This window comes from Dreissena polymorpha, chromosome 9, assembly GCF_020536995.1.
Source record: "Dreissena polymorpha isolate Duluth1 chromosome 9, UMN_Dpol_1.0, whole genome shotgun sequence".
In the NCBI taxonomy this organism is placed as follows: domain Eukaryota; kingdom Metazoa; phylum Mollusca; class Bivalvia; order Myida; family Dreissenidae; genus Dreissena; species Dreissena polymorpha.
Genome location: NC_068363.1, coordinates 48,122,754 through 48,194,842, shown reverse-complemented (window position 1 = coordinate 48,194,842; position 72,089 = coordinate 48,122,754). Strand labels below are relative to the sequence as shown.

The 72,089-nt window shown below is 35.2% G+C and overlaps 3 protein-coding genes across 6 annotated transcripts in view; 1 reads left to right on the top strand and 2 right to left on the bottom strand.

Annotated features, from left to right (window-relative positions):
- The window catches only part of LOC127844194 (centrosomal AT-AC splicing factor-like), a 24,927-nt gene extending 11,975 nt beyond the window's left edge, over positions 1 to 12,952 (bottom strand). Inside the window, exons 1-5 of one of the 3 annotated variants that reach the window (XM_052374264.1) lie at positions 12,876 to 12,952; positions 9,587 to 9,635; positions 4,211 to 4,374; positions 3,208 to 3,306; positions 642 to 708 (exon numbers count right to left, since the gene is read on the bottom strand). In XM_052374264.1, coding sequence (XP_052230224.1) covers positions 642 to 708; positions 3,208 to 3,287 — 147 coding nt within the window. In that variant the 5' untranslated portion in view covers positions 3,288 to 3,306; positions 4,211 to 4,374; positions 9,587 to 9,635; positions 12,876 to 12,952. Of the gene's footprint in view, positions 1 to 641; positions 709 to 3,207; positions 3,307 to 4,210; positions 4,375 to 9,197; positions 9,394 to 9,586; positions 9,636 to 12,875 lie in introns of those variants that run through there. The other 2 variants (XM_052374263.1, XM_052374262.1) reach the window with 2 other exon arrangements.
- A 4,050-nt stretch (positions 12,953 to 17,002) lies between these two features.
- LOC127844192 (cytoplasmic tRNA 2-thiolation protein 2-like) lies at positions 17,003 to 60,346 on the top strand. 2 transcript variants are annotated; one of them, XM_052374260.1, is made up of 16 exons: positions 17,003 to 17,167; positions 32,731 to 32,805; positions 40,113 to 40,251; positions 40,765 to 40,825; positions 42,169 to 42,278; positions 42,863 to 42,986; positions 43,779 to 43,917; positions 45,874 to 46,009; positions 49,464 to 49,513; positions 50,638 to 50,719; positions 51,787 to 51,878; positions 54,406 to 54,469; positions 56,793 to 57,019; positions 58,138 to 58,201; positions 58,548 to 58,606; positions 59,649 to 60,346. In XM_052374260.1, the coding sequence occupies exons 1-16, from the start codon at positions 17,112 to 17,114 to the stop codon at positions 59,695 to 59,697; spliced, it is 1,527 nt and encodes a 508-aa protein (XP_052230220.1). In that variant the 5' UTR covers positions 17,003 to 17,111; the 3' UTR covers positions 59,698 to 60,346. The 2 variants fall into 2 exon arrangements, with proteins under 2 accessions (XP_052230220.1, XP_052230221.1); XM_052374261.1 differs by having other exon boundaries at positions 17,034 to 17,090.
- On the bottom strand, positions 32,996 to 36,858 carry LOC127844186 (uncharacterized). The gene is made up of 2 exons (XM_052374251.1): positions 35,737 to 36,858; positions 32,996 to 34,322 (listed from the first exon to the last, which is right to left on the bottom strand). The coding sequence occupies exons 1-2, from the start codon at positions 36,571 to 36,573 to the stop codon at positions 33,204 to 33,206; spliced, it is 1,956 nt and encodes a 651-aa protein (XP_052230211.1). The 5' UTR covers positions 36,574 to 36,858; the 3' UTR covers positions 32,996 to 33,203.
- Positions 60,347 to 72,089: the final 11,743 nt, after the last annotated feature.

Below are 72,089 nucleotides of genomic sequence, written 5' to 3'. Positions count from 1 at the left end.
ACATATCATCCAGACACAACTTCTGACCAAATTTGGTGAAGATCGGGTCAAAACTACTTCAATTAGAGAGGGGACACCATGCTAAATCCTTGAAATGCACTAAGTGACCCCGTGACCTAGTTTTTGACCTGGCATGACCCATATTCGAACTTGACCTAGATATTGTCTAGGCACAACTTCTGACCAAGTTTGGTGAAGATCGGATGAAAACTATTTGAAATTGAGAGCGGACACACTGCTTTGGACACCACCCGCCCGCCGCCCGCCAAGGGTGAAACTACATGTAATATAATATGTCCCGTTTTTAAAAACAGGCGTATAAAAATGACTCTCACCTGTATAAAATAAATCGACAATGTTTCAATGAAAATTTATGACAAAATTCAACTTGTCATAGAAATATGATGTGCATAAAGTACCCACTTAGTACATCTTTAAGCAGTGGAATCATGTTTATAATCAACATCTATGGTATGTGACTGACACCAGCATAATTTATCATATCAATAACACATACATTTCATGGGATTACACCATTTGTTTGGGGTGTATTAAAAATGTACTATTTAAATTGAGTATTTATATCATGAATAATTTTACACAAATCAAAATGATTCAAAGATAATCAATAAAAGACAAACCTGTTTTATCTCTTCTGTTTTGGCCTTTTGATATTTCTTCACAGCAAGGAATGAAGATTTTTCAAATCTAGAAAATTAGACCGACATTCTGGATATTCAATATAGAAGTAAACCATTAACTGCTCACAGGTGGTTAGCGTGTAGCTATGATATTAATAAATGAAAACATCGTTTTGAATGATAAATAATCATATTATAACGAAAAATTAACTTTTCTGAAAAAAAGAATTCACTATCAAATATATATAATTATATATATTTGATAGTTGTTGTTTTCTTTATTTGATAGTGAAATTTTTTTTAAAGAAAAGTTAATTTTTCTTATAATATGATTATTTATCATTCAAAATCATTTTTCACTTATTAATATCATAGCTACACGCTAACCACCTGTGGAACTGCTTAATTGAAACAAGTTTAGTGATAAAACCAATTTTAATATTTGGGAGGTATATGTGTCATGTCTAGTATGAGTGCTCAGTGTCATACTGTTTGGCAACTGGTTCATCGCTATTAACCCTTTGCATGCTGGGAAATTTGTCGTCTGCTAAAATGTTGTCTGCTGAATTTCTAAAATGAGAATTTTCTTCGATTTTTATGTCCCCCACTATAGTAGTGGGGGACATATTGTTTTTGCCCTGTCTGTTGGTCTGTCTGTTGGTCTGTCTGTTTGCGCCAACTTTAACATTTTGCAATAACTTTTGCTATATTGAAGATAGCAACTTCATATTTGGCATGCATGTGTATCTCATGAAGCTGCACATTTTGAGTGGTGAAAGGTCAAGGTCAAGGTCATCCTTTAAGGTCAGAGGTCAAATATATGTGGCCATAATCGCTCATTTTATGAATACTTTTGCAATATTGAAGATAGCAACTTGATATTTGGCATGCATGTGTATCTCATGGAGCTGCACATTTTGAGTGGTGAAAGGTCAAGGTCAAGGTCATCCTTCAAGGTCAGAGGTCAAATATATGTGGCCCAAATCGCTTATTTTATAAATACTTTTGCAATATTGAAGATAGCATCTTGATATTTGGCATGCATGTGCATCTCATGGAGCTGCACATTTTGAGTGGTGAAAGGTCAAGGTCATCCTTCAAGGTCAGAGGTCAAATATATGTGGCCCAAATCGCTTATTTTATGAATACTTTTGCAATATTGAAGATAGCAACTTGATATTTGGCATGCATGTGTATCTCATGGAGCTGCACATTTTGAGTGGTGAAAGGTCAAGGTCAAGGTCATCCTTCACAAGGTCAAGGTCATCCTACAAGGTCAAACATCATATAGGGGGACATTGTGTTTCACAAACACATCTTGTTTTCAAAGAGTACTATCAGAATAGCCAACAGTTTGGATCCTGATGAGACGCCACGTTCTGTGGCGTCTCATCTGGATCCAAACTGTTTGCACAGGCCTTTAAAATTCAGTTCCAGCACTGAAAGAATTAACCCTTTCCCACTTACAGGAAAGTGAAAATGGCTATAGGCGGGTATCTCGCAGACTGTTCAGGTTTTATGCTGTTTGCTGCTCATCAGGGGGTTGGAAATAAAGCCTTTAAAACTTCCATTTAGTAAGAAAGGTATTTAATTAAATTCAACTTTCTATGAGACTACAGATGCGTCAACAACGTATCTAAGTGGTAAAGGGTTAATAGAGAACAACGTGCTATTTAAAGCTTTTTCTCATGCTGGTGAACAAACGTTTTGCTTTGTTTTTAATTGCAAGATACCATGATTCTGTGTTACAGTCTAAATATTCATTATAGGTCAATTTTTTTTTTTTATCTTCCTTTAATTTACCAGGGTCGCTACCCATAGCAGGGGGGAATTTTCGCGGCTACTTACTATCTAATTATTACGTTTGTTCATGTTTGCACTATATTCATTGCTTATTTTATAATTTAGTATGTTTGACAAGATTAAATTAAAATAGAATTGAGATATAATAATCATGAGACATCTATCTATATAAAAAAAAAAAAATTTTTTTTTTTTTAGGGGGAATTTTTCCCCAAAAAAGGGGAAAAAAGTATACTTTTCAGGGGGGGGTAATGCGGCCGAATTTCGGCCGTGCATTTGACAGATTGAGGGCCCTGTTTACATTTGATATTTACAACTGTTGTAATCTGCTTTTCATTATTAGATGCTTAAATATGAACTAAGATATTTGTTACAAAAATTTAACACATTCAAATGCCTCTGACAGATAGCAATACCATTTCCTTTGATTTAGGTTGCTGAATTAAACAAGAGATGTGTTTTTCAGAAACACAATGCCCCCTAATGTGCCGCTTTGAATTTTTTAATTATTTGACCTTTGACCTTGAAGGATGACCTTGACCTTTCACCACTCCTAATGTGCAGCTCCATGAGATACACATGCATGCCAAATATCAAGTTGCTATCATCAATATTGCAAAAGTTATTACCAAGATTAAAGTTTTGTGACGCATACAATGACAGACAGACACATACAATGACAGACAGACAGAAAGGCCAAAAACAATATACCCCTGATCATTCAAACTGGGGGCATAACAAAAAATTCCATTCAGTTGCTTACATGGTCAAATCTGCTGGTGTCAGAATAAACTTTGGCCTGCGCTCTTTCTTCACTAGATTGTCCCAAAAGAACTGGTCCATACTGGCTCTGTGCTCATCACTACAACATATAACACAATAATCATATAGTCAAAGCATTTATATAAAATAATTAAATAATAATTTACATCATATGACATAATTTGCTGAAACTCATGAACATAAGTCAAATCAGTAACAGACTACCAGAAAATACCCCAGATTGATAAAATCTAATAAACAAACTGATAACCCAACATTTGTACTGAGGAGCTGTGCTCTGTGAAAAGGTGGTTTAACTCATGTGCGTTGAGTGTCGTCACAGATTAGCCTGTGCAGTCCCTACAGGCTAATCAGGGACCACACTTTCCCACTAAACTGGATTTTTGCTAAGAAGAGACTATCTTTAAACGAAAAATACAGTAAAAGCGAAAGTGTCGTCCCTGATTAGCGTGTGCTGGCTGCACAGAATTATCTGGGATGAAACTTCATGCACGTGACTTAAACCCCCTTTTAACATAGCACAACCCATATAAATCAAGGCGCCTGATCCCCCCACCTGCTGATGTGATGCAGCAATCCTGAGCCCAGCACTATACAGTCCTCTGTAACCTTCCTGCTGATGTGATGCAGCAATCCTGAGCCAAGCACTGTACAGTCCTCTGTAACCACATGCTTACCTGCTGATGTGATGCAGCAATCCTGAGCCCAGCACTGTACAGTCCTCTGTAACCACATGCTTACCTGCTGATACGATGCAGCAATCCTGAGCCCAGCACTGTACAGTCCTCTGTAACCCACCTGCTGATGTGATGCAGCAATCCTGAGCCCAGCACTGTACAGTCCCCTGTAACCACATGCTTACCTGCTGATGTGATGCAGCAATCCTGAGCCCAGCACTGTACAGTCCTCTGTAACCCACCTGCTGATGTGATGCAGCAATCCTGAGCCCAGCACTGTACAGTCCTCTGTAACCACATGCTTACCTGCTGATGTGATGCAGCAATCCTGAGCCCAGCACTGTACAGTCCTCTGAAACCACATGCTTGCTCGCCTCTATCTGACAGAAGTAACACCAAAACTTGGCACCAGATTCAAATCCTGCATCTTGGACGTCCGGACTGAATAGCGTGGATTTAGCATGAACAATCTGAAGGATCAAGATTCAAGTCCATGATCTGTTGTCATGTGGTTACTAAAATGACCTGCCTATTGTAATAAAAACACAGACATTTAAAAATTGCAAATGGTAATACCAAAGACATTGAACATCATATATTTGAGATTGCTTTAAAAGTATTGCTAAATATTAAAATCAAGCAGCAAACAAGAACATCAAATCATATCTTTTACACTTAAACAGGTAGACAGTAAAGTATCACTTTTGAAATATTATTAATGTTAAGCATTTATTTTCATCATTTTGTACTGGTACTTTTATTGTTGGTGAGCCCCTAAAAATACGGATGGGTCTATAAATTTAGAAAGCTAGGGCCCATTCGGGCAACCAGGTAAACAAGTTAATTTTTATTCCTGATCACTTCATTCATTAATATTCAATCTAAGTAGAAAATGTTAACAACATCTTCAGGTGTTCTTTTGTAACTGTTTTTTTGATGGGATCAAACCCACCCCCAGAATTGCAACAATCCAATCCTATAATGTGATTTAATTTCAACTTATCACAGAATAAGATTGATGAGAAAAGCAGCGATGCCAAAGTAGGTATAATTTGTCAGGGCCCTTGATCTGCATTTCATAGGCCGAATAGGGGAAAAAATCTTCCTAAATTTTTTTTTTCAGAAAGAAGTTTCCCATGTCAGATGATTAATCTCAATATTATTTCAAATTCATCCATTCAAAAATTCTAAATTAAGAGAAAAAAAATGAATATATTGCAAACATGTTCAAATGTAGTAATGAGAGAGTAAGTAAAAAAAAATCCCCATAAAAGGGAAACGCAGGGATAATGCCACCTCATGAGGGACCTGGGTACCTTCCCCTGATGGCCCGAGAGGGCCCTGTTTGTAGTAGCTAACAATGATGCTAGCTGAAAGTTACATGGCTGTTAAAATAACTAAATTTGCAATTTGTTTTGAACAAATCAATTAAAATATCTGTCTATCTACACTGTCTAACTTCCCTTGCGGGTATTATTGACACGTAAATATGCTGAACTGTTATCCTTATTTGAATCAGGTACTCCACTTCAGCTATTTAAGTTTAGTCCAGTAAAATTATTTTGGGCTAGCAAAAGTTTTTAATTAACACACCTGATATGCTAGTTGTTTATAATGCATAAAGAATGGAAGCTAGTGATGTTTTCTTTGACACTAACAAATAATTACACAACAAGTGCACATGAATCTTTGTGAACAAGTAAGTCATAAGGAAGATGGTCCTTCAACATGATCTCTTTGCAGATCCTGTTTAATGGTACCCTTCCTACTTGTACTCTTGTTGCGTGAGTAAAACTCAAATTACTGCTTAATCGGGCGGTTTGTCGCCTATCGGGGCTGGAACTTGGAAGAAACATACCAAAGCTTTTGTAAGAGGCAGTGGCTAGTCGTACAGCCCCGTACGGCTAGACAAGAGGCTAGCCGTACGGCCCTGTACAGCTAGTCAATAGGCTAAAAAAAACAACAACCAAGATAGATCGATCCCGACGTGGTTGTAGAAGTAGTTGTTGTTGTATAGAAAACTCGTTGATTTACGACACACAAAACGTCGTCTTTTAACTAATACTTACCAATTAATATAAACACAGTTTGCAACATTGTTTTTATTTTGATAATTTAATCCAAAGTTTTCATGTTAGCAGGTGATTTTCTATACTGAACATGTATACAAATGACCAAGGACCCTAAAAATCTCGCAAATCTGTGTGAATTGACAGTTTGACGTAATCAAAGAAAAGCCGCTTCCTGTCTACAGGCATAACTTACTCAAGTAAACACGTTCAACGAATGCATAAGGAATGGTTTTAATTGTCGGAACAAAGTCAATTCTCTGCTCGCTAATGCATTAATTTTCTCTTTGTTTGTAGGTTATTCTATTGATTGCTAAAAGGTGGTAACTATTGAGTTGATAATTGCATTTAATATTCACAGTTGTATTCTTGTTGCGTCGACATTCTAAACAATGTTTACCAGTAATTATGGACCAAATCGGCAGAGTGACATTCACACATGTTAATCCCTTTTGTCAAAACACCGCAGACAGCAGTCTACACAATAGGTCAGTAGACAAGCTTTGCGTGTTTTCATAACGTCAAACACTTAAAATCCAGTTCCGCCCAGATGTCTTCTTTAATCAGTTTACTATACAATTAGTGTTAAAATAATTACTCTACTAAAATACCGTAACGATAAAGATTCGGCGTGTTCGATTTGAAATTATTTTAGAGGAAATATCAACTTATTCGCGATATAATTTCGTTAATAAATACCAAAGAAACTTTTAACCAAAATCAACAAAATTCAATGTTCTCTGCGCTACAAAGTTTGTATAAAAAAAATCAATACACGCACGCTTTGCAAGAGTATACATTGTACCTTGACCTTGTACATTGCAGCATAATTTTCGCGCGCTTTTGTCCGGAAATATACATGACTGTATATTGGAAGCATTTGTAAACGTCGTGTTAACAATTAAAAATTGTAGTGTGTTTCGGATTACGAATTACTTTTCTCATTTGGAAATTTTACGGAACATTTATTCTTGTGTCATATGTGTTATGATTTAAATATTAATTTGTCAAATGTATTATATTAGACTAATTCATATTGTAGACGTACCTGTGAATTAAAAAACATAATTTTTATACGTATTAATTTTCTATACAATTTTTTATACATGTACTACAGTATTTAAACAATTTATTATAACAATGTTTTTATGTTTTGGCATGCCCAGAAGCACACTGCTAACGCGGCGTTGCGCGGCGATCACTGATAAGAACGGAAAGTGTCTGCATTTACCGACTAGCCTAAAGTAATACACGCCGCGGGAATTAGCGAACGCGGCGTAACGCCGAGCGTTTTATCGAGTTCACCTCGCTCTTCCAACGCCGCGTGAACACTCGCTAGCAGAAAAAACCCCGCGGAGGGAGCGCGTTTTTTGGGGAAAACGCGTGGAGTGTACTGTAGCCTTTCCAATGGAGATTGTCTAGCCGTATGGCTGTTATAACACATAAATATATTGATGTTTTGTTGTTGGAAAAAAAAAAGAAACACATTAATAACATGTTTCATTAAAATAATAGAATGTCTTCATATTCATGAAAATATGTTGATTTTATACTTTTTTAACTTCAAACAGGAAACTATTAGAACAACTTCCTAAATAAATCAGCATAACTAATGTCTACATTTTCTCAATGCGGTCGGACTTTAATGACTAAAGACTCAGCAAATAATTTCTTTCAGCCACTAAATAATGTGCAACAGAATAAAGGAATATCAATAATGCGAACGCTATCCTATTTACCTCTGATTTCGATTGCAATTGCCTTCTGATTTGAAGTTCTTCCCTCTATGAATACAACTGTATGTAATTTCCGACACTTGAAGATTTTCATTGAAAGTTTTCTTAGGGGATCTGCTTTTAGCAGCCTCAATTTTCCGTGAACTAGGTTTGTAAAACTGTACACAATTTGAACGCTGGTACAGTTCAATTTTGCCTAATAATTAGGCAAAATTGACCCGGCCTATTAATACACCATAAGTGGATCATTTTCCCCAACAGTTTAAGACACGGTCATTTTCAGTGAACTGATATATTGCTTGTATGAAACCATCTATTTATCAATTGTCTAAAAGATAATTAAATTATTTGTGTAACTCGATTTCTGAGAACTACCTTTGACGGTTGCTGTCATTGAATTTCATAATATCGATGCTGCAACTTATTAAAATCAGTTTTTCACACCTTACTTAGGAACGTTGACTTATTAAAGAATCAAATCAGAAACCAAATTAAATTATTTGTGCTACTCAATTTCTAGGACCTAACTTTGACGGCTGCCGTCATTGAATTTCATATTACATGAAGGAAGCCATAACAGATAAAGAATTTTTTAACTTTTATGAGCTTAAACAAATTTATTACTGATTAACAGCACTGTCAATGACAATTCTATACTTTATAAGCCGTATGGCTAGACAAACTCCATAGGAAAGGCTATACGTACAGAGCCGTACGGCTAGCCTCTTGTCTAGCCGTACGGGGCAGTACGACTAGCTTTTTGAAATAATTCAACTCTAAGCTTTATAGCCCAATGGGCTGCTTAGATGTGCAATGCCCTCTCTCTTGTCCATGGGTGCAAAATAATATCAACAATGCAAGGGTTAAGGAACACTGAAACTGCAAGAACTTATTAAAGTTTACCTATATAAACCACAAACTCATCCAAATGGTACCATTAAAGCAAGAAATAATTGATTTTATTGACTTAGGTTTTGTTTTGTACGCTGTATCCGCCATATTAGAAAATTGACCCAATATTGGTTAGGTTGCAGTACACCAATATTTTGCACGTCGGGTTATGTGCTCCAGCCTATAAAGTCGAAAACGATGTGGTATTCTATACAGAATACACTGTTTCAAATTTAAACAAAAACATGTCAGTGAGAAAAGTGTGTTGAAACATCGTCGTGTTTTTATAGGTAGCATGCAACCGATAACATCCGTAGGTTGCGATTCAGGTAAATTTAACATGTTGTGATTCAGGTAAATTTAACATGTTTATTTAGTTTATTCATTATTTTCCTCAATTTGTCTCGAACGCCGTCTGTTTAGTGAAGCGCACGGATTCGCTGCGCTGAACTGAACCCATGTTTATGAAGGGGTGCATATGGACTGCCAGAGCCACCATAGCAAAAATTATCAAAGGCTCTGGGAGTCCGTTTATAAGGACTATACGACTAGCCACTGCCTTTGGCTTTGTAAGAACCATTCCATTAACAAAATTACCTTTGTTTCAAATTTTTGCAGTATGTTGTTCAAAACAATCTGATGTCGTTTAGAGTAAACATGTTTCTTCCCTAAATTATTATTTAATTTACACATGGAACAATATTTATATTGTTTAAAACTCATAATTATGTGTTGTTGTTGTTGTTGTTTTAGTTATTATTGTTGTTGTTGTTGTTGTTGAATGAAAGACATTTTAATCGATTATAAATGAGGCATTAACCGATTACAGTACGGAACATCAGAATCAATACAATTATAATTACACACCAATAAATCGCGTTTGTTAATCTGTATTAAATGTTTAGTGTAACTGCAAAATTAAATATTGAGCAGCCTAACAGTACCCATATTGCTAAAAGATACATTATAAAAACGCTAATCTTTACTCCTGTATCATGTATCGATCGTCTGCTTCTACTTTCTTTTTGTAATTTTCTGAAAATACAAAAGCATTATACATGTTACGTGACTAAAATTATTTCTTTTTCCGAAAAATATATGTATATGGACTAACCTAGTTGCCATAAATTTCTTTGAGAAGTAAGTTCATTAAAATACAATACATCGATATTATATATCGTTAGTAATATATTTCCGACTTCCGCGTTTATTTAATGATCAATATTCTTATCATCAAAAAATCATTTTGTGTAGACAGTGTTCATGTGAGATGTGTTTGTTAAATTTCAGGTCTCAGTGAGTACATTACTTCTCCAAAAAGTATTAAAATCGGGAATGGAAAGGCATCTAGTCAGACTTTTACGTCACGCTGATTCGCGAGACAAAGTTGACATGCGGCAAGATGGGTATACATCATTACCCAGCTTACAGAGACATATTGGAGGTCTGACGGAGGAAAAGTTGAGGCAGATCGTGCGAGTTGATGAGAAAGGAAGATATAGTTTAAAAGAAATAGACGGAGTTCTTCATTGTAGGGCAACCCAGGGTCATTCTAAGCATCTTGGGGTCGATCTGAACCACAAGCCCGCTACGTCCCTCGAGTTAGCCTACCATGGCACAAATCGAGGAGCGTGGGAATCCATCAAGCGCGAAGGTCTGCAAAGAGGTAGACGCCAGCATATTCATATGGCTCAAAGGCCAACAGAAGAAGCAGGTATTCCCCGCTCGTCTGCAATCACTGTTATCATTGCCGTTGACGTTAAAAAGGCGATTCAACGAGGCGTTAATATAACGGTTTCAGAAAATGACGTGGTGCTATCTGAAGGACCCATATGTCCGTGCTTGTTCCGATCTGCGAATGACAGAAGTGGAAGTGCACTTGACTTTGGATGCCGACTTCATCAATAAGTATGCAAGTTTGCTGGTCACCAGTGCGCAAGTGATGGTGTTTATATGTCGAATATTAGCTTATAAATGTGAACTTTGACACAGACCGTATTTATATGTAGAATATGTGTGTGTTACTTTTACATTGGCTATGTTTGTATGCAGAATACTTGATGTTGTAAATTATTGTGAAGCCGGTAAAACCTATTTTATTTGTTTTTTCTTCCCATGGTTATTATTTTCATTTGTGTACACATTATTTACTTTCATAATTGTCATACTTGCAGGTTATTGATCTTCTTTTTAAAATTGCAAGTATATTATAAATCGTGTACCTGTTTTTGCTGTAATTGTTGTGTTTATGCTTCTTAGGTGCTTATCAGTTTCGTTAACTTCATATCGCTTATTTTATGTAATTGTTCTGACATAAACAGAGTAATCACAGATATTGGTATATAAATTGTTCTATATAAAGGAGAAAAGTGCAAACATGTGATCAAATATGAACGTTTGATAACATATCTAGTAACAGTTTGCATATATGTAGACCAGCTCAAACATGATACCCACAAAGATATTGGGTAAACTGATTGCACTTAGAATTATTGGCGTCGCTCTGGAGAGCGGCGACTAGTTTGTAATGCATTTTTTCGCTTATGGGAGGAGAAGTTATTTTACGGATCAATGTATATATTTTTGTTTTAAGAATATCTTTCATAGTGGTGATTTTTTGTGTAAATGAGTGTAAATAAGGACTGCATTTGTGCCTATTACATTTATTACAACATTTATTGCCAATAATGCAAAGCTAAGTGTTTTAATTAATAACTGATCCACAACCGATCACAGGGGAAAGATCACAGGAACTGGGCAAATACGCGAAACTTTCTGGTTTTGTATAAAAACAAAACATAATCAAAATATATTTATTTTGTAGTTTTTGCTTACTAGTATTTAGTGGAGAATCAATGTAGTACGATATTTGACGACCTATCGCGCAAGCAAGTTTATTGGAAGGCGTAGTGGTACAAAAACGTTCAATGTATTAGTTTATTAATAGACATATAATAACGATCGCTATACACAACTTCATCAAATAGCAGTACATAAATGATGTCAGCCGGAATAGCTCAGTTGGGAGAGCGTTAGACTGAAGTTGTTTACACAACAATCATCTAAAGTCCCCCGGTTCAATCCCGGGTTCCGGCACGAACGGAACAGTTAGGCGGCTGACAATTTTTTTCAGTCAGGTTAATAAATATAATAAAGCTTTATTTTATGTAGACATTTTAAAATCCATTTTACTACAATTTGACATTTTTATTAAAATTAATGGATGCCGCATGGTGACAACGTTAATTAAAATTTCTTACATCACTTAAATATCTTATAAAAAAAATACACGTGTTTTTATATTAACAAATGAATGCAACCAACACATCTGTTATCCATGTATTTTTATGGTTGGCTATCATAGGCCCTAAGTACTATCCCTACCACATTTAGAGCGCGAAGCGCGATACGTATTATTGATTGTAACAATGAGTTGCGATAAAGGAAGCAGCCGCTTATCAAGGAGGAGCTGTGTCCCAGCAACCCGTTTCCCTAGAGTCAAGCACTCCTCAGAGTTTTTTTAAGAACCACATATAGAGCGCAAAGCGCGAAACGTATTACTATCCAGGTGGTATGGGCCCTTTAGCATTATCCAACCATTACGTCCATAGTTATCTTCCTTAGAATTTCGAAGTCCAAAATTTTCATCCGATTGTTCCCAAACTTGCACAGGTTTTTTATCAATGAGGACCCAACCCAAACTCTATATGAGCAATATCGGACCATAAGTCCAGAATTGTCTCTTTGAATTTAAAAATAAAAGTGAAAAACTGCTTGGTTAGGTGATTATGTCAACATTTTTCATCAGATTCTTTCCAAACTTACAGTGTCTTCATATCAATGAGCATTTTTACCTCATTTAAATTGAGAAACATCGGGACAATAAGTCCAGTTTTTTTTTCTATTAAATTTGACAAAATAAACAATTTCCACTTGTTTAAAAGATTTCACAACTTTCGTCTGAATCTTTCCAAACTTGTTAAGTGTTTTTATATCAGTACTACTCGAACCCTATTGAAAATGATGAATATCGGGGCAATAAATCTATTATGATCTTTTAATGAATTTCAAAGTATTGTGAAATGCAGCTTCTTGATGCAATTTACAGTTTTCATTCATTTTTTTTCAAACTTTAACAGTGTTTTCATATCAATGAGTACTCAACCCCTATCGTAAATGAGCAACGTAAGAATAAGTTCACAATCATCTCCCCTTGAAGTTGAGAAAACTATGAAATTACGCTTACAAGATGAAGCAGATTTTTTAAAAACCTACACAGTTCTGTTCCATTAATGAAAACTGCACACGGATGCCAGTAAAAAATGAAACCAATGTAAATCAAATGAACTTTGAAATATTTGGGGGTTACAACACAATATCATAGATAATGGTTATTTGGGGGTTATAACACAACATCATAAATAATGGTTATATGGGGGTTATAACACAAAATTATAGATAATATTTATACCAGTATCTTTTTTTTATTTTGTTTAAAATAATCGGCCAATATAGTAATAATTACAGTAGAAAAAAATCGTTCAATGTAACTTCATTGAGTGCCTTTTACACTGAAATTCCCGACGCCCTTTGATGCTTTGCATCAATACTTATCTTGTACAATAAATTATTACGAATGTTAAGTTCAAAACATAGTATATACCAAAGACCTATCGAATACAAAGACCTATAGAATACACTGTATTGTATAGGTCTTTGTATATACACATGTATTCAACAACAATTATGATCAGTTACGATAACTAATTAATGCCTTTTTGCTACCATAATCTCATGTACACATTGGATATGTGGTTAATACGCATAGACTCAGTCATTTTTAATAATTATGAAGGCTATATTAGAGGCTTTCATGAAATATGTGAAGTAACAGATTTCGGGTCCAATTCAATTGTAAATGAACAAAAAATCTCACGTTAAAGCAAATTTTTGTAAGAAAATCAAGAGGTTGTTTATGTTTTCTACATGTGACGATTGGTAAAAACAATGACTTGTGCACTTTACGCACCGAAAATTTCGCTTTAGTTTAAACATATTTATTTCAAACACTACGCATTGTTTTACATAGAATTGCATGTAGTATTTATACTATGAACATTTTTGAATAGGATTACAACGAAAGACATTGTCTTATATAGTACAAATACGGCATGAACTATGTAAGGTTAACTTCTTTGACGAAGTAAATGTTGTAATTTTACTGAGATATTTTGTTGAAGTGGTTATTTTTAACTTTTACAAATGTTTGAACCTTGTTAACTTGCTCAACCAGATTAACATATGCGCATTTGAGCAAATATTCTGAGCAAGATTACTTTAAAGTAAATACTTTCACTGGGTATGTGGCTTTGTTTTTGTAGTAAAATAATCAAACGCTCATTAGGTAACGCACAAGCAAGAGTTCGTGATATTCGTGCAGCTAAAGAGGTCAACCTCGAATGAAAATAAACTGAACAAAAACGATATGTAGTACTATAGTTAGATGATTTTGTATTTGTCAAGTTCTGATGGTTGATTTGCCGTTTTCAGTTATCCTGATCAGGACATTACCATCGGCTGACAATGAACTTTAAATTTTCTTGGATCTCATTAGTTCACGTGCGATACATAGCAGTTGCGCAAGGTGTTGGGTCAGGTCTTCATTAAAGAAGATTTGTTCATGTCCGCAGCTTGACTTCAGTTCACGTCTTCGTGTGTACAGCTTTGCCTGGCCCTTTATCTTCTAAATTTGACTATTATCGGGCGGGGTTCACGTCCGCCACGCTTTCAAGTTCTACGGGAGCGATCTAATTCATTTATTGAAAATCTGCTACCAGGGACTTGCACAAGTTTATCACAATATTGTCTGTATTTTCGTTTGTGTCTACACTTTCTGGAATGCCAAAGATGCAAACGTTATTTTGCCTAATATACTGCTCGCTGGCATCCATCTTGATTTCTAGATTTGAAACTCGGTGTCGTAGCATTCTATTTTTATTTAAGAGGACCTGGTTGTCATTTGCAAGTGACGCTATCCGAATTTATAGTCAATCTACAACTCTAGAAACTATTGATTCTATCATACTTTTCAAATGTTTCAAAGCGACAATTTAATGGAGTCTATGACGGCAGTAGCTATTGCAAGAATGGTTTTAGCGTCAAGGTTGACATCCGACGTTTCCGTATCCTCCACGCTGGTAAACGTATAATTAGAATCACAACTGGAAGCATTGTTTAATCTGTTTTTCTTAGTGTCGCTACCTTGGTCAGGGGTAGATCAAACTGAGATCGTCCTCTTTGTTTTGCAACTGTTTGTGGCGTTGATGCGTCAATGCTGATAGCGAGTACGACACTTATAATTTTGCGCAGTTTATATTTCGAAGACAGTGAGCGTGACGATAAAACAGTACATAAGACAAAATGCATATATTAACGGTACACAGTGTACACCTCCACTAATGCTTAATTCTGGTTAAGATTTGATCTAAAAAATAATGTTACAAATACTATAGACTCAACGTTTTCCTGCGAAATAACACATGTATTTCCGTTTTTTACTTAAACCAATCCTCTAAAGCATTTCTAGGTTTTCACAACACAAACACAACATTCAACACTAGCTGAAAAAAGTCAGAACATCGAGAAACAAAATAAAACCACAGACGATAAGAAATCAATCAACCAATATGTCCGCCACCGAAAGTTTTTTCAACCATTAAAATACTTACCTGCATTTAAGTGCATTATACTAGATCAATCGCATTTAAATATCAATCACATTTAACGCATTATCATTAAAAGATAAATTTACATAAAAAATATCATAATTATTGTGAATGCCATTGCTGTGGTTTATAACAATTTCATCGACTCGTATCAATGCCTGCTACGGTGCCACTCGTGTACAACTTCTTGGTTATATTCTTTCCAAGTCAATATGCCCCATCAATAAGACTCTAAATTAAGCTTTCCGTGTAGAGCAGTTTAAGCATATGGGGATGCACAGATTTTGCTATAAAAAAGAAATTTTTTTAAACAAAAACTGTCAACAATTGAAACATGCAGACGACGTAATTGTTAAACTCAGCGTCACTGACAGGATGGCCATTGAAGTTATATCTATCTCTATGCCTCGGTTAATGTGCTGGGCCCCTCTGGGGCATTGTCGCACAATTGTAAACTATGAACACGTGTGAAGGGAAGAAAAATGGTTAAAGTCAGGATAAAAACATTTTACTCCAGAGTTAGTTGTATAGCTCCCCCATCCTAGTCTTGAAGACATCTATGGACGGGGAAGTGACCACCTGTTCTGAGAGACCATTCCAGAGGCGTATTCCAGTTGGGAAAAAGGAAAACTGGTAGGCATTGACGGTGGTAAATGGCACTATGTAGCGGTTTGCATGGCCTCTGGTGTGCACTTTTGTTGGTATAAGTACACTTCTGGCGTTGATGTCAACTAAGTTGTTAACGATCCTGTACGTCATGACAACTTTAGCTGTTTGGCGTCTGGATTCAAGTGTTGTCCAACCGAGCTTGTTCATCATTGCAGTAACACTGCTGGTGTATCGGTAGTCACCTGTGCAGAAGCGGGCATTTATTTGTTGGACCTGTTCCAATTTGTTGATGTTGGATCGGGTTTTCGGATCCCAAACGGATGCCGCATACTCCAGCTGGGGTCTTACAAGAGATGCGTATGCCTTTGCCTTGATGTCAGTATTACAGGTTGCCTGATTTCTACGAAGGAAGGCTGAGGTTGAGTTGGCCTTTTTAGCGGTGATGTCTATGTGGCTGTTAAACGTAAGCTTGCTGTCTATGATCACACCAAGGTATTTTGCTTTATCGGTCTGTTGATGGGTTTGGCTATGGATGGTGCATGAGCCAGGTGTAATATTCCGCTTGTTGGTAATGCGGATAATTTCTCACTTTTCCGGATTAAAGTTCATTAACCACTCCTGCTCCCACCATTGTAACTGGTCGAGGTCATCTTGAAGTGCCTTGGTGTCATCTGCCGATCTGATGGTCATGTATAGTAGACAGTCATCGTCGAAGAGGCGTGCAGTTGATGAGACTCTACCTGGGAGGTCATTTTGTAGACCATGAACAAGAGAGGCCCCAGTACGGTACCCTGACGGACTTCAGATGTACCTTTCCGTCAAATACAACTTGCTGCTGTATGTCCAAGAGTCTTGCCGCGTACACCATAGTGGTGTAACTTTGTTGAAAGACGTCGGTGGGGCACCTTGTCGAAGTTGTTCATTAACATGACATTTTAGATTCTTAAACATATAAATATATTGAAATACGCACGCCACAAAGACATATACTTTGATTGTTGTAGTTGGATATGCACGTTAAGCACGTTAGATAAAAGAAGTCAATGTCCAATAGCTGGCAGCCGACGTTGAAAATTGTCAATTGTATAATCGAGCACGCCTTTTTAGTCACATAAATTCGCGACTTATTGCCTTCAATTTCACAATATTACATAAGGTAAAAATCTTTACTGTTATCATGTGCAGCATTCTGGAAGATGAAATTCCATTGGCAAAAGAGAGGAAATTAAACATGTAAGATTCACAAGAATGATGTTATTTGAGTTTCAGTTAAATTACATGTTATAACTAGCTATAATAAATGTAGAACTAGAAGTGTCATAGTACTAGTAGTGACTTGTGAGCGTACAGCTGGGATTGATTGTCCAAATACAGTACAGCCAAAGAGAAACAAACATAATTCTCGGTCACGCCACGGCCAGAATCGTTAGTACTCGGCAGCCACGTCATGTGTTCACGTGGCATATTGCCGAGGCACTCAATATCGATCCGCGCAACGACGCAGTGTCTATATTAACCTCGCGTACTTATGCGGAATAAATCCCACGCCTACATGTACATTTGTGTAGCGTAGAAACCTAGATTTAGGCTACTTTTACAGTTGTTATTTTCATGTTTTAATAAGCGATATGGCACCTAATGCGCTTTTACAAATTATCTTTTAACCCTTTACCACTGAGATATGTATTTTCACGCATTTGTAGTCCTTTAGAAAGTTATATTTAATTTTAGACCTTTCTTACTAGATTGAAGTTTTGAAGGCTTCATTTCCAACCCTTAGATATTGATGAGCAGCAAACAGCATACATGCCATAAATTTCAGACCAATTTCAGGACATTGAGCTTAATTTTCCGGGACATTTGCCGATTTTCAGGGACATGTATACACATAGCCAGGGATGGAAATTAGTGGTTTCCTGTTAGCCCGGGGCAAGTAAATTTTGGCCTTGGCAACTCAATTTCAAAAGTTGGTTGTCCTGCCTGGCAACTTGGTTTTTTTAAAGCTTAAAACAGTTCAGTGCAATAAAAATTGAAAAACAATTGACCACCATGGATCAATACAATGTACTAGTTAAATAACATTCATTATTTAGGAAAAGGAAATGATTTTATTTAGGCTGATAATAATACATCATGCATTGAGCCATTGAACATGTGTAATGTCAGCAATTTTATTTAATTATCTATTATTTTATTAAAAGAATGTATAATATACACATGTACATATTTCTGGGCTCGTTATTCTTTATCTGGGCAACCAAAATACTAAAGATGGTTGCCCGCAATAGTAAGAAGTTAGTTTCAATCCCTGATAGCGATATATGCATATATGCATTTTTGGTATGTATGTTTTTCACATCATAAATTGAGTACATTACTAATAAATATAATGTTAGTATCTAAAACGATTTTATGCATTGTTGATTATCACAGGCATTTTATTAATCTTTTCTAAGTGTATGATCTCCATCGTTAAATCCATCTTTATATGCCATGTTTGCCGAGTCACAATTTATTTTCTTTAAAGTCCGCCATCGTGTTGAAATGATGTAAGCGGCAGGTGCGCCTAGCAACGTAAAATCGTATAATATATCCGCCTAACAGCAGGGTAAAATTTTAGGGAGAAGTGACTTCTCTCTTGACTGGCATTTAGGGAGAAGTCAGGAGAAATAAGGAGAAGTCATTTTTTTTTTGGTTTATCTTGTATATCTTGTAATTAGTTGCATTATTTTTTGCCCTTTTAAATTGTTGAATACAAGATGTGCATTATGAATCCTGCTGATTCAATTCTTTTCATTTTGTATTAAATAAACAACCAAGTATAAAGAAAACAACACAATAAACAACCCTTTTACAGTATTCAAGTGTGCATGAAAGTGCTTGATATAAATTATATTTACATGCACAACCCATCTACCCTACAATTAAAAAAAAATATTTTTATTTTTTTAGGGGGTAGGGTATATTTTGGTATTAATTCATTTAATATTTAATATTAATTTTGTCTTCTAAATAATACATTATAATTACCCTATGCTCAAATTCAAGAAGAAACAACAATAAAACCATTTAAATACGCAAGTCTTTGACAATCACAACAGTGTTTCCAAATGACGTCAATTAAACCAATCCCTAAAAAACTGCAAGCTGTCAATGCTGTCGGTATAATGTAGACATCAAAGGTCTTTGATGTTGGGGCCGAATTCTAGGAGTTAAAACTGTAAACTTGTAACACCTCAGCAGGTGGCAATTATGGCCAAAACAGGGTTCGCCAAAACTTGAAAAATCTGTCAGTCACTCGGACTGACAGACTTGAAATTTTTGTCAGTCCGAATCAGTTTCTGTCAGTCCCACTGTCCGTCTAAACTTTAACAGCAAAACACAACACGAGATAGTACCTTTTAGATGTGCATTGGTATGGATCACATTAAAATACAATTAAACATGTCGAAAGTCAATGTAATTTTTTACAATTTTTAAAAAAAGAAATCAACTACAAATAATCCAAAGGGGGTGAAGGGGAACGGAAAAGGAGCTGGTTGCAGCTTCCTCTGAAATGAAAACAAAAATATGCTCCAATTCTACTTGAAGGAGTCAATTTCGCTCGACATTTCACAAGTGTCAGGCTCTTGCGAGTAACATTTGAGCTTATTTTCATTGTCTTTCTTGCTTTGAGTATCAAATTCAATGTTGTCATTTGTGTTGTCAATATAATCATCATCCTCTGAGTCCGTTATCTAAATATCCAGAAAAATGTCACTTGTTGTTTTCTTCGAAGTGGAGTCATCTCGCGAAAACTTGTTGCTGTGAAAATCCTCGTATACGATTGGTTAAAGAGTAATTTAATTGCAGGAGTCACGTCCCAAACTAAAACGGTTCATTTCATATCGGTCTACTAACTATTCGAAGAAAGTCTGAAAAATCTCTTTGTTCAGCCGAGCTTGGATTATTTGTGATTTATTATTATTATAATTATCGTTCAATAATATCGACTTTCGACATCATTTATCGTATTTTAATGTGATCCAAGCCTATATGTTACTTTAATAAGGTATCATTTATGCTCCCGAAACCGGTGATGTAATTTGATCGTTATGAATATGGGCTGAAATTTTTTATAATAACGTCACTTCCGAGCGCGTTTTTTACTTATTACAATATTGTGATGGGCTTTTTTTTGTCGGTCCATCGGACCGATTTACCTGAATTTCTTGTCGGTCCTGAGTAAAATTTGCCGGTCAGGACCGGCGTACTGAAGGGTTTGGCGAACCCTGCCAAAAGGCATTGATCAATACTACATTACCGGCAGCATACAGTACTGTCAGAAACAGCATTAATACATTGGCTCCATAGAGGATGCAATGTGTGAAAACTATCGGAGATTTGACTTCATTTGTATTTATTTTTATCGGGTGTGAGGAAATAAATTGTGTTTGCTGGAATTTAAAAGTGATGTTGCTTTACAGGTATTTTGTTTATGGATTAACTTGAAAAATAGGGCGAAATGAATTTCGCTTTTCTCTTCAATAAAGGTGATATTAGCCGACGTTCGGCGAAAATTTCGCCCAAGTCGCCCTCTTGGCCGACCCCTGTAATAGGCGATTCGAATTATATTAAATTAGTATATGTTTCAGTAATTGTTTCAATAATTAATTATCTTAAACAATAAAGATACACATTGTTTGTGTGTTGTTGTTTTTTAGCAATCAGGTGAGCTTTTGTGACGGGTCTTTGTCCGTCGTCTGTCCGTCCATCCGTCTGTCCACATTTGTACGTAAACACTCTAGAAGCCACATTTTTTGTCCGATCTTCATGAAACTTGGTCAGAAGCTTCGTCCCAATGAAATCTCGGTCAAGTTTGAAACTGGGTTGTGCCGGGTCAAAAACTAGGTCACTAGGTAAAAAAAAAGAAAAATATTGTAAACACTGTAGAAGTCACATTTCATGCCCAATCTTCATGTTACTTTGTCAAAATGTTTGTCTTAATGATATGTTGGCTGAGTTCAAAAGTGGTTCGGGTCTGTTGAAAAACATGGCCGCCAGTGGGCGGGGCAGTTTTCCTTATTTGGCTATAGAGAAACCTTGTAAACACTCTAGAAGTCACAATTTTTGCCCAATCATCATGAAAGTTGGTCAAAACATGTGTTTTATTGATTTCTCGGACGAATTCGAAAATGGCTCAGATCAGTGAAAAAACATGGCCGCCAATGGGCGGGGCATTTTTCTCTATATGTATATAGTGAAAACATATGAACAATCTAGAAGTCACATTTTTGGCCCAATTTTCATGAAATTTGGTCAGAACATTTGTTTCCTTGATATGAGAGTTGAGTTCGAAAACAGGGCTTGACACTAACTTTTTTTACCTACTGACCCAAAGGACCACCAGCTTTCAGAAATTACTGGTCTTCCAAGATTTCAAGTGGTGCGACAATTTCTCTGTTATTTTACCTAAATTTCAACTTACTTTCCGGACTATCCAAAATGTATTGTGCATTTATAAAAAGAAAACTATACTATCTACTAAACTATCTCAATATCCCTTTCATATTTTTGCTGTACTTCAAGCTTCTCTTATTAGTTTTAGGTTTTTTAGGCGTAGGTTCAACCATCCAAGGAATGAAATTCCACATCGTGAAAATTTGTAATCTTGAAAATACGCACGTTAACTCTCCTGCAATATCAAAACATTATTCAGCGCCCTCCAGTATAAATTCTTACGGTAAACAAAGTATATTCTGATGGTATTAAGATCGATAAAATGCTGATTATTGCTGCTTTTTCAAAATAATTAATACCATTTTGTTCATTTCTCGATCCGAATTATTAGAATTTTATGTTAATTTGTGTATGGATCACAGCGAAGTCCGGAGACATTTTCGGGAGACATTTGGGGATTGCAAATCGATTTTTTGATGCGACAACAGGTTTTTGTCATCCGGGCATCTAGAAAAATTGAAATTTCCAATATGTTGCTATTTTTATCCCGGTCTCGAGTCGGCCCATAAAATGATGATGAAATTATCGGTGAATTTTGAACATATAGAGTTGTTTTATTGATGAAAACGGCTTTCCACCAGTATTTCACAATAAGCTGGCCAGGATTTTTAACTGGTCCGACAGATCAACCACATTTCTAGTTTCTATGGTCCTCCCTATTTTTTACTGACCCCGGGTCAACATGGTTGCCAGGGGGACGGGCAGTTTTCCTTATATTTATATAGTAAAAAAGCTTGTGAACAATCATGAATTAAGATCATGTATCATGCGAGACAACTCTTCTCAATATTGCATTTAAGTTTACAGTAGTTACTCCCCTTTGACTATTAATGTTTTCATAATAATACAGTGTATTTTCTAGAGGGCACATTTCTTTTCCGATCTTCATGAAACTTGGTCAGAAGCTTTTTCCCAATGATGTCTCGGTCGAGTTCAAAACTGGGTCATGTTGGGTCAAAAACTAGGTCACTAGGTCAAAAAAAAGAAAAACCTTGTAAACACTGTAGAAGTCACATTTCATGCCCAATCTTCAAGAAACTTTGTCAAAATGTTTGTCTTAATGATATGTTAGTTAAGTTCAAAAGTGGTTCCGGTCCGTTGAAAAACATTGCCGCCAGTGGGCAAGCCAGTTTTCCTTATTTGGCTATAGAGATACCTTGTAAACACTCAAGAGGCTACATTTTTTGTCCAATCTTCATGAAACTTGGTCAGAAGATTTGTCCCAATGATATCTCGATGAAGTTGGAAACTGGGTCATGCTGGGTCAAAAACTAGGTCACTAGGTCAGAAAAAAGAAAAATCTTGTAAACACTGTAGAAGTCACATTTCATGCCCAATCTTCATGTAACTTTGTCAAAATGTCTGTCTTAATGATATGTTGGTTGAGTTCAAAAGTGGTTCTGGTCCATTGAAAAATATGGCCGCCAGTGGGCGGGGCAGTTTTCCTTTTTTGGCTATAGAGAAACCTTGTAAACACACTAGTAGTCACAATTTTTGCCCAATCATCATGAAATTTGGACAAAACATAGGTTTTATTGATTTCTCGGACGAGTTCGAAAATGGTCCAGATCGGTGAAAAACATGGCCGCCAGTGGGCGGGGCATTTTTCTCTATATGTATATAGTGAAAACATGTGAACACTCTAGAAGTCACATTTTTGGCCCAATTTTAATGAAATTTGGTCAGAACATTTGTTTCCTTGATACGAGAGTTGAGTTAAAAAATGGCTCCTGTTAGTTGAATAACATGGCAGCCGGGGGGGGGAGGGGCAGTTTTCTTATATTTATATAGTAAAAAAAGCTTGTGAACACTCTAGAAGTCACATTTCGTTGCCCAATCATCATGAAACTTGGTGAAATGATTGGTTATATATATATCTCATATGAGTTCGCAAATGGTCCCGATCGGTCAAAAAACATGGCCGCCAGGGGGGGGGGGGGGGGCAGTTTTCCTTATGTGACTAGAGAGAAACCTTGTGATCAAACAATATAGAAGTTTCATTTTTTGCCTAATTATCGTAAAACTTAGTAAATACATTGGTTTTATTGATTTCTCTGACAAGTTGGAAAATGGCTCAGATCGGTGAAACACACTTTTTAGCTCACCTGATTGCTCAGGTGAGGTTTTAGAATTGGTCTTTGTCCGCCGTCCATTTGTCCACATTTGGTTTGTAAACACTCTAGCTTTCACACTTCTCAAGCATTCTTTATGAAAGTTGCTGAAAGATCTGTCAAGTTTGATAATGAGCAAAATCACATAATTAATGTCATAATTATTGTCCTTAGATTGTCCAAATTTTCATTATATCACACAAAATCCTTGTAAACACTCTAGAGGTCACAATTTTGTTTCAGATTTTATGAATCTTAGTCAAAATATTTATTTTTGTAAGCAAAGTTTGATGTTTGGTAAGGGGTTTAAATCAAAATATAGGTCACCAGGAAAAATCTTACAAAAACACTCCATACGCCAGAGTTTTGGTTCAATAATGATGAAACTTGACCAGCATGTTTGTCTGGGCAATATTTAGGTCAAGTTGTTTGGTACAGATTTAATGAACCGACTCCTCTCAGGTGAGCGAACTAGAGCAATCTTGGCTCTCTTGTTATTTAATCTCGCAGAACTAAATAATAATGTTTTGATATAACTGAATTATGCACAAAATGCACAATTTCCACGAGGACAACATCAATGTTTTCATCAAAAGTCTCCTAAGTAACTGTCCACAATTTTATCGTGGAGGAGTACACAATACGGACCAATAAGTGTGCTTTGAATAACAAAGCCACTGAAACTAAAGATTGATATTGACACCGGGTTATTCACGCATGACTAATTCACAACCGCACCAGGGCCCTTGCTACACTGGGGATTGGGGCCGGGGCCCTTAGAGGGGGAAATTTCGCATCGTTTTGGGCCGAAAGGAGAATTTTAGAAGATCTTTTCACCAACCATTCAGCACTTAAAATTGCTATATTTTAATGTAATTTACACAAATATACATTTAAGGAGGGAATTGGGCCGAATTTCGGCCCCAAAAACCGCCAAACAAGGGCATGAATCCTCAGATGTGTGAAAACTCCTTTGCCCTTATGCAACGGGAAATTATAATGTAGTATATTGAAGCCAATTAACAACCACATTAAACAATGCCGTCTTTTCGGTTTGACTGCAAACGTGAGACAATCGATATGATAACACTGGGAACGCGAGACAATCAATATGATAACAGGACCCCTGTTAATTGATAAATTTTGACACATAGCGTAGTCACCTATTCAGGTAGGCCTTGTCATTGAGACGCTGCGGATTAGTGGGAACACAGATTCAAGGTGCAGTTTAGCCTAAGATAAGGTACATTTATATATGAATTTTGTAAAAGCCAGGACATTTGACAGATTTCCGGGACTGTGGGACACGATCTTCATTTCGGGGAAAATCCCTGACAATCGGTGACGTATGGCATGTATGGCAAACAGCATAAAACCTGAACAGACTGCGAGTTAATCGCAGGCTGTTCTGGTTTTATGCTGGTTGCAAAAGTCATTTTCACTTTGCTTCTTATGGGGAAAAGGGTTAATTAATTACGCTCAACTGTAAATGTTTCGTTCGATTCTCAAATGAGCATTATTAAATTTGTAATCCAAATTAAAACATCCTTCCGAATTTTAATGCTAACACGACATTAACAAATTCTAGCGTCAGAAAAACAGTGCTAAAATATCTTTTGTGTCAATAAAAAGCTCACGAAAATTATGCAGACATGTAGAACGTCCCATGGAAAGTGTGGGTGTATTTTGTGTTGTATCACGTCAGGCAATTTACTTGTGTACAGTGGAGACAAAAAATTGGATTGGACGTTATTTCAACACATCATAAGATAGTAACAATTAGTGCCAAAATTTATTTGAAACTTAAAAAAAAAGGCAAATGTTTGTTTTTCTTGAGCACTTTTATGGTAAATATTTACCAGAATTTGCTTTAAAACTGGACTATACGGAATTATTGGGTAATGAGTAGCAATATCAACTGTATAATATGAACAAAATGAAACGAGTTTATATATATATGCATATTCAAGCAATAGCTATAGTAAGCTGAAAACAAAACAACAATTAAGTCTTGATTATTGATGTGGCTTCAAACTGCTTATTGTCATAGCTAAAATATAATAGCAAAAACAACAAGCAATTCTAAATCCACTATCTACTGGTGTAGGTGTGAAAACAGCTGCCTGGTCTCCTTGATGTCTCGATATAAAAGGGAAAATAATCGTACACAATTATGTGACCTTGTTTATGTGTGAAATACATACACTACGGGCAGGAAAACAAACATACTTGGCCAGACACATTAAATATGCTTATATGCTAATACAATCCGCGCACATTAAATTTATTATGATTTTAAATATTATTATAATTGTTCTTTTGAAATTTATTGACTTACTAATCATTTTTAAAAGATTTTTATTTTATGATGCGCATGGACTCGGCGTCTTATTGTGGATCGCGGCTTGCCTTGACATGGCTCTGCAGACAGATGTGAAGCATCGCGTCGTGCTGCCACATACTGACGCGGCTTCAATGGACGACTCAGCATCGACTTGTTGCACATTGACTCCGCGGATCGCGAAATATGTTTGTTCCGCGTTGGCTGTACTGTAAAGGGACTCACAAAGCCTTTGATAATTTTTGCTGTGATTGCTCTGGGAGTCCATATGCACCTCTTCAGAAACACAGCCTCAGCAGCTGTCAGCAGCTGATCGGTGCGCATCCCTAAATACATGTCATTCGTGACAAATTGAGGAAAGCAATTACTCAGGGCCCTCAATCTATCAAATCTGCGGCCGAATTTCGGCCGCAGTCCCCCACCTGAAAAGTATACTTTTTTCCTTTTGGGGGGAAAAAATTCACCTGAAATTAAAAAAAATAATAATATTTTTTAATAAGATGTGTCTCATGATTATTATATCTCAATTCAATTTCAATTTAATCTTGTCAAACATACTAAATTATGAAAAAAAGAAATGAATATAGTGCAAACATGTACAAAGGTTATAATGAGAGAGTAAGTAAAAAAATCCCCCCAAAAGCGAAACGCCGCGAAAATTCCCCCTCATAAGGGTAGCGACCCGCTTCCCCTAAAATGAATTGAGGGCCCTGTGACTAATCTTCAAAAAACATTAAACTTACCTGAATTACAACCTATGGACACTTAAGACATGCCTATGTTTCAAAGCACTATTCTTGTTGACAAATGTTGATAAGTTATTGCAGTTTCAGTATTAGCCCTTGCATTGGTGATTCAATTTTGCACCTTTGGAAAATAGACGGCGTATTGCAACTCTTGGCAACCCATTGGGTATAAAGTTGAGAGTTTAATTATTGCAACTAACAGTAATAGCTGTGTAATATGTAATAGTTATGATAGTATATATTATTATTATATTAACAATTAAATTTACTTACACATGTTTTATTAACTCCAGATACCTGCTAATAATCCATTGTTTATTACAACACAGTAATTCCAATCCAAAAATACGCTCCATGTTTGTTTACTATGAGGCTGTCAGCGAGCTGTGTAAGAATACAACGTACATTGTCAATTGCATAATATTATTTGATTTTCCTAATTATTATTCCTCAAAATTAATGGTTTTCACTTGTATTATTAATCTTAGGATGCATTTGTTTATTGCATTTGGGTAATGTTATGTCCTGTTGCAAATGCTTTGGAACTATTTGTTACGCGTAGGAAGCCTATGCATCGTATTGTTTTGTGTTTTCCTTGTAATATTAAACTGTTAAGCAGACTTTAAATGCAGAACAAAACTGCTGAAATGAGGTATTAATTTAATGTGTTTTAATATGAATTGCTTTTTATAATGTAACAAATCATAATATTGACTTACTTTGTTAATTTAGGATTCCGAAATGCTGTTTAGGAAATGGTTCTTGGTAAACTTCTTTCATTGGTTAAGGAATTCCTAAGTGCTTGTTGATTGGTCGAGACGCCTAAGTTTCGGAATCCTAAAGCATCTTCACTATAAATAGCGCGCAGCATCACGGATTCGACACCTCGGTCACTGACTTAAAATCTATGTCATATACCAGTTTAAGCTGAAGTCACCATAATGGTAGGGAATAGTTCTATAAGCTCTTAAGTATTGTTAAGTTATTGCAAAACTAACCGGCTGACAGTGATGCTGCGCACCTTCATCATATTCATAGTTATGTATTTGTAAACTAAACTTCCTAAGTCTCGTTCTACGATTTGAATACATGTACATGTAGACTCGTTAAAACTACTCGGTCGTTTGTTCAATCCTGACAACTTAGACAGAAGTGTCTAGGTATTACAGCTTTTAACGCTTGAGTGGTTCTTTAATAGGAAGTGTAACTGTTAAATTTGCAGTGAGCTGTACTTTCAAGAAATTAGTTAATTATCCAGTGATGACCACATGTATCATAGCTGCTCAGTGATTTGTTTGCTTTTATTTGTTACAGCCTGTGCTATTTGGATTGGGAAAAATATAGAGGATATTTGTTGGATTTGGTGGATTATTGATTTTAATTCACGATTAATGATCACAAGTGAATTAAAATCGATATTCCACCGAATCCAACAAATTTTCTTTTTATTTTATGCTTGTTTCACAGTTTATATACATTGTTAAAGAGTTTAACTAAAGAATTTCGCTGAAATAATGACGTCATTTCATTAAAAAAATGACGTCATTTCACAGTAAACAGTGATAATTATCGATAATTTTCACTGATAATTTTCATTGTTTGAAACAATGAAATTATCAGTTTTAATTCACTGATATTTCTCTATAAACCACTGGAAAGCATAATATAAAGCATAATAAACCATGACATTGGGACAAATAGTGCATTAAACTGTGAAGTTGGGAAAAATGAACATTATTATTATGATTATAAATAACAGAATAAAAATTGTTTTTAAGTGCATGTTGCAGGGCTCAACATTAACCTAAAAACCAACTTGCCCTGCCGGGCAAGTACTTAGAAAATCTACTTGCCCTGAACGTAAAGCCATTTGCCAAAACATGAAATATTGCATTAACTGTAAACCTCAAATTTTTTCATAAAGATCAAAATCATACACCACAAAACTTTTGTTATTTTTGCACATTTAACTGAATGATTAAAGTCTAAATTAAATGATTTGTTCTTTTTTGCACTTGGTGGTGGACAACTAGATTATAAAGTAACTTGCCCGGACTCAACTTTTACTTGCCAGGGGCAATAGGACAACCGTTCATGTTGAGCCCTTGTTTGACTGCATTTTATACCCCCACAAACGAAGTTTAGAGGGGTATATAGGAGTGAGCTTGTCGGTTGGTTGGTCGGTCGGTCTGTCTGCACCATGCCCCTATGCCCACCTGGGAAAAACACTACCTCAGTGTCTTTGGTTCAAGGTTACTAGGTTGTGGGAACTATAAGCATTTAGTCAAGTTTCAGACATCACTTGCTTTACAAGTCTGCTGGAACCGTGTTTTGAGCTCACCTGTCACGAAGTGACATGGTGAGCTTATGTGACCGTGTGATGTCAGGCGGCTGTGTGCGTGCGTCCGTCAACAATTTGTTTGTGTAGACAGTAGAGGTCACAGTTTTCATCCAATCTTTATGAAATTTGGTCAGAATGTTTATCTTGATGAAATCTTGTTTGGGATTGTATTTGGGTCATCTGGGGTCAAAAACTAGGTCACTAGGTCAAAAACTAGGTCACATAATACAGTACAGCCAAAGCGGCACAAACATAATCCGCGGCTACGCCACGGCCAGATTATTAGTCCGCGGCGGCCGAATCGTGTGTTCACGCGGCGTATCGCCGTGGCACTCGGCATCGATCCGCGCAATGACGCCGAGTCTGTATTAACCTCGCGTACTTTCGCGGAGTAAATCCGCCGCATACGTACGCGGCGGATCGAGTGAAAAGATATCCACCTACATGTACATACATGTATGTGTAGCGTAGAATTAATTACGCGCAACTGTTTATGTTTCGTTCGATTATCATTATTAAATTTGTAATCCGAAACACACTTCCGAATTTTAATGCTAACGCGTCCTTTGGCAAAATCTAGCGACAAATAAACAGTGCTAAAATATCCTTTGTTTCATAAAAAGCGCGCGAAAATTATGCAGACATGTAGAACGTCGTTTGGAAAGTTTGTGTGTATTTTGTGTTGTATAAATACATGAACATCACGTCAGGCGTAAATCGCGTGTTCAGTGGAGAAAAAAAACGCCCCGATTAGACGTTATTTCATCATCTCTATAAATAGTAACAAATGCCAAAATGTATTTGATACTTAAGGAAATATCGCGAATGTTTGTGTATCGTAAATATTTACCAGCATTTGCTTTAAAACTGGAATATACGGGATTATCGGGTAATTAGTAGCTATTAACTGTATAATATGAACAAATTAAAACGTGTTTATATACGCATATTCAAACAATAGTTATAATAAGCTGATAATTAACAAAACTACAAATACGTCGTCACCGTCTTGAATATTGATGTGGCTTCAAACTGCTAATTTTCTCAGCTAAAATATAATAGCGGAATCAACATGCAATTAATTTATAAATCCACCATATGCTGGAGCCTTGACCACTTGTATGTGCGAAAACATAATTACGTGACCTTGTTTATGTGTGAAATACATACGCTACGGGCGGGAAACAAACTTAATAATTGGCCAGACACATTAACTATGCTTACATGTATATGCTAATACAATCCGCGCACAATAAATTTATTATGATTTTAATTATTATTATAATTGTTCTTTCAAAATTTGTTAACTACATGTAACTAATAATTAAAAAAATATATATTCATGATCGCATCGACTCGGCATCATGTCGCGGACCGCGGCATGCCTCGGCGGACAGATGCGAAGTTTCGCGGCGAAATGCGACTTGCCGCCGCATACTGACGCGGCTTCAACGACTGACGCGGCATCGACTCGTTTCGCCTTGCCGCCGCGGATCGCGAAATACGTTTGTTCCGCTTTGGCTGTACTGTAGGTCAAATAATAGAAAAACCTTGTGTAGACAATAGAGGTCGCATTTTTCATCCAATCTTTATGAAATTTGGTCAGAATGTTTATCTTGATGAACTCTGGGTTGGGATTGTATTTGGGTCATCTGGGGTCAAAAACTAGGTCACTAGGTCAAATAATTGAAAAATCATCAACAATTTGTTTGTGTAGACAGTAGAGGTCACAGTTTTCATCCAATGTTTATGAAATTCGTTCAGAATGTTTATCTTGATTAAATCTGGGTTGGGATTGTATTTGGGTCATCTGGGGTCAAAAACTAGGTCGGGTCAAAAACGAGGTCACTAGGTCAAAAACTAGGTCAATTAATAGAAAAACCTTGTGTAGACAATAGAGGTCGCAGTTTTCATCCAATCTTTATGAAATTTGGTCAAGCTATGTTTATTTTAATGAAATCTGCCTTGGGAATGTATTTGGGTCATCTGGGGTCAAAAACTAGTTCACAAGGTCAAAAACTAGGTAAAATAATAGAAAAACCTTGTGTAGACAATAGAGGTGGCAGTTTTAATCCAATCTTTATGAAACTTTGTCAGAATGTTTATCTTGATGAAATCTGGGTTGGGATTGTATTTGGGTCATCTGAGGTCAAAAACTAGGTCACTAGGTCAAATAATAGAAAAACCATCAACAATTTGTATGTGTAGACAGTAGACGTCACAGTTTTCATCAAATCTTTAAGAATATTGGTCAGAATGTTTATCTTGATGAACTCTGGGTTGGGATTGTATTTGGGTCATCTTGGGTCAAAAACTAGGTCACTAGGTCAAATAATAGAAAAACAATGTGTAGACAATAGAGGTCACAGTTTTCATCCAATCTTCATGAAATATGGTCAGAATGTTTGTCTTGATGAAATCTGGGTTGGGATTGTATTTGGGTCACCTGGGGTCAAAAACTAGGTCAATAGGTCAAATATTAGAAAAACCTTTTGTAGGAAATAGAGGTCACAGTTTTCATCATTTTTTATGAAATTTGTTCAGAATGTTTTTCTTGATGAAAACTGGGTTGTGATTGTATTTGGTTAGTCAGGTGAGCGATTTAGGGCCATCATGGCCCTCTTGTTTCAAGTTACAATCACAGGCCTCAACATTAACCTAAAAACCAACTTGCCCTACCGGGAAAGTACGTAGAAAATCTACTTGCCCTGAACATAAAGCCATTTGCCCAAACATGAAATATTACATTAACTGTTAACCTAATATTTTTTAATAAAGATCAAAATCATACACCACAAAACCTTTTTTATTTTTGCACATTTAACTGAATGATTAAAGTCTAAATTAAATGCTTTGTTATTTCTTGCACTTGCCCCGGTGGACAACTAGATTATAAAGTAACTTGCCCGGACTTAACTTTTACTTGCCAGGGGCAATAGGACAACCGTATATGTTGAGCCTTGAATCAGCAACAATTCACTTTCAAGGGTTGAAATGGATGTGACAAAATTTCATATTTCACCCATGATTGGTTTGATGTTTATGCCCCCCTTCGAAGAAGAGGGGGTATATTGCTTTGCTCATGTCGGTCTGTCGGTCGGTCCGTCCACCAGGTGGTTGTCAGACGATAACTCAAGAACGCTTGGGCCTAGGATCATGAAACTTCATAGGTACATTGATCATGACTCGCAGATGACCCCTATTGATTTTGAGGTCACTAGGTCAAAGGTCAAGGTCACGGTGACCAGAAATAGTAAAATGGCTTTTGAATGATAACTCAAGAACGCATACGCCTAGGATCATGAAACTTCATGGGTAGATTGATCATGACTTGCAGATGACCCCTATTGATTTTGAGGTCACTAGGTCAAAGGTCAAGGTCACGGTGACCCGAAATAGTAAAATGGTTTCCGGATGATAACTCAAGAACGCATACGCCTAGGATCATGAAACTTCATGGGTAGATTGATCATGACTCGCAGATGACCCCTATTGATTTTGAGGTCACTTGGTCAAAGGTCAAGGTCACGGTTACCCAAAATAGTAAAATGGTTTTCCGATGATAACTCAAGAACGCTTTTGCCTAGGATCATGACACTTCATAGGTACATTGATCGTGACTCGCAGATGACCCCTATTGATTTTCAGGTCACTAGGTCAAAGGTCAAGGTCACAGTGACAAAAATCGTATTCACACAATGGCTGCCACTACAATGGACAGCCCATATTTTTATTTTTGATTCTTGTTATTTTTTCAGTCTTGATAGAAAATGCATGAAGTGCAAAGAGGAGCCAGCCATTCTTATAACAAGGGTGAATGATGCTTTCTGCAGGTGAGTAGTCCAAGGTTTTTTCCTTCATTAGTTGTGGCCTGTAAGATTCTTCTATATGCACATATTTCATATGGTTTGAATTTCAAGTGAAATGAATTATTTAATTTTGGTTACACTAATGTTACCAAGTTAAAATTAAATCAAATGTCATATTTTCTATTGCTTCATTTTTGAGAGAATAAGTGTAAACTAAAACAAAAGCATACATTTATTTAAAATAACCCACACAATAATTGTAATAATAAACAGTTCAATAAAGAAAACAACAACAAACAAATTTAGGCAGTTGTCAACAGTAACATCCTATTGAAGGATATACAATACAAATTCCATTGGCATTTCTGAGTGTCAAGAGTTGAGTGTGAAAATCCTATTTCGCTATAATATTTATAGTTCAGTTATGAAACTTGAAATACTTTGACGATGTTTGATTTCTGCATGGTGACCACAAGTTGTCTCCCCTGTGACCAATAGCATATTGACTGCGGTGAGAGTAGCCCCCCTTGATTTGTAATGAGTTCTTCCAGATACTGGCCCCTGGCATTAAAGCGGAGAACGTTATTTGACTTGAAGCCACAGGTGTATACGTCCCCCTCTGTGAGCACTACAAGTCCACCTGGGTGGTTGCCATCTGCCATTTGGTGTGTGTGCTTTACCTCGTCGTTCCTGGTGTCTATCGTTACGATTGTGTTGTTTCCGCTGTCAGAGACGTAGATAGTCTTCCCATCATTTTGCACTGCTATGAACAATGGATCGCTGAAGATTGGCTGTTCTTGGTTGCTGTTTGCAATTTCATGGACTGGGGCCCCATTCATATCCAGGATTTTGATGCATGGGGGTGTTTCTTTTGGGCATGTTACATAAAGCCTCTCTTTGTAGTATGCTACACCAAAGTACTGACTGCTTTTTAAAGATGGAATGTTGCCTATCTTTTTGAGCGGTTGTATGGTTGAACCAATGTTGAAAAACTGGAGTTTTTTCTCTTTAGGCAGAGTGACAATGACTTGAGTATCGGAAATGGGGCACACATCCCAAGGCTCTGTGGATAGCTTGGTTTGGGTCACCAGTGCGAAACTTGTGTCCACGACTTTCAGACTCTCGTTATACATGTCAGCAAGGATTAGACGTCCGTCTGACAGGAAACACGACCCTGTGACGTCAGACACATCATAGGCATCACTTTGGGAGTTGACTTTGAAATGTTTCAGCGTCGTCACAGTCTTTCCTGGTGCCTGTACTATATCAAGAGTTCCGAGAACATCCGTCATCTTCAGGAACTCCTTAACTTTAGGATCTGCTTTGAACTTGAAATTCAGAGCTTCTTTGTTTTTCTTTTGGATATCTGCCAGCAGCTCCTCAAAGTGTCTTACTTGCTTTTTAATCTTTTTCATCTGAAGGAAGACTTTGCTTTCGATGCCGTTTTTCTTGGCAGAGTCTAGGTGTTGTGTGGCCTGCTGAAGGGTTTTGATCGCCTCGCTACATGAGCCCACCCTAGCAGATATGTACCCTTGCTGGTCCTAGAATTAATTAAACATCAAGTATTAGTCTTGGCAATAATTTACATGGCATAGGTTATTAAATTTTATTATTCAAATGCTGATTAAGATTGAATCTTTATTAAATTGCCTGTTTTAGTTCTTGTTCTTGAGAAAGACATAGGAAGAGTAATTCCACTTTACACATTCCTTTTTATCTGAAAGAATGCCCTCTAAAAAAATACCAGCTTTTGGCTTTTGTATCTGATAGAATGCCCATGAAAATCAACATCACTTTTTGTATCTGAAACGTCGAACATAAAAATCAACCCCACTCTTTTTATCTAAAAGAATGCCCTCTTAAATCAACACTAACATTTGTATCTAATAAATATAATGCCCACGAAAATCAATATCACCATTTGTAACTTATATAATGCCCACCAAAATGAACAATTACCGCCCTATGATTTTAATAGAATGGAAATGAAAATCAACACCTCCCTTTGTACATGTATCTAATAAAATGCCCATGAAAATCAATATCATTATATGTATCTAATAGAATGCCCACGTAAATCAACACTACCATAAATTGATAATAGAACTAACACTAACACCAACAGCACTTTAGTATCCTAAAGAGTGCCCACTACAATCAACAACACCTTTTGTATCTGATAGAATGCCTACTTAAATCAACACCATTGTTTGTATCTTATTGAATGCCCATTACGTTCAACACCATTATTTTTATCTCAAAGAGTTCCTCATAGAATTCACAGTAAAATCAACACTACTTTTTGTATCACAAAGAGTGTCCACTAAAATCGCCACCACCATATGCATGTCTAAAATAAACATCACCTTTTGTATCTGATAGAATGCCCTTAAAAAGAGTTCAGGCATACAATGTATTTTTAAAGAGTGTCAACTAACGCCAAAACCACTCTTTGTATATGAATTCCCATTAAAAAAACAACAGCACCTTTATCTGAAACAGTGAACATGCAAAGCAACAACACCTTTGGTATCTGAGCATAAAAACCACCTTTTGTATTTTAAAGAGTGTCCCCTTAAAATTAATTCCGACCTCTGTACCTGGTAGAGTGATCATTAAAATCACCATCACCATATGTATATGTACCTGATTTATTGCCGACTTAGATCACCAACCTGATTTCTTCTGATTTATTGCCCATTAACCCTTTCCAACTTTGATATGTTTCAGGCATTTGTAGTCCCTAAGACAGTTATATTTAATTGAAAACCTTTCTTACTAGATTCAAGTTTTTTATTCTTCATCTCCAAACCTTAGGTATTCAAGATGAGCAGCAAACAGCATAAAACCTGAACATTCTGAGAGTTACTTGCAGGCTGTTCTGGTTTTATGCTGCACATAGCAATTTTCACTTTTCCTCTGAGTGGGAAAGTGTTAAGATCACCAACTGTTTACCTGATACAGTGTCTCCATATTCGACATAGCTTGCTGCTCCAGGTAATGCAGATGGTCTATGAAGTCTTGGTGAAGTTTCAGCATGCTTTGCTCATAGTCATGTTTCTTAATCTCAAGCGTCTTCATCGTTCGCTCAGTTTCTTCACGGGCAGTCTCAAACTGCGCAGCGAGTGCGTTCATTTGTTTAATGGTATTCACGCAGCTCTTGTTGGTTTCCTTGGACTTGAGATCAGGAATGAAGACCAGAGTGCTGCAGGCTCGATGCTTGAGAGTGGCACAAATCCGACAGCTCGGTTCATCGTGATCTTTACAGAAAAATCGTATCAGCTCCATTGGATGTTCCTCGCATATTTCTATAATTTCTTCCTCTGGGTCATATTTCTGAACTTTCGGCATCTTTCGACGATCTTGCATGGTGTGGTTCTTGGTGATTTTGAGATTTTTGTGATGTTTGATGCAGCTCTCGCAGAAGTATTCGCTGCACTCAATGCAATACCCGGCTGCGTCGTGGTGCAAATTATCCCTGCTACATGGACTACACTGGATATCGGTACTCATCGACTTAGCGACCTTTCTCTTTTGCTTTGTCTGCGTAGCGGTTGGCACTGGGGTGTTGCTTGGCGGAGAATTGGCGGGTATTGCCGACAAGTTTGTCCTACCTGGTCGGGAATACTGAGTTCTTGCTGAGAGGGCATATGAGTATTCACGCATTCTGTCGAGGCGTGTAGCACTCTCCGCTGTGCTGGGTGGAAGTAGACTGCGTTCCCTATCATAATTCATCGCCAGTCTGCTCAGGGTCCTCTCGACGTCATAGTATTTCACAGAGTGGACACTCATTAAAGTGGTTTACAGGGAGATCAACTGATTGCTAAACTTAAGATTTGTGGATCAACTTTTTGCTTTAAAGAGAGGTCTTGTTGACCAAATTGATCGTTCAACAAATTATTTTTTTATCAATTTGACTGTTGAACTGTAGATTGGTGTTTCCTCATTTTCACAAAATGAACAGTCATTTTAGTGTTTTATGTGTCTTAATATATCAACTTGATTGTTAAATGGTAGCTTTCTGGCCCCTCAATAAATATCAGCATATCTTTAAGTATCCATTTATGTTATTCGAACATTTTCTTGTAAGTCCCATTTTATTGTTTATTTCATTTTCACTATTTGTCTGTGTTGAAATTGTTGTTTGTATCTAATTTGTCAGGCTAATGTGATATAAAATCTAAAACAATTTAATTGGTATGAATAGATCATTTGTTGAATGTGTAGTCTGGTAACTACTAAAAAAAGATGTAAAATGTCTTAATTTTGTGAAAGTATGTTTTCATGTCATTGTTTTCCATTAAGAAAATCTATTCCAAAATGCTATTTTTGTGTCAATATGGCCAAAAAATTCATACTATACAAATATCCTTTGGTATTTGTTCGGAACTTGAAAGTATGTCATTTTATGGTTATTTCATTGGCGAGATATTTTTTAGAAAAGAAAAATTATTCACACAAATGTCTGCCTCTACAGTATTTGGAAGAATGTGATATCCAATGTCTGATTACATTGTCTTAGATTAAAAGTGTGAATGGAAACCAACAGATTAGTTTCAATGAAGAAAGCTATATCAAATTCAGTCTTAAACTTGTGTAAAGCAGAGCTGTAGATAGAAGTTGGGTTAATCAAATTTATTGATTGTATTATAAAAGTTTCATTTTCACTCAGAGATTACTTTTAACAGTAGCTCAATGCCTTGTTACTCTTTTGTAACAAATGCAAATTTTTACAGCGCTTGGTTTTTGTATTTCAAAACACCTTTTTGGTCTAATTGTGTGTGCTAATGTGACTATGCAATGTAAATCAGAGAAAGATATGTTTGATAAATGAAAACATGCACATTTGATCTCATTTAGTCAATTAGACTTAAAATTGTTGTCTGTAAACTTAAAAGCCATACTAAAATCATAAACTCTTGCATGAAAATAACTTAATTGAAAATAGCTTCAGAGTACATGTAGCATATTTACACAATGTCCACCAAAATATAAATATGTTTTAAAATAATGAGTATGGACCTATTTACACATATATTTTTATCGCAGCAATGATGTATTTAACATTGTTAAGAAAGAAAACATGAGCAAAAACTAGTATATTGTTCAATACATTTTTACTTTGCATTTAACTCATAATGACAAAAGTCATGTGAACAAAATTTAATGAATATAACACCACTACTGCCATGTTATCAACTTATGTATGGAAATACCACATGGACATTTCATTAATAATGATTTTACTTCTACTGTGATTATTTAAAGGGGCCTTTTCACAGATTTCAGCATGTTTTGAAGTTTGTCATTAAATGCTTTATATTGATAAATGTAAACATAAATTTTTTAAAGCTCCAGTAAAAAATCAAAAATAAAATTTAAAAAAGGAAAAAAAAAGTAGCCCGCAGCAGGGCTCGAACCAGTGACCCCCGGAATCCTGAAGTAAATACGCATAAGCCAACTGAGCTATCCTGCCATGCATACATAAGATGTGTATTTTATACGTTATATAAGCAATCTTAGTAGTTTCACAAATTTAAACGACAACAACAGAATTAACTCTCCAAATTATTCAATCGTTTCACTTTATAATTTTTAGGTTTTTAGATTGTCAAAAGATGCATATAATGGCTTTATTAGACCATGGCAAATGTTCAGTAATACTGTTTCCTCACAAATATCATAATTAAACCGAAAATTTGCGAATCTGAAACAACTTTTTTCAAATTTGTCAATTTACCAAACCGTGAAAAGATCCCTTTAACATCTTCAAATATGATGCAATGTGGAGCCTATTTGTCACAAACATGCTATGAACCAAACAGTTTACCTTTAATAACTGAAATGTTACTGGTAATTGGCATTAATTAACACAATACTAATTGACATCATACTGAAACTGATAACAAACAAAAAATTATAACTCATTATTTCCCTCCAACAATTATTTCAAGTGCATTCCCTTTAAGTCATCAGTTCAAATCATTGTCTATAACTGGTGTACATGGGAATGTACCCAAATTAAATATTCTTACTGACTTCTTCCATTCATCCATATATTTTATGGATGTCATGTAGTTGTAAAAAGCTCAACTGTTGAATTCTTGTAAAAATATTGTGTTTATGTTGACACCTACATGAACATTCTTACCTCAAAGAACAAAGTCACTTATAGAGATAAAAGATCTCAGTCAGGCATGATACAGCTTGTCTGGACTGTAACTGCAACTTTCATTTTGCAATTTTAAAACAGCTTGGCACAAATGTTTGCCAATATAGAGACAAGTCACGTTAAAGGCCTGTAACCTTAGCTTAACCCATTTATGCCTAGCGTCTAGAAAAAAGGCCTTGGCATACAGCGTAGACCCAGATGAGACGCCGCATGATGCGGCGTCTCCTCAGGGTCTGCGCTGTTTGCTTAAAGGAATTTCTGTAAGAAATATTCTAAATATAGAAATAAATATACTTGACATCCCTTATTTTGGAAATACATTGATCCAATTTAGAAGGATGGAAGAGTCCACTAGGCATAAATGGGTTAAAGGTCTTGGTCATACTTTAAGGTCAATCCTCTAAATTTGGGCATGATACAGCTTGTTCAGACTATAACTTCATTATTTAAACAGAAATTTCAAAAGCACATACAGCCCTGTTGCAGGGTATGCCTGTGCTTTGAGCTGAAAGGTCAAGGTCACACTGATTTTTAATCCTTTCCCCCCATTAGAAGCAAAGTGAAACTGGCTATGTGCAAACCACAGGTGTTGGGCGCATATATATATATATATATATATATATATATATATATATATATATATATATATATATATATATATATATATATATATATTATATATATATATTATATCAGAATTTTTTTTTGTCAAAATGATGAAAAATGTTGTTTTATGACATATTGATAGTGTTAAAGTGACTTGGCCACGCGCCCAACACCTGTGGTGCAAACAGTATAAAACCAGAACAGCATGCAAGTTACTCACAGTCTGTTCAGTTTTTATTCTGTTTACTGCTCATCAGAATCTAATGTTTGGAAATGAAGCCGTAAACACTTGAATATAGTAAGAAAGGTCTTAAATTAAATATAACTTTCTAAGGGACTACAAATGCGTAAAATACGTATCTAAGCGGGCTTAACATATGGCAGAAAGGAATCTAGTTTGTTGATGGTTACACACCATCCAATCATATGCTGTGTGTCTCTCATTGGTTCATTTGAATGCAGTGCCTTTATCATATGATATCCTTTTTTCTTCCTGTATAAAAGCAATAAGACTTCTTATCTATATAATATCAACCTGCTGTTGTTATTCAAGAGGATGTTTCCAAGTATATGTGACCCACAAGTTCCGTGCCGCTATTGGCAAGACCAAACTGGTGCGGGATGGAGAGAAAGTCTTGGTGGGGATATCTGGCGGGCCCTCCTCCTGTGCCCTTCTGCATCTGATACAGGAGGTATGGCTGGTACAGTTTTAAGGAAAGATTTAGGATACCAAAAAGTTCAAGATGCAGCACAAAATGGGAAGGATGAACACCCAAACAATTCTAGTGAAATTATCTTGAGTTGACTTGATATCTATAGTTGAATAAATATAGGCAATTTCCTACTCTACCATGATAAACTTTAGATCTTTCCCTCCAGTTTTTTTCTGCACTAAAAAGTGCAGATTTCAATCAAACATTCACAGCATTAATGGTTTGGTAGTCGTGGTTTGTGACTCCTTTCTGAATTGTCAATCTGACGATTTAAGAACTTGGTAATTACAAACAAATAATTTGATATTTAGTATCCAAAGATACCCACATAGCGGGAACATCAGTGACTGTTTGCGTCAAATTCTGTATGTGCTATGAATATAATAGTAAGATTCTCTATATTTATAAATGGTTTTAATGTTATACAATTTATATTATAAGTGGATTTTATTTCATTTGACTGATGTGAACATTTACTTATACAATCTGCAGGGATTAAGTCAGCGAGCTCACAAGAAACTAAGGTTCAAGCCTGGACTCATTTTTATCGATGGTATGTATAATAAGTATATTTATATAAAATTTGACATTTTTCTTTAAATAGTCAAAAGAAACAATATTATTTTGTATCATTCCACTACACTGATATCTACTTGTTACAAAGTATTGCAGTTATTTAATTCTACGCCTTACATGAAATGCTGTTATTATTCCCCGCTATAGGCGGAGGGATATTGTTTTGGCGTTGTCCGTCCTTCCGTCTTTCCATCCGTCCGTCTTTCCGTCCGTGCGGAGCCATATCTCAAAAGTGCTTTGGCGGATTTCATTGAAACTTGGTATGAGTATATATATGGATAAGAGGATGATGCACGCCAAATGGCATTGTACACCATCTGTTAATAACGGAGTTATGGCCCTTTGTACATCTTGAAAAATGTTTTTTTGAGTGTCAAATATAACACTTTTGTGCCCAGAAGCATATTGGCGGGGGATATCAATTCAACGAATTTGCTTGTTACTCTTAGGTTTTCACTGAAAGTTTTTCGAACACCCTCTTTATTAGTGAAAATAACTATTTTTCAGGGCTCCAATTCTTGACCACCAGATTCTCTCCTATTATTATTGACTTACGTTTTGGACGGTTGCATTTTTTATATGAATTTTATCAGAATATTTGTGTTCATTATCTAGTTTCAAAGCACACATGTGTTTTACAACCTAATCATTGTACTCTGTGTTCAAAGTTTGACCTTGAAATATTTGTCTGCAAAACAAAATGAAATGATTTTTAATTTCAAACATATTTCAAACATATTCTTAAGTAAAAAATACTAAAAAAATGTGGTATTTATTGGCGAACCGTGATCTTATTCAGATAAATATCAGAAAATCCAATGCATTTTTTGGTATATTTTCATCGTTTTAGGAATACTTTTGCATATCTAAATGTTCAGACACAACAAATTTTGACTATATACATGTATGTTTCTGAAAACCATAGAGTAATTACGGTATTGCATACTTAAGGTAAGTAACCAGTCATTCTCTACAGATATCAGATTTAAGTTTATGTGATCCCTTGGGGGAGAATGGCCATTAACAAATATTTTGTGACCAATCCCAACACATGTTTAACCCATTTATGCCTTGTGAACTCTCCCATCCTTCTTAATTGGATCAATTTATTTGAAAAAATAGGGATGTCTAGTATATTTATTTCTATATATTTAGAATATTTCTTACAGAAATTCCTTTAAGCAAACAGCGCAGACCCTGATAAGATGCCGCATCATGCTGCGTCTCATCAGGGTCTACGCTGTTTGCCAAGACCTTTTTTCTAGACGCTAGGCATGAATGGGTTATGGATTGGAAAGCTCTATGCCTGTTTGATTTCAGAGGGCCAGGTGGTTGGACAGAGTCTGGAGGAGCACAAGGTCACCCTGACCCGGATACATTCCCTGCTGCGCCAGTCGGGGTTCCCATATCACTTGTGCCAGCTAGCGGATGTAAGTGGTTAGCGCTCGTTAAGTCCACGAAAAGAAGATAAAAACTTGAGGGTTGTTTTGAAATAACATCTTACTAGGTCAAATTATTATTTTGTATGGAAACAAATTACGTTTAAGAGGTATTCCTTCTAAACCAATTATTTAGCATCTTTATTGGTCTTCTTTTCACATTACCTCAGAATAAGTTGGTTTAAAAAATGGGTATTCCTGTTTGAAATTTTTATAACAATGATTAGTATGTATTAATTATAGAGAGGATGTAATTAATCTTGTTTTGTTTTATATTTCATTTGTTATTGTTATGAAAACTGTACTTAAAAGTTTACTCGTTTTAATTTTTTGGTAATGCTTAAGGGTGACTCAGTAATTGGTGGTCTTTTTTAATTTGATCATACATTGTGTACATGTAAATCTGCAAACAATGCACCTGTTTAATGCTACTTTAACGGGAAAAGGACACAATATCCTACTAATGACATCATATCAATGTCAGTACAATAACAGTTAGTTGAATATATATATGAAAAGAAAAAGTTGGGTAATACATGTTATGAAATACCCACACCAACACTATGTTTTTATAGTCTCTGGACTTGGAACGGGTGAAGACCCTGAATGCCTGTCAAAGCAACCATTCAGCAGTTAATAAAATCAACCAATCTGCAATGGACATAAATACATGCAGCAATCCTGTAGAGGGGGACAAAGGTAAGAAAATTATGAGCAATATAGATCAAGAAAAGTTACAGGCACTTGCAAGAGATGTTGCAATTTAAAGTGAACATGGGCCATGTTTACCCATTATTTAACAAATAAAAATCATAACTCAGAGCTAATATAACTGAAGTTCATTTTGTGTAGTGCAATTCAATGTTTTCACGACAGCATACATATTTAATGAATATTGTGTGCCACAATATCAAAACAAATAATTTTTAGTGTTTTAACATTTATTTTTAACCAGGCTTTCTGAAGGAAAAAACTGGTTATTAGATTGGCAAATGTCGGCTGGCGGGCGGGCGGAACAAGCTTGTCCGGGCCATAACTTTGTCGTTCATGGTGAGATTTTTTCAATCACTTGGCACATTTATTCACCATCATTAGACGGTGTGTCGCGCGAAAGAATTACGTCGATATCTCCAAGGTCACACTTTGAGTTCAAAGGTCAAAAATGGCCATAAATGAGCTTGTCCGGGCCATTACTATGTCATTCATTGTGAGATTTTAAAATCATTAGGCACATTTTTTGTTCACCATCATTGGACGGTGTGTCGCGCAAAAGAATTACGTCAATATCTCCAAGGTCAAGGTCGCCACGACTAAAAATAGATTTATTTTGAAACAAAGGGGGTTAATTATAAACAATCAGTTCAGTTTGAGTTGTCTCCCTTTATCAGACTTTTTTTTTAAATTGAAAACCTGGTTTTGTGACAATTTTGTCCCTTGTTAAATGCTGTAATAATTGTGATCAATGAAAAACATACTTGTGGTCCTCCATAGGAGACGTTGAAATCTCAGGACAGGACGAAAACTGCTGTGATTTGATAGAGATGAACAGAGAGGCAGAGAAGCTTTTTGCTGCACAGCTTGGATCCATCAGGTCCATATCTGGCAAGGAGGACTTTGTAAGAGCCTTGAGGTAAGAAAAAGTGCCTTTATGTAAGACATTGTTCCTTGAGGTAAGACATAGTGCCTTGAGGTAAGACAGTGTCTTGAGGTCAGTCATAGTGCCTTGAGGTATGACATAGTACCTTGAGGTAAGAAATAGTGCCTTTAGGTAAGACATAATGCCTTGAAGAAAGTCATGTTGCCTGTAGGTAAGACATAGAGCCTTGAGGTAAGACATGTTGCCTTGAAGAAAGACATGTTTCCTTAAGGCAAGACATAGTGCCTTGAGGTAAGACATATAGCATCGAGGTGAGTCATAGTGCCTTATGGTAAGAAATAGTTCATTGAAGAAAGTCATGTTGCCTTGAGGTCAGACATGGTGCCTTGAGGAAAGGCATAGTGCCACTAGGTAAGAAAGAGTGCCTTGAGATAAGACGCAGTGCCTTGATGTAAAAAAAACCCTTGAGGTTAGACATAGAGCCTTGAGGTCAGACATAGTGCCTTAAGGAAAGACATGGTGCCTGCAGGTCAGTCATAGTGCCTTGAGGTATGGCATAGTGCATTGAGGTCAGTCATAGTGCCTTAAGGTCATTCATACTGCCTTGAGGTATTACATAGTACCTTGAGGAAATAAATTGTGTCTTGAGATAAGACAAAGTACCTTGACATATTGGACAAGGAAGACTTTGTAAGAGCATTGAGATTAAATACACTGCCTTGAGGTAAGGCATATAGCCTTGATGTAAGACATAGTGCATTGATGTAAAAAACACTTGAGGTGAGACATAGAGCCTTGAGGTGAGACATAGAGCCTTGAGGTAAGACATAGTTCCTTGAGGTAAGACATAGTGCCTTGATGTAAGGCATAGTACCTTGAGATGAGATATAGAGCCTTAGGGTGAGACATTTAGCCTTGAGGTGAAACATTTAACCTTGAGGTGAGGCATTTAGCCGTGAGGTGAGACATTTAGACTTGAGGTGAAACATAGTGCCTTGATGTAAGGCATGGAGCCTTGAGTTAAGACATAGTGCCATAATGTAAGGCATAGTACCTTGAGGTGAGATATAGAGCCTTAGGGTGAGACATTTAGCCTTGAGGTGAGACATTTAGCCTTGAAGTGAGACATTTAGCCTTGAGGTTAGACATAGTGCCTTGATGTAAGGAATGGAGCCTTGAGGTAAGACATTTAGCCTTGAGGTGAGCCATGTAGCCTTGGGGTGAGACATAGAGCCTTGAGGTAAGGCATGGAGCCTTGAGGTAAGACATTTAGCCTTAGGGTGAGACATGTAGCCTTGGGGTGAGACATAGAGCCTTGAGGTAAGACGTTTAGCCTTGAGGTGAGACATAGAAACCATAGAGCCTTGAGTTGAGACATAGAGCCTTGAGGTAAGGCATGGCGCCTCTAGTTAAGACATTTAGCCTTGAGGTGAAACATTTAGCCTTGATGTGAGACATTTAGCCTTGAGGTGAGACATTTAGCTTTGTGGTGAGACATAGAAACCATAGAGCCTTGAGGTGAGACATTGAGCCTTGAGGTAAGGCATGGAGTCTTGAAGTAAGACATTTAGGCTCGAGGTAAGACATAGAGACTTGAGGTGAAAAAGAGCCTTGAGGTAAAGCATAGCGCCTAGAGGTCAGACAAAGTGCGTTTATGTATGACATAGTTCCTTGAAGTATCTCTGATACAATTTTCTTTGTGAAATCCAATGTTTTCTGCTGATAAAAGTATCATTTCAATGTACAAAGACATAAAACTTTTGAGTTTCCTGTGGAATTTTGTGAATACAGCAACTTCTGGTCCCTTTTGAAACTATTAAAACTTAAAAATAAATAATATACGAATACCAAAGAAATCATTGTCCAGTATCAATAAATACTTCTTATCAATAGTGCTAACTGTGCTTATATAACTAAATGAAGAATGGTGTAATTAGAGGTTTTATATACCAAATAAGACTCAATATATTTCATGGTTGTGCTTTTCAGGCACAGACTTCTACTGGAGTTTGCTAGGCAACATGGCTACTCCAAGGTCATGTTGGGTAACACAGGCTCTCAGCTGGCTGTACGTCTGCTCACGGACATCTCCACCGGCAGAGGAATGCAGGCTGCCTTGGAAACGGTAACAACTACAATAGAAATAGTACAACTGTTTTTGCTAGCTTTTACAATTAGAAGGTATTTGAGACCACACCGTGTCAGATTGTATTTGTTTCATAAGTCTTTACTTAATCAACCAAATATTAATGGCAGCATCCAAAAACAAGCATACATGATAAATTTGATAACATTGATAATAAGTAATACATGTCATTTATTTAATTCTTTTAGGTGGATTATAGACAAATATCAGTGGTTTAACAATGATAGGTGAAAAATGTTTTGTGCGACATACTGTCGTTTTCTTACATCATGACATCATCATTCCAGCTAAATTCTACAGTTCAACTCTTGTAAAATTTAAATAACTATGGAAAAAAAAGATGTACAAGAGCACCGCATATCGGTTGCCAACGCTCGGCTGTGGGTGCAGTTTTGAATAAATGAAAGCTTGTCAGTTTTATATTAGAGGTCACAGTATCCTTGACCTTTGACCTAGTGACCCCAAAATGGGTGTAGAACTCATCAAGGTGCAGCTACATATGAAGTTTCAAAGTTGTAAGTGGAAGCACTTTGATTTTAGAGCCAATGTTAAGGTTTTAGCACGATGCAGACGACGGACGAGCTGGCTATGACAATACCTTGGTCCTTGGGTTTTCTCAGAAAACAGCCGAGCTAAAAATGTATTGGCTTTCAAAAGATATATGTTGAAAGAATGCTTATGATTTAGTCAAAAGATGAATGTGACTTTCCCTTTAAAAATTTGTTATGGACAAACTCTAATTTTTAGTGCTCACCCTGTTGATATTCTGGGTTTAGTTGCCTTATTATTATTTTTTTGCTAAATTGTATCATACTCACTAATTCAAAATTTAACTCTAAAGATATTAATGATTTTTGCTACATTGAATGATTTGGGAATATTTCTGCATGTCATTGCATATTTTTGTAAGAGCAGGAAGTTGTAAAAAAAGTTAATGAAAAAAGTTAAGCCAATCTACTTACCCTTATTTTTTTAAAACTCAGTTGAAACAGATGACATTCTCTTTTTGGCCTTAAAGTGTGTCTTGTCTTCTAAAGAAGTCTTTAAAAACAATCAACCCAAAACAGGGCTTTTTCTCACCACTTTGGAAATATGGACATTCTTGAGTCAATATACTTTAAACCAGGATAAAGTATTATCGCTTGATTTTTATCAGCGAGGCTGTTTTCGGAGAAAACCCGAGCTATTGTCAAAGCCAGCTCGTTGTCCGCCGTCCGCCGTAGGCGTCGTGCTAAAACCTTAACATTGGCCATAACTTTTTAAATATTGAAGATAGCACCTTGATATTTGGCATGCATGTGTATCTCATGTAGCTGCACATTTTGAGTGGTAAAATTTCAAGGTGAACATCATCCTTCAAGGTCTAGGGTTGAAAAAACAAAGTCAAGGGAAGTAATAAGCTTTAAATGGATATTGTTATCTGACCTGCCCACGTATATATTTTTGTTAAATAAATCAAACTGGCGCAGTAGGCGGGATTGTGTATCTGACAAACACATTGTGGTAAATGGTCAAGGTCAAGGTAATCCTTTACGGTCTACGGTAAAAAATACAAATTCAAGGGAAGTAATAAGCTTTAAAAAGGGAGATAATTATTCAATATTGAACATAGCCACTTTATATATTTTGCATGCATGTGTATCTCATGGAGCTGCACATTTCGAGTGGTCAATCACAGTCACGGTAGTGGCTTTTAATTATTTGCTACTAAAAATAGAGATTTGTTAGAGACAATTATTTTCAAGGGAAGTAATTTATATAATTATAAATCTCATATTATATATTTCCTTACCAAGAATTGAAGTTCTTTTCACAGTTACTGTACAGATTTATTATTTTGATTATTTATACTCAAATGATTGATTTGTCAAAGGTTTTTAGCTCATCTATTTTTTGAAAAAAAATTATGAGCTATTGTCATCACCTTGGCGTCGGCGTCCGGTTAAGTTTTGCGTTAAGGTCCACTTTTCTCAGAAAGAATCAATGCTATTGCATTCAAACTTGGTACACTTACTTACTATCATGAGGGGACTGGGCAGGCAAAGTTAGATAACTCTGGCGTGCATTTTGACAGAATTATGTGCCCTTTTTATACTTAGAAAATTGAAAATTTTGGTTAAGTTTTGTGTTTAGGTCCATTTTATTCCTTAAGTATCAAAGCTATTGCTTTCATACTTGCAACACTAACTAACTATCATAAGGGGACTGTGCAGGAAAAGTTATGTAACTCTGACTGGCATTTTGACAGAATTATGTGCCCTTTTTATACTTATATAATTAAAAATTTGGTAAAGTTTTGTGTTTAGGTCCACTTTATTCCTACAGTATCAAAGCTATTGCTTTCATACTTGCAACACCTATTAACTATCATAAGGGGACTGTGCAGGCCAAGTTATGTAACTCTGACTGGCATTTGGACGGAATTATGGGCCCTTTATACTTAGAAAATTGAAAATTTGGTTAAGTTTTGTGTTTTGGTCCACTTTACCCCTAAAGTATCATAGATATTGCTTTCATACTTGGAACACTCGCAAACTATCATAAGGGTACAGTAAAAGGACAAGTTGCATAACTCTGGTTGTCATTTTTACGGAATTATGGCCTTTTTTTAACTTAGTAACTTTGAATATATGGTTAAATTTTGTGTTTCGATCCACTTTACTTCTAAAGTATCAAGGCTATTGCTTTCAAACTTCAAATACTTTCATGCTATCATGAGGTAACTGTACCTGGCAAGTTGAATTTTACCTTGACCTTTGAATGACCTTGACTTTCAAGGTCAAATTATAAAATTTTACTAAAATTGCCATAACTTCTTTATTTATGATTAGATTTGATTGATACTATGACAAAACTACTCTTACCTGACATACCATTATAGACTCCACCCAAACCATCCCCCGTGCCCTCCCCCCCTCCCCCCCCACCTAATCCCCCCCCCCTTGGTTGTCAGTGATGAATTTTTTTTTTCTGCTTGGATTGGAAAAAATTCAAGGGAAGTAACACATCTCTTGTTGGGTCACTAGGTCAAAGGTCAAGGTCACTGTGACCTCTAAAAAAAAAATCTGACAAGCTTTCGCAGCCAAGCGTGGCACCCGTTATGCAGTGCTCTTGTCTTATGAATAATAATTGATTAAACTACATAATACAGATATGCCAAGACCTAAAGATACCATTTATCAGGTAAATAGACATTTAAACTTTAAACTTTACACCTAAATGGGAGTTACAGAAAGACAAAGGTACTTTTCGCTATCGGAAATATGAATCAAATAATGGCTATCAAATCAGCCCCCAAAAAATACCTTGACACAAGAATATATTAATGTGAATGTTAAGTGCATTTTACTCTTGAACATATTAATAGGATAACATAATTATAGCCTGAATTTTTTAAAGAAAAGGCAATCTATTTATGTTTCTTTATTTGCAGGCCTTTGCTGACAGAAGAAACACAGACATGATGTTCTTAAGACCACTGCGGTGAGAATCTTGTCTTACATACAACAACACTTTAGAAATATTGCTATACTGTAGTTGATCTATTTATTGTTTCCAATAGTTTTGAGTTTGGTCAAGGTCTCTGTCACAAAAATAGAAAAAAAGAGTTTTGGCTCAACAAGTTATTGTTTGAAGATAGCTGTCATACAGACCTAGTGTTTGATCATTGTATTAACCATTTTCCACTCAGGAGCAGAGTGAAAATGGCTGTGTTAAAACAGCATAATGCCAGAACAGCCTGCAAGTAACTGGCAGTCGGTTTAGGTTAAGTGCTGTTTGCTGCTCATCAGTAACTAAGGGTTGGAAATGAAGCCTAAAAAACTTGAATTTAGTTAAAAAGGTCTTTAATGAAATTTAACTTTCTATGATGCGTCCAAATAAAAGTGGTAAAGGGTTAAGGGCCAGTTGGCCCTGTTGGGTCATCATCATTGTTATCAAAAGAAGACACGTTATTTTCGTCCAATACCTTGGCTTTTGATGGACACATTGTGCTGTTATTTTGTGCAAAGGCATCTTAGATGCAGCCCATGGTTTTAAAGTTTTATAAATGGAGTTAAATTAATTGGTTGAAAGTTGAAAATCTACTTTCCTGGCATGGTCATATTTCTTGTTTTTAGTCAGCATTAAGTTTACATATACTATATGACTACTACAAATATTTAACATCAAATATGTCTTTAAGGTCAATATATCAGGTATCGACAATTTACATTTTAATATCAAAGCAGAAGAAAACTTGAGCAAGAAAGTATGTTATTTTTAAAGTTTCCCATAGTATACAATTATTGTACTACAATGCAGTGACACAGTAACGTTCTCATCTTTGACACAAACAAAGAAATTTAAATTAGTCCTTAACAAACACTTTGATAATCATTGTTGGTAAATATATTGTCCCATGTTTATTTAAATTATGACATATAATATTAATACACAGACTTATGTGCATGTGTTTTGTGAGATAAATTAAAACATAACAGTGATTTATTTATAAGTGTTCAACTGGGTTTCTAACAAAAACGAATGCATACATCACAACACTACATAAAGTAATTTCATTCATAAATGCATCGGATTTGGCCAATATTTAATTGATTTTTTTACAGGGATTTCAGCTCCAAGGAGATTGCTATGTACAATAACCTGCACAGATTGGAGTGTGTATTCATACCCTCTCTAACAACTATGGTAAGTAAAGTTGTGTTTACTTCAAGGTGTTTGTGCCAAGCTTAACATAGCTGGCACAGTTTGCGTACACGCGTTTCCAAACTGTAACTTCATCATTTGTCATACAACTTAAAAATAATGTGCTCACCATGTGGTGACACTGTATTCCGAGTAAAATCCTTGTCCCGAGGTCAAAGTTCAGAATAGTACAGGGTACAGCTTCTTAAAAAATCATTGGTTAAATTTCAGACTTTGACTAGGAACAAATGCGTAAGTAAAATGTCATGAGGAGTAAGTGTTTTGCTAACCAAAATCCCATTTGTTGATCTAGAAGCCTAGCATACTCGAGCAAATTTGGGTTCATTTGATGAGGTGGAAATGGTCAATCTTTTGTTTGTCCAAGGCTGCAGGTCTAAAGAATTTGTAGTAAACTGATTGGATTCAAGCAATATGTCCTAATATATCCAACCTAAATATAAACTCATAACAGATTCACTCAACCCTTGATTGAAAAGTAGCAATTTTTCAATTAGAATATGTTTATTGAACCTTTCTTTGAAGCTTCAGTAATATTAGGAGACAACAACCCAAATTTGGCCTGCTTTGATAAGCTATAAAGTAGTGAACCCAATGGTTTTGGTCTCTCAGCTGTTTGTTTAATCCATAACAGATCAAAACATTGGCTTAGCCATTAAAAAAATTACTGCTTTGTTAATGATAATAATGTTGCAATGTTTAGTACTCAAAGATAGATTTTATCATCCTTAATGAATTAAACTATTCCAATATCTGCACATAGTATTAACAAGATAAGCGGAATCTAGCCTTTATAGAGAAGGTTATGCCAGTAAAGAAACAAAACAGTCTCCTTATTTAAATCCTGGTTAATTTAACATACATGTAAATTTGAACCAGTTGATCATGTTGTATAAATGTAGCAGAAATTTTCTTGAGTCACCAAAATCATACCTGCTTGTCTGATTTGATTAAATTTTATTAACGAGAATTATGTCCAGGAAGTACCTAGAGCTATCCATTAAAAGGGAATTCATGTCATCAACAGTTCATGCACAGTGTTGCTGTTTAAGGGAGACGTTGGTGCCAGTATTGAGCATCTGACAGAGGCGTTTGTAACAGGACTGCAGGCTGAATACCCATCCACTGTCAGCAACATCATGAGGTACATGTGGGTTAGCATCTGGTACATGGCATCTTTCAGACCCCATAGGGTGATATAGAGCCAGTAAATTAATATTGGGCAAGAGCATTTTATCCCATTTTCAACGCGACATTGACGGTATAACACCTTATGGAATATACTAGCCTGTATTCAACCTTGTGGGATATACCTTTCGCGTGCACAGACTACTTTTTACTTTACCACTGAATGATTTTTCATAAGAAATAAAGTCGAGAAAACTTTTTTTCTTCAAAATTATACGACCTTCAACCTTTATATCTAGTCATATGACATAATTTTTCGCCATCCGTATAATGAATCAGCTGATTGATGGCGTCATAAAATGACATACTTATTGCGTCATTTTCCCCCCAAAAAATTTGACGATTTATTATAAACGTGACTTATTTAACATGTACATGTACTGTATATCAACATATTTGAATTGTCAATTTATCACATTTTCCTTATTTCGTGTAATGTGCATTGTTTATAATCCATGCATATACTTTTGACATTTAAGAATGTACAACAAGCCATACAAATATCGCACAATTCATAAATAATCTGCAATATTTGCTTTCCGATTTAATTCATGTTAGGCATAGAGCTGTGTAAAGTATAAGATGGTAAAAATAGCACCACACTGGAATTCAGAACGTCCCATTTTGTACACGGGTATTATCCACTCGTTTATCTGTTGTGTAATGGAATGTTTTCCATTCTTTGTGTATTTATATATTATATTATTTTCTTGTACAATAAGGGTATTTACCACAGACAAATAAAACATTGTGCGAGTTTAAACATAATTATGTTTGTATGCAGAAATCTGCAAATGCAACCGAGTTTACCAACAGCTATTATTTGATAAACTGCTCCGGTTCATTTTAACAGTAGTAGGCTAATGTACATAGAGTACATGACGTAGCGTGTGACGAAGAAGAAAGTTTATTGAGTTTGTAAACTCATTTGAATATAGTGATAGGATGGCATAAGGGTCATTATTTAACTATGCTAAAATAATTATTAAAGTCCCTAGATGCAAAATCATCAATTATTGAGTTAAATGGATTATTAGATGGATTTTAAAGGATAATTAAAGGTAAGATACTAGTTCGAAGGTGTTTTGGTTTTTGTTTGTACTTTTGTCGTTCCCTGTTCTCGGGGAAGTGATTTTAACATGGGCGCCATTGATGCATCGGATCACATGGCATACCCATAACATTATATAAAAAGCACGTTCTGTGCGTCCTTAAATTCGTCGTCCGACGTCGGAAAACTATTGCCCTGTATATTAAGTCAAATAAAGTGTCAGTTGCTGCAATTGTCTGTTTACTCGTCGAAATTGTCAAGGTCGTCGATGGTGTACATGTATGTTGACATCGACATCATTTTGTCAGGAGCAATGGCCGCCATATTGGATTTTGATCATTTTCTTTCGAAAATAAAATGAATCATAGTAAAGTAAAATCTTCTTTTCAAGGTCGTATTGTGTTACAATTCGCATACTGCGTAAAATTGAATCGAGGCATATGGTGATATTTTTACTTGTTTTACAGTTTGTGTGTGAATTTTTTAAAGACTTTTTTACGTACCAGAACAAATACATTTATATCACTACGCATGGTTACATTCGTTAGATTTTAAGCGCTTTTATGACTGAATTAAAATAATTGTTAAGGTTATTAGATCTATTTATGTTAAATGTCACGTTAAAAAAATCAAATGGGATAAATAGATTACTAGGATTAGCATTGAATACAGAGAAGTTTATGTTGCTAGGCTCAAACACTGAAAGCGCTTGCCAAGGCTCGCGCTCCCGGCGTTCTAAGCCTCGCAACATAAACTTATCTGTATTCAACGCTAACCTAGTATTCTCTATGTACAGGGTCACTGTGAAAGCTGTGTAATGAATTTATCCTACAGAGTAACAGTCTTTGCCCAGGATTGACATGGCAATCTGACGTAGCTCAACTGTTTTTAATTTGTGACCTGTTTGTGTGAATCAAGACATTTTTATATCACTTTTTGTGCAAATAATGAATAAAGACAATTTTATATACACATAACTGATTTTGCAAATAACATTCTACACCTAATTGATTTCTCAAATCCCAAATCAAATCACTATTTCCAGTTCCTACAAAGTCATTCAATGTTTTACAGTTTGAAACACGGACTTTGATCAGCAGTCGGTTTCTTATGACCCTGTCAGATGTCTTTTAACATTCAATTTGATGAAAGAATGACTGTACTGACAGGATATCAAGCCCTACATTCTTAATATATGTTAACCACGACTCACCAAATATGGAAGTTACACAGTCGTCATGTGATCTGGCTTATCCAATGAAAACAAGTATTTCGTTTGAGAAGACAATTTTGTTCAGTCTTTTAAAAGATTTGACACAATATATGATTCTAAATACATGTGTTTTAGTTATTAACATGACAATACTGCAATGAAATGTGTCACAACCATCTTTTAGCTTGATTTGCTCAATTGAAGTGTCTTACTTTGTAGAACTGGAGAAAAGCTGGACTCATCTAGTGCTGTGGATTTAGAAAGTCACTGTGCACTATGTCAGGTATATTTCAACAACATCTATTATTTTTATGTCCCCCACCACGATAATAGGGGACATATTGCTTTTGCCCTGTCTGTTGGTTGGTTTGTTGGTTGGTTGGTTTGTGTGTTTGTTTGTGCAAACTTTAACATTTGCAATTTCTTTTGCAATAGTGAAGATAGCAACTTCATATTTGACATGCATGTGTATCTCATACAGCTGCACATTTTGAGTGGTGAAAGGTCAAGGTAATCCTTCAAGGTCAAAGGTCAAATATATGGATCAAAATCGCTAATTTAATGTACACTTTTGCAATATTGAAGATAGCAACTTGATATTTGGTATTCATGTGTATCTCATGGAGCTGCACATTGTGAGTGGTGAAAGGTCAAGGTCATCCTTCAAGGTCAAAGGTCAAATATATGGGGACATAGTTTTTCACAAACACTTGTTTATTCTTGGAACTATTGGAAACAGCTGGTTTAGAATTTGAGGTTAATCTTTGAAATATCAATGCATTTATAGTTGTATAACCTTCTCAGGTTTAAGACTGTCCTGTGACATCTACAGTGAACGCATGTTTTTACAAGACAGGTCTGTCAAACACTTAGCTTTTACACACAGTAAATTGAATGCAGTATGATAATATTGTCAAATTTTCAGTGACCAAAAGCAGGTATTTATAAAACTCCTTAGCAAAATCTTGAATTGTATTGTGTTTAATTGAAAATGTCAAATAATAATTCTTTGCAAAATACTATATGTGTTTTCTTCTTTTTATGCCCCCTTTTGAAGAAAAGGGGGTATATATTTTTCGCACTGTCTGTCTGTCTGTGTGTCTGTCTGTGTGTCTGTCTGTGTGTCTGTCTGTGTGTCTGTCTGTCTGTCTGTGTGTCTGTCTGTCTGTCTGTGTGTCTGTCTGTCTGTCTGTCTGTCTGTCTGTCTGTCACACTTTTTTGTGTCTGCTCTCTAATTCAAATAGTTTTCATCCGATCTTTACCAAACTTGGTCAGAAGTTGTATGTAGACAATATCTAGGTCAAGTTCGAATATGGGTAATGCCGGGTCAAAAACTAGGTCACGGGGTCACTTAGTGCATTTCAAGGATTAAGCATGGTGTCCGCTCTCTAATTGAAGTAGTTTTCATCTGATCTTTACCAAACTTGGTCAGAAGTTGTATCAAGACAATATCCAGGTAAAGTTCGAATATGGGTCGTGCCGGGTCAAAAACTAGGTCACGGGGTCACTTAGTGCATTTCAAGGATTTAGCATGGTGTCGGCTCTCTAATTAAAGTAGTTTTCATCTGATCTTTACCAAACTTGGTCAGAAGTTGTATCAAGACAATATCTAGGTCATGTTTGAATATTGGTCATGCCGGGTCAAAAACTAAGTCAGGGGGTCACTTAGTGCATTTCAAGGATTTAGCATGGTGTCTGCTCTCTAGTTTATGTGGCTTTCTGATTTATTTTGATATTCTAAGACATTTTTATGCCCCCGAAGGAGGGAATATAGTGATCGGACTGTCCGTCTGTCTGTCTGTCACACTTTGCGTTTAGATTTTGAAAAATGCTCATAACTTCTGTCGCTTCAGATAGCAAATTTCATATTTGGCATGCATGTGTATATGGACAAGGCCTTTCCATACGCACACAAATTTGACTCCATTGACCTTGACCTTGAACTTTAGGGTCCGAGTTTAGGTTTCAAAATCTGCGTTTAGGTTTCGAAAAAAGCTCATAACTTCTACCAAGCGTTTATAGGGGGCATAAGTCCTCCTATGGTGACAGCTCTTGTTTATTGTCATTCCAATCTTATTTCTTTCCAAATGACTAAATGCGTGCACATATACCATTAATTAACAGTATGATTAGGAAAAAAAATTGTTTTCACAAAACGCACTGGTTACTGCTCAAAAGCAAAAGCAGCAGGGTGGAAAGTTTGACCAGTCTGATTACTCTTAACAATATTTTGTTCTACAGAATGAATTTTTTAGTCTGATTTTGTAATTACAGTTTCTAAGCACAGTATTTGCGTTTGCAATGAAATATTTGTAACATAACATTTAAATTCAAATTATGTTTAAACTTTTCATGTTGACAATTGGCAGGTGGAAAGCTTAATGGGATAGGGCGCATTAGAAGTATGAAATGCTTTTGAAATATTTTCTTCCTTTCATACATTTAAATTTTAAAATGTCTTAAATTGCCAGCGACAAAAGGTATTTTATCACTTGTAGAAGTTTCGTTTAAGTTTTCGTTAAGGAGCTTTATGAATACTAAACTTGGTGTATACTTTTTATAAAAAGCTGCTTACTGTTATTGGTCCTTCACTGTTTTTCTCCCAGGGACCTCTGGACACAGATGTTGGCATGTCTTCTGCACTGGCTGCCCTTCGGTTCTCACTAGAAATCTCTACAATGGGTAAAACCAATGGCGAACGGTGTATCAAGGGGGACAACTCTGTGAATAATACAAATGATGAACTTTGTAGTAACGGGGTTAACTATGATGCCAAAGTGGAATGTTGTGGAAAGAGTGATGGGAGTTGTCGTTCCTCAACTCAACTTTCAGTGTGAGTTTGTGTGCTTATGATTGTATTTATAATTAGTTTTAACCTTATTTTAATAAGGTTGGTTGCTTTGCAAGGATATGGACCAGTTCTTTGGGTCTTTGGATAGATTTTGAGTACTCTCCCTTTTTGGGATTATGTTCAGTAGTTTTAGGGCAGACAGCATCTTCACTACAACATGGGGACCTCCTATTTGTTGCAGTTTGTGTGAAATGCAGGCTTAATAAATCATTCTAAAGTTTTGTCCCAAATCAGCCCATGCAGTCAACAGTAGATTCATGGTTAGAAAAGACTTTGTTTAAAGCCACACACTTTTCCTCTGACCTTGAAATGACATACATGTTAATCAATACATATACATGTAGATGCAATTTCAAAGTGTGCAAAATTGTCTTTAAATCTATAGCCTAATAAGTAAGCAAGTAATTAATTAGTTTTCAAACGGTACTGCTTTTAAAACCGAAAGTAGGATTTCTAGACGTATACGTCCATTTCGACAAACGCGATTATTTTTAAGTTTAAAAGCGCAAAAAAAGACGGATTTCTACTTTGTAACCACCAGTTATATTCTAATTGGCATAGAAAAAATTAAATCTTTAGCCTAGTTAGCAAGTAATTTATTATTTTTCAAATGGTACCGCATTTAAAACCGAAAGTAGGATTTCTAGACGTATACGCCCATTTCGACAAACGCGATTATTTTTAAGTTTTTAAGCGCAAAAAAGACGGATTTCTACCTTGTAACCACCAGATATATTCTAATTGGCATAGATAAAATATGTTTCTTTTTTATACTTAAAACTAATTTGCCAAATAAGTTATGTGGCTTTAAACAGAAAAATTGACCGCAAGCTGATCTAGGACGCACAGTAATTTATGCATAGTTTTTCTATGCCACTCCTTATTTTTTTACTGTATTATTCAACATCAGGTTCCGTACTTCTTGTATTATTGAACATCAGGGAAAGCATTTACCAAATACTGTTACAACTCATTGTTATGATTGTGTCCAACAGTAGTTCTTTATTTGCCATTTTGCTAGAATTTTTCATTCTTATTACGAGTTCATTGGGCTTTGGACTTTTGGATTATTCTGTGTATGTTTTATGATTTTGTTTCAGGCCAGACGAGGGATTGGTGTTACAGACTCTGTGCTATGGATGCAGAATAGTTGCCATGGAAATGGTAAGTTTTTGTCCGTAAAGAGCAGACACATTTAAATCGAGTTATAAAAAAGGAAGTAATCAGGTTTTGTTTGATAAGGATTGGGAATGCAATGAAACATGATAAACACCTCCAGCTATAATGGAAAATATGATAAGACAACAAAACAAACATGAGCATCTTTTGTTTGTGATGTTTGATGATGATATTATAGATGCTATGTTTTCTGATTTAATGTTTGACAATTATTTTTTTGCAACTTAATGGTTGGACACTGACAAAATTAATATGATTGCAGGAATGTTTTGACATTACAGGAGCATGTTGATTTATTAGAGATTTGAATAGAGATTGTTGTGTGTTTCAGGATGATGTAAACTCCCTGCCTGAATTTGTGATGAAAGATGTTGCCTGGAGAAACAGACGGTATGCTGTAGTGTGAGTCTCCGTTAAGTCTGTGAGACTTCTGACAAATTCAGTCAATGAGTACCTGATTCAGAAAGATGACCAGTGCATAGGTTGATATGGGCAATCTGATCAAGTACCCATGAACAAGTCAGATTATTTTGTGTGGCCATTTATATGGTGTTATGGCCAGTAACATAAAAATCGATAACAAGGCTCTGCAGCAATGAAAAAAAAAAAAGGCTCAACTTGAAATATTGACCAATAAGAATGGTTATAACTTCATTGCCATTGGCTGGTTGTTTGACCTTAGTATTACAAAAATAAATAGAGATGAGATTATACCGGTTCTAATGGTAATCGCACTTTGGGCAGGAATTCAGGAGTAAAAAAAGAGGCTTGATTGCCACCCCAACTCTAACCTCTGGAGTTGTTTTGTTGTACGAAAAATAAAACCAAAGGGCAGTGTTCTAGGTACTTCATTCTGGGCCATAAAAGACCCTGGGTCATAAAAAATAAAACCAAAGGGCAGTATTCTAGGTACTTCATTCTGGGCCATAAAAGACCCTGGGTCATAAAAAATAAAACCAAAGGGCAGTGTTCTAGGTACTACACACTGAGGGCAGTGTTGTTCCGGATTAGCCTTTGCAGTCTGCACAGGCTAATCAGGGACGACACTTGCCGCCTAAATTGGATCTTCTGAGAAGAGTCTTTATTCAAACGAAAAATATCATAAAAGTGGCAAGTGTTGTCCCAGAGGAAGGCCCATGTGATAGATTTCCTGTGCACTTGATAGTATGTACTACACTTGATAGTATGTACTACATGTATAGATTTCCCTTGCACTTGATAGTATGTACTACATGTATAGATTTCCTGTGCACTTGATAGTATGTACTACATGTATACACATATTGATTTCCTGTGCACTTGATAGTATGTACTACATGTATACACGTAGTCAACTGTTCATTGATGGATATTTGTCTTATGTGTCATTTATAAATTTGTAAATACGTAGTAATTCTAATTTAAACACATTATATACTTTTGTTATTTTCAGGTCTGTTATGAAGGCTGAGATTCAAGACTTCCTACTGGATGACAGATAGCAAGAACTTTTTAAAGAATTATATTTTATAACTACATTAATACCGTTATACTATTAAATTACAAAGGTGCAGGGAAATATATGAAAAATAAGAACTTTAAAAAACACACTTTACCTAGCTTCTCCTCATGGCATGTGAGTTATTAAAACGCATGCCTGTTGGTCATGATTATTATTAGCGGGGCTGTTTTCGGAGAAAACCCGAGGTATTGTCATAGCCTACTCGTCGTCCGCCGCCCGGCGTCGTGCTAAAACCTTTATATTGGCTCTAAACTCAAAGTGCTTCCACCTACAACTTTGAAACTTCATATGTAGATGTACTTGATGATTTCTACACGCCACACCCATTTTGGGTCACTAGGTCAAAGGTCAAGGTCACTGTGACCTCTAAAAAAAATAAAAAAATCTGACAAGCTTTCGCAGCTGAGCGTGGCCCCCATTATGCGGTGCTCTTGTTATCATTATACTACAAATAGATCGGGATTGTGTAAAATTACTTAAGTATGAAACTCTTAGTAAGTGTAAGTTCTTTTCCATAATGAATTTTTAAATTCAACTACAAACTGTCTGTATTTACATTTTAATCGCAATGCATGTATTGTGATATTTTTAACAATAAAACATGTTAAATAAAGTTCATTGAAAGCATATGTTTATTGTTTTATTTATGATTATGAGGGGCGTTTTAGCTCACCTAAATAAAAAGTATATCCTAGCAAATGTTAGTTTACATCATATTACAACATTTGGTTTCAAAATCCGGTTTTGTTGTTCAAAAACATGTCAAAACACCCATAAGGGTCTTTTTTACTTAAGGACTAATATTAGTTCTATATTGAGTGCCTTTGTCTATGTATGTTTATCTCCTTGATAGTTTGGTGGATGTATTATTTAACATCAATTACTTATGAATCCTTTAAACAAAAAACATTAAAACAATAACACTAAGACTTCATTATAAAAGCATAAGGGGACTTTGATGCGTTGCACATGTGTTAACCAATAAATACATAATAATTAGCAAAAGTAAACAAGATTAATTCTACTTGAATGGGCATGTTACTTAAACAAAATATTTGACACATACATATATTATAGTTGTTGCATATTTTATTATCTTTTGCTTTTATAGTGTTCTATCGTGGTTTTATTATGTATAAACTGAACAACAATTAATAACCAGTTGTTATATATAAAGAAATAATACTCATATTTTTAGTATCTTTCTAATTGAAAGGCTCAAAAAGATAAAAAGAAGCTTGAACTGGACGATGCAAAATAGTCTCCAATGTAAGTTTCTTTTGTCAATTAATTCCCAGTCTGTAATAACTATGAACAGTTAAAGAACCATATTTTCACTCGTGATACTGAATAAAATGGAAGGACCCAGATAATAAGAAAATTATGAAAAAGCAACGTACCTTTGTGAAACGCATTTAACGGTATCAAACTTGTGACTTGATGTATCAAACTTGTAACTACATATATCAAAATTATGAGTAGTTATATCAAACTTGTTCACAAGATATCACACTTGCCACTAAATGTTCCAAACGTATTCATAAGATATCAAACTTGTGACTTAAATTATCAAACTTGTGATTTGAGTTATCATAATTGTGAATTCCGATATCAAACTTGTGACTTAATGTATCAAACTTATGACTTAATGTATCTAACTTGTGACTAAACACATGACTTAAGATATCAAACTTGTTACGTAGATAACTATTTGACTTGGTTCTAAACTTGTGATTTAATGTATCATTCTTGTGAATTAAGATATCAAAATATTGACTTAATGTATCATACTTGTTAATTAGGATATCAAAATATTGACTAAATGTATCATACTTGTTAATTAAGATATCAAAATATTGACTTGCGGTATCATACTTCTGATTTAAAATACTAGTATCAGATGTTTGACTTGCGGTATCAACTTGTTACTTCAGATATCAGACTTGTGACTTAATTATCAAACTTCTGACGTAAGGTATCAAATGTGAGGCTTACATTATCAATCATGTAACTAAAGGTATGAAAGTTGGACCTTGGGTATCAAACTTGTGAATAAAGATATCAAACTTGTTAATTAATGTATCAAACTTGTGACTTCATGTATCAAACTTGTGACTTCATGTATCAAACTTGTGACTTCATGTATCAAACTTGTGACTAAATGTTTCATACTTGTGTCTTAAGGCTCCAAACTTGTGAATTAACATATCAAACTTGTGGCATCGTGCACCGACGCATGTCATCAGCTTTGTACACTTACATGAATCAAATCACAACATGGATGTTTCATTCGTTTGTTCATTCATTATTGCGTAGCTGTTCTCAAACTAACGAGGTTTTTATTTTTTAAATGTAAGTGGCTTTTTAAATTTCGTTTGAACAAATACATCGCTAAATCAATTTCGAACAGAACAGTTTATATACATGACCAAACACCAACGTCAATTATAAAACTAAACTTCAAAAGACCAACAACATGAAAACCACATGTCCAGCTCCATGCAGTTATTTTCACGATCTAGTTGTTAAAGTTGATATGCTTTATGAAGATTGTATTGCCAGATTTGTGTCTGCTAATCACTGTCCTGACACACCCTATCTTCACGAAAAGTAGGACAAATCTATCCCGATGAAGAGGTATTCTCCCGGAGTAACATGTTTGGATTTTTGTGTACTTTAAAGAGCCTTACATGTCTGTAAGTTGCTTCTCATTCATTGTGTTGGATTGTAGTAGGCGACTTGTTTCACCAGGGACCTATACAAACATGTGAGTATATATGTTTGTATAGGTCCCTGGTTTCACTTGTCAATATTTCTTGGATTTGCGTTTGGAAATTTTCGATACATGTAAAAAAATCTACCAGAGAATTAATTCATGCGCATTTTCGTGTCATGACGTATTTTATGTTTTACAAAACAATAAAATTCTTGAACTAAATATCTTTCATGAAATAGAAGTATGCACCTTTAAATTTTTTTTTTTCAAAACTTCGTAACCCGATAAACCAGAATTGAAACACAACTATTGATTGTTACTGTCACACGTCATTAAAAAAGCCAGGTTACTGTCGAAAACAGAATTGACAAAAAGCTACGGTAGTCTATGTCTTTATGTTCTTAACTTTACTTTGTACAGATTAAATGTCGGTTATTTTTTCCAAGAAACACACTTTCATATGGCTAAATATGTAATTATCTGTGAGAATCATATGGTCCTGCTGTCACTGACTGCCAATCATAAACCGATTTTTAACGTATTTCTTTCCCAGCAATTGACGACATATCTAGTTGGTACATTCTATGTACTAAAGTGATTACATACGGATTGTCTAAATTGCAAATGACAATATTTTAATATTGGCGTTCAACCAAAAAGTGTCAATGTAAGCGAACGAAGTTAGAACTCAAAATAAACAGTTGTTGCAACATAATTTAACATTTTTTTTTATAAAAGACCTACAACATTTATTGTTCTTTATATCAAAACCAAAGTAGTAAAACGTTTAAACATGTGTGCGCTCAATCGGATATACATGTTGAGATTTAAAAAAACATTTCTAGTCGTCTCCGATTTCGTTCTTGAATTATATAAACACGAAGAGATCAAACTATTTGCTTTTACTTCATGTTGGTGTTCCTCAGAAAGTTTTCTACATGTTTTTCTTGTGAATATTAAAACCCTGGGTACGATTTCGGTACCGTGATTCTCGGATGACAGATGAATATTCGGATATTTGCACTATATGTGAGATCACATTAATTCGAATAACACTGCAAAAACCGATACATGTATATGTATTAATTTGATATGAATCTCATGCAAATAAGCGAAAGAAAAGGTTTTACTGAGTGACAGTTAATGACTATACCATACTTCAGTGCCGTTTACGAAAGTGGATCATAATAATGTGTTAATTTATTCGTGCGTCCGCTAAAAGTGTCAACGGAAAAAACTTCTATTATATTTGACATGAATAAGGTTTAGCGACCTTTTAAGAGATAAGTTATACAATTAAAATATTATTTTGGAAGCTAATGCATCGGTTAAGGCTCCGGTTAAAACCACTAGAGGGATAGCTAGACAGATATATTTCCAAATACAATCCATTAACCAGCATGGTAGAGTGTATGTAACAATAACGCTAGATCATTCAACATAATAGATCACGGATGACACATTCCATTCTCATTGTAGTCCCTTAAGAATTCAATACCAGAGTGTCAAATTATATGAAAATATAGTGATAATTAAACTTAATAGTAATAGATATCTCAAGTTTCTTTTGAGACATTTAGATAAGAAAATACTATATGAGATAATTTATCTAAATGTTAGCAAACTAATGTAGCCAAAATATGATGCGCGAAACGCTGAAATAATACATGTTTTAATTCTATTTAAATAGTTAAAATATCACAATTAACGAAAATAAAACCCGTTATTGATAAGATATTTTAAATGTCAAATCAAAACAGAAAAGAATAAAAACAAAACTGTATCAGTATAAAACTAAACCAAATGATGCAATTTTAAACAACGTTGGACAATTGACCATTGACCAATCAGTGAAGAGATCCCTTTAAGAACAGAAATATAATATCACTTGCAGTGTACTTATAGAGTAGCCAGAACCCTCTAAGAAGGAAGTGTCCTTTGTTCAGAGCCTTGTCGACAAAATTCGTGTACAGACGCTCGTGTTAATTGGTGTACATGTAATTTGTAAGGTAAATACATTTTGGCGTGGATCGAAATCCTATTGTATTTCATAACATTCTGAATATAAATGCAATGCTTGTTTTAAATACGCCATATTTTTATTTTGATGTTTTTAGCAATCATAACGTAAAAGTTTATTTTCAGAAACCGCTATAAATTCGTTTCAAAGCATTATTGATCTTTTCAACCTTCCTGTTTTCTTTCTACCGCTGTCATGTATAACTTTATTATTCGTTAAATGTTAAAGGGATAGCAATTATAAGGTTGTTTTACAGATATCATGGCGATCGATTTCCATTTAAAATAATCAAGTAGATGCTATCAGTGCATTTCAATTTTTCTTCCATGTGAACGAATAAGCAGTCTTTAATTATGCCTATCGACGGTTTATGCACTAGTATCTGTGACTCTTTTCTAATAAGTTTGAATTAAATCGTTATGACGAATATAGGTCTCGTATTTCTGAACGTTCAGTAAACTTTGTGTTTTTAATATGTATAATACTTGCAATGTGGACACTTCACGGGAGCGGTAAAATTAGTAGCAGAATAAAATTCAATATATCATTGAAATCATCACGAAGTACTGCTAAACCCGTTCAATATATCATTTTAAATCATAACGTAGTACTGCTATACACGTTCAACAGATCATTGAAATCATCACGAAGTACTCCTATACACGTTTAATATATCATTGAAATCATCACGAAGTACTGCTATACACGTTTAATATATCATTGAAATCATCACGAAGTACTGCTATACACGTTCAATATATCATTGAAATCATCACGAAGTACTGCTTTACAGATTCAATACAGTATATCATTGAAATCATCACGAGGTACTGCTATACACGTTCAATATATTATTGAAATCATCACGAAGTACTGTTATACACATTCAATATATCATTGTTATCATCACGAAGTACTGCTTAACACGTTCAATATATCATTGAAATCATCACGAAGTACTGCTATACACGGTCAGTAAATCATTGAAATCATCACGAAGTACTGCTATACACGTTCAATATATCATTGAAATCATCACGTAGTACTGCTTCAGACATTCAATATATCATTGAAATCATCACGAAGTACTGCTATACACGTTCAATAAATCATTGAAATCATCACGAAGTACTGCTATACACGTTCAATATATCATTGAAATCATCACGTAGTACTGCTTCAGACATTCAATATATCATTGAAATCATCACGAAGTACTGCTATACACGTTAAATAAATCATTGAAACCATCACGAAGTACTGCTATACACGTTCAATATATCATTGAAATCATCAGGAAGTACTGCTATACACATGAGCACTTATGATATTTAAACGTATTTGTTTTATATAATATCGATAGGTGGTGCCCCTCCCAAGTACTCCTCGAACGGCCCAGACATTCTTTCAAAATGTCCTAGGGGAAACGCTGGTTGTAGGCATATTTTTTTATTTACATAACTTTGTGTTTTAATGAATACTTCTCAAATCTTAAGTTTCATAAATTTATTATATTTTTGTCTCCGTGTATGCACGCAATGTCAATATAAGAACATATTGCACAAAATACATCAGTAGATAATAATTGAAGGGACTAAACAATATACATCATTTTTTAATTTCAATTTAGAAATTATTTGGTTCGTCAACACACATCTAATGTTGCGGTTCTAGGTGAACTTGGTCGCTTCCCATTGTCTGTCATTTGTAAAGAACGAGCCTTTAATTATTGATTTTAAATCAAGAGATCCCATAATACTTAAATAAATAGAGAATTTAATAAATTAACAACTGACAATGCTTGCATAAATATTGATAGCAAACTGTGTTGACCAAATGGGGTTAAAACCACACTTGATTCACTTGGTTTCAGTAATTTATGGTGTCATCAGTATCACGAAATCGATTACATTTATATGCTAAAACAAAAGAGTCAGTGATGTGTACATTCAAACTTGGTTTGAATGCATACAGTCTCAAAGAATATTTTGAATATTACTTGAATTGTAAAAATAGTGAAAAGCAGAAAATTGCATTGATAAGATTACGATTGTGTTTGCATCATTTAAAAATAGAAAGTGGAATATTTAATAATATTAACGAAAATGATCGTAATTGCCAAGTGTACAACACTGGCTTTGATTGAATCTGCATTAAATGCTCTATTTATTTTTCCAATTTAGAGATTATATGTCAAAATAATAAATAAAACTGTCATTTAACACATTGAATTATTTCGAAAAAAATATGTCATTAAAGTCTGTAAAACGTATCCGTAAATGTATCTATTTTGCAATGTCAACACTTCAAGATATAATTGATTCTTCTGCTACTTTCTAATTGTTTAAATTCCTTTACATAACATTCTATTTTGTTTGCTATATTTTCTTGTTGTTATTTTGCTTTTTGTTATATGTATTGATATCGTCTATCGACATTATTTGAATGCTACGATTTAATTTTCTACACTTGTGGTATAAACGTATAATAATTATCAATATAGCATACACTAACTCTCTGTATGGCCGAACGTCATCTCACGGCTTATATGTATTTATGATATGATTTATTTTGCCAAAAGTATGTCTTGCTGATCATGCGAATAAATAAACCGTATAAGCAGTTTTATTGACAAGTTATACTACATATAAGAAACACATAAGCACAGTTAGCAAACAGAAAAGACAAATAAATGTCAAGAAACAACACGGAAAACACAGTATAAATTGGCACTGTTTGTCCATGCACGTTAAATACCAACATGCTATCAATAACTTATTATGTAATATTTGTTTTAAGGTCTCATAAAATAATGTTTGCCAATAAAACGATATCTTAGATCCTTACATGCATTACATCCAAGTGAATAATGAATTTCATCGCTTATTTTATTATTGGATTTACATTACACAAACACAGTCTTTGGTTTGATTTATATTGACAGCACATATTTTCCATTCATTTTTTCAATCCTTATTTTGTAGCTGTTCTCATGTTACACAGTGTTTTTTTTTTAATCATTTCAAGCTTAATATTAAATAATAATTAACTTTTTCAATAAATTGTATCACTCAATCTATTAATGTATGTAAATTACCAAACAACACAATCAATTATAAATATAAACTTTAAACGAACGATCAGCAAACTGCATATACCACATGTTTAGCTCTATTTAATTATCATGATCTGTTTGTAGAAGTGAATTTTCTCCGTGATATTTGTGTTGCCAGACTTGTATCTTCTGGTCTCTGTCCGGTCATACTCTATCTTCACGGAAACAGTGACGTTCTTTCTCCCTCCTCCCCAAACAGGCATACTATCGCGATGAAGGATGTATTCTCCCGGAGTAACATTTTTGGATGTTCGTGTGCTTAGAAAACTTCTCACGTCAGGCGGCAACCTGTGGTTATTGCTGCCACTTTCTAATGCACGGGCGTATAGGAGACGACGTGTTTCGTTTGTCCATTTCTTTTGAATTTGCGCTTGGAAATGTTCGATTTCTTTCATCTCACGGAGAATTATTGATGTGTCGTTAATATTCTGTTGAATGTTAAACAAACGCCGAACGACTTCCTGAGGAATGAAGACTTGCTCCCCTCCTCCAAGATAATTTTTCTGAGCTCCTGCCAGTCCTTCATACATGTGAACTCCTCGTGGTACAATGAGCTCAGTTGTCTGCTCAAGCGAATTCCACTGTTTTAGCACACCAGCATCGTATCTATATGCCTCGTTACCAAGCCTTGGTTCCGTTGTCCAATACTGCCCCATACCCGAGGCATTTCCGCCATGTAGTCGATACAATTTGATAACTGAGCTTTTTGGGGTTGTCAAGTAGTAACTTCCACCTCTAAAATTGCTAAAATGTTCTCCGCGTATGATGTTTAACGGACCGAAGTCAAGGGGGGTAACATTGAAAAGAATGTTCGTTTTACCTGTGAAAGCCATTTTCTTTATTTTATTCCAAAGGGCTTATTTTCACAAGGTGATCTATCCAATCGAACATATGCAAGGAGTGAAATGAATATTAACAATATGTGCGGCTCTCATTAAAATCGATAGTATACCTGGTAAAAGTTATGGTTTCTATTTAAAATAAAAAAGGAAGTAATATGTCATTATTAAAATGCCCACGTATGTGAGGTAGAAGCAATTAAGTTTGACTGCGATTTTCAATAATCGATATCTCGTTACTTAACAGCGTCCATAAATTAATTAAAATGACAATGCTCCATTACTGTCGGGCGGCTAGATTGTTCGGGTGTAGAATATCATAGTAAAGCATTGATAAATGAGCCAAATGATATAAGATTGATTTTTATAACTCGAAATTCCGTTTATAGTCACTTTCCATCCGGAGTTGACAAGCAGTCATAAACATTATTGCTAGCCTTTTGTCCAAAAGTATGACATCTACTGAGCTCCAAAACATATTCTCTGAAAAGCTAGTTATAGTCTACACAGGAGCCAAACAGTCTTAAGGACAAACTTATGCATGCCAAATATATCATCGAACCAGTGAAAGTGTCTCAGGAGGGTTAGTCTCATGCAACAATGCTCGTTGCTAAACATTCCAGATCATGCAACTGACAAAGACATTTATAAGCCATTGCGATCATCATGGGTATCTTGAAATGTGAAACAGACATGTAATATGAATGTGAGACAAAAATGGCGTTGAACAAATGTATCAACTTTTCGATTAAACTAACAAAATATAAGCAAACGAGCCGAGCTAAAATACATGTGTTTATTTTGCTAAATTTAAAGTGAGGATATTTTATGATTCTTTCTGAACATTTCTTTTAGATGGCAACATAATGATTACGATATGCAGTGAACTATGGAATAAATAACATTTACGTAAGGTAGATATTTCGTACGTTAATATCCGTATTTAATAACTCTATGGAACTATACATTCATCATTTGTTTCGTTCTTTGTGATTATGAAAACTGAGTCCCACTGACCTTATTATAATGCAAAATAATATTTTATTATTGTAAACAGATGTAAGTGGTGAAGAAAACGGAGACGTGTACGTGTTTGGTTAATATACACTTTTAAGACTTTTAATTGCTTCGATTATTTTTAACTTAACAATTGATATATTTTAATTTTAAACAACAGCATACATTCAACAAGCATTTAATTTCGATAAGGGCATATTAAGTACATTAAGTACATTGCAGTTATTGTAATTCTTGTATATATTGGACCTTATGAGGAAAGAACGCTTGTACGTCAAGTAAAACCTATCGAGCGACAATAACCTGTGGGAAATGTGCAAACATGTATAGGAGATAAACATATCATGCATGGCTACAAACAGTATTTAAGGATGTTACCCTCTAAATATAACTAAATTATAAAAGAATAATGTAACACTTGATAATCCAAGACCAATTACCAAGTGACCTAAAAACCACTCTACCTTCGAAGAATACTTGCCATTACCCTGCTCCCTATAATAATTTTCAAAAAAAGCAATAGCGTGGAATAAATGTTCGAGCAAACCGTATGTTGAATCTATCGTGCTTTGTACAATATCGTAACCTACAGATGCATAGTTTTGGCTTTATATGGTCAGATGATACAACAATCCCCCTTGAAATGACCCATTTATTTGATTTTAATAATCTTGCATTTGTAGTATTTTCTGTACTATAACTTTTTTTATACAGTATTTTTTTTAAACCTTTTTTGCGGAAGAGGTTTCTGAATGCTCTCCCTCCCAGATACATATAATATAAACATATACATAAACAAATAAAATAATCAACTGTGCATTCACTTTTTTAGTTAAATTTTTATTCTTATAATGGTTTATTTTAATTGTTTAACATGAAAGTCAAATGTTACTGAATCTATCGACATTGCAAAATTGTATGCTCTCAAGTTGTATGATTTCTATTATTTAGTATATCTTTATAAGTAAAGTTATAAGTAAAGTTATAAGTTGGGGTTTTACGAAATCTAAGGAATTGAAAAGGATACATCTGAAATTCTGTAAAAGACTTTTAAGAGTTAAAACTAATACCGGTAATGCATGTGTTTATGGTGAGTTAGGAAGATATCCTCTCTTTATACATAGATACATACGAATACAATATTGGTTTAAAATAGCAGCCTCTGATAACATTATTATCAAAACTGTATACAACATTGGAGTTTCAGATTACGCCAGAGGTTGTCGAAATTGGATTTATAACATCAAAAAATTATTTGATGATTACGGATTCAGTTATGTTTTTAACAGCGTTCATGATATCGATGTTAAATTTTTTAAACCCATTCTAAAATCCAGAATTATTGATTCATATAAACAAAATTGGCACCGTACACTAGAAGATAGTTCAATGTTAGATATTTATAGAACATTTAAGTCAAAGCTTGAATATGAGACTTACCTAGACTTAGTTCCAAATTATTTAAGGTTGTATATATGCCGATTAAGATAATCTGTTCACCCCTTACGTATACAGACTGGTAGATATAATGGAAACAATATTGCTAGACAAGAACGATATTGTCTTTGTTGTTATGCCACGGATATTGAGGACGAATTCCATTTTGTATGTATTTGTTCAATATTTGCTGATATAAGAAAGAAATACATTAAAAAATATTACTATAATAATCCATCTGTTATGAAGTATGTACAATTGCTTCAATCAACCAATAGGTCTTAAATAATAAAACTTTGTTTATTTGTTAAGAAATCGTTGAGTATTAGATTGAATTTGTTAAATCGTATAACTTAATTTTCAAATTGTTCATCCTCTGTACTTCTGTATATATTTGTTTTGTAAGTATTGATGTTTGTTGACACTTGTTTTCTGCGCATATACATGTTGACATATATCAATACCAACCACATGAGTTGTTGACGATGTACATTGTGCAAGTCAAATAAAACGTCTGTCTGTCTGGTAAAATGATGTTTATAATTAATATGCTAATTAAACGGCGTATACTATTGCGGAAATTTACAACCATATATGGCCACTAAGATATCCAAATAAGTTGTAATCATTGGTGTTTTCATTATATGTAGTCTAAAGGTACCCTAAGAGGTTGTGTTTCTGGTATTATTACAATTCCGATTAAATTATATTCAAGTTTTATTTCAGAAGTTGCAAAAGAGTATGCACAATTTATTTATTCCACATCTATTAAAAAAAATAAGCGACACTGAAGGTTAAATGCTTGAACATGTTTTTTTTTATCAGAAAATCGTAATATAAGCATGATATTTTTCGAACAGACAGAACATGAATTTATTAATAGCAGTGAGAACATACGAATTATCAAAGACAAACAACAACTCCCAAAGCTATTGTACCAGATACATGTTCAGGTATTAATTGAGTTCAATATTTATCATAGACTATGTAAATTATAAAACAAAGCATTTATATGATATTATTATTATATTTTTAATTAATATGGTTTATGGTATATATAATATATACAATAAACATACACTCCATGAGTATACATGATACAAAAATAGTAACATATATAAAGGCATGACAAGTGATCAGTATTGAATTTCATAAGTTGTACAATTAAGTATCAATAAATGAAAAGGTCTATGTCAAATAATTTTGAATAACATCATTTAGAATCTAT

What these genes read in the sequence shown, in the direction of transcription:
- LOC127844186 (XM_052374251.1), bottom strand. Translation starts at nt 36,573, where the DNA reads ATGAGTGTCCACTCTGTGAAATACTATGACGTCGAGAGGACCCTGAGC. An exon ending in ATATGGAGACACTGTATCAG is followed by an intron (nt 34,323 to 35,736) that starts GTAAACAGTTGG and finishes AATTAATTCTAG; the next exon opens with GACCAGCAAGGGTACATATC.
- LOC127844192 (XM_052374260.1), top strand. Translation starts at nt 17,112, where the DNA reads ATGTGCAGCATTCTGGAAGATGAAATTCCATTGGCAAAAGAGAGGAAA. An exon ending in AAAGAGAGGAAATTAAACAT is followed by an intron (nt 17,168 to 32,730) that starts GTAAGATTCACA and finishes TTATTTTTTCAG; the next exon opens with TCTTGATAGAAAATGCATGA. An exon ending in TTCTGCATCTGATACAGGAG is followed by an intron (nt 40,252 to 40,764) that starts GTATGGCTGGTA and finishes TACAATCTGCAG; the next exon opens with GGATTAAGTCAGCGAGCTCA.